This window comes from Rhyacophila brunnea, unplaced genomic scaffold (assembly GCF_057557595.1).
Source record: "Rhyacophila brunnea isolate RB1 unplaced genomic scaffold, BYU_Rbru_1.0 scaffold_40, whole genome shotgun sequence".
Lineage (NCBI taxonomy): Eukaryota > Metazoa > Arthropoda > Insecta > Trichoptera > Rhyacophilidae > Rhyacophila > Rhyacophila brunnea.
In genome coordinates this window covers 1,877,324-1,949,412 of record NW_028233069.1, presented here as the reverse complement: position 1 = coordinate 1,949,412, position 72,089 = coordinate 1,877,324, and the positions used below count along the sequence as shown (strand labels likewise).

Below are 72,089 nucleotides of genomic sequence, written 5' to 3'. Positions count from 1 at the left end.
AAAACATTCACTAGTCCCAAATTTTACGTTTTTTAAAAAAAATTTAGTATTATCTCCTTGATTTTTTTTCATAGGGAACTAGAATCAAATACCTTATAGTATCAATTAACTCATGGCGTTTTGAATATCTTTTGCTGTTTTAAAGTATATCTTTATAAATTCAGCTTTTAATAATATATTTAATTGCATTAATACTCTACAAAAGTGTAATTATTATTTTTACTTTTTGATATTTCGGAGATTAATAATTTAGTTTCCCTCTTTTTAATTTAATTAAATCATCATAAATTTCTTATATTTAAAATAATTTATGTGTTATATAGATTTTAGCTAAAATAATATTCCGTGTGAAGGGTAATAAACATTTAGTTCTCGAAAAAAATATAAATAAAATTATTTATTTCAATGTACAATATTCTGTTGTAATTTTATAATTTAATATTAATTTTATATCAAACGTAAGGTGTAAATTTCGAATTTAGAGGCTAGCAAAAAAACTTAACTTACTTTTCCATAGTATATATATATTTGAACTTGGGAATTTTTCGAATCAACTTAAGGGTTTTAATGTATTTTTAGATGTTTTATTTCATTTAAACCATTGCGTATGAGTTCAATCTATTATTTTTTTATCCTTAATTAAATATGTATTAATCTTATTTAAGAAGGATAAGCCTTAAGTTCTATCAATATTTTAATACAAAACCGATTGAAAGGATTTTCAACTAATTTAATGCTAACAAATTTATAACTTTTAGATATATACATTTGATTTGCGTCTTATATCTGCTATTTTTGCATTTAAATGCAGAATTTATGATATTGTGCATATTTTATTTTTTTATGCTCATATTGTATTAGAATTCAATAATTTAAATTTTTTTATAGAATGTCATCTGAATTTTTTGCTTGCTTTGTAAAAGCTTTTATTTATATGCATTTCATATAAAATTCCTGTATAATGTTTATTTTCAGCTGGCTGTAAATAAATATCGATTTAGTTGAATTGCATATCTAAATTTGTATTTATAACTTAAATGACAAATTAATTTTGTCATAACATTAGCGCATGAAGTACTTCTACTCCTACTTTTTACGCTGTAAGATGTTAAGATTTCATGCGCTTTACTTAAGTTTTATTTATTTCACACACAATCTTTTATATTCATCGCTTACTCCTGTAATATAATTTATAAAATTATGTAATTACCATATTTAATTTATTGGCTGATAATATTATTGGATGAATTAATAATAGAACTATTAATGATGTTGTTGGAATATAATGAAATGTAATAATTTTATTCGAAATATTATTTTACTTCTATCCCCAAAAGAAACAAAAATTAGTTCTTTAATCAATTTATTTTTCCCATCGTAATATGATTTTTTTTAGCGTATTTATGGTTTTTTTTTATATTTATTTAGAAAATAGCTTATTAAATATAATACTGCTCAATTAGATCTTTTAAATTTTCTTTATTTAGTTAATACATCTATTACTTGAATTTCCAGCTACTAAAATAGATGCGTAATGAGAAAAACATAATCTTGTGTTTATAATTTTAAACTTTTCGATTTTCTAATTATTTTTAGTTCAATTATGGTAAATCGAGTTTTTAATATATTTTTATGCATATTCCTTTGCGAAAATCACATAAATTATTGATTTCTATTTTAAGATATTTAAATAATCCAGACAATTGATTTATAAATATAAATACAATTTTGGATGATAAAAAATTATCATGAAATTGCTCATTGCATTTATCTTTATGAATTATGGCGCGGAAAATATTTCATGCGACGAAGTTGAATCTGAATACGAGCAGCGATTTTTAGACCATCAAAAGCCACTATATCGCCAGATGTCAAAGAGCCATAACGTCAATTCGAATATTCATCAACAAAACTTACAATCTACTGGTATCTTGAATTTCCAAAATTATCAAGTAGTGCCACTTGGAAATTACATGCAAGAAAAACCTTTAGATCTATCAAAAAGCGCATTTTCAGCGTCTAAATTCACAAAACCCGAAAAATATATGTGCGTTGGACAACAAACTCAAGCTAAAGTATTTAAAGGTAGCAATAAAACTAAAATCAAAGATGTTTCCAACAATAAAAAAATACTATTTGCTGCAGAAAAAAAAAAGGATATTATAGACATAGCAAATGTAAACTTTGACGCTGAAAGCGTTCCGAGCTATAGAAAATTAACGAAACATATGTTTTTAAGGTATATTGAAAATATTATGTGTAATTTTCCAAACATGATTAAACTACACGAAAAAATATTTTTCATATTTCTGCATGAATTTTCAACAATTGAAAATTTTACAAAAGCGGAAGTTGGGAATTCAGTGGCTAATATTCTTGTATTTAGAGAAATTGTGTCGTCTTTCAGTGAAAAGTTTGTGTTTAAGGAAGGTATCTTCTATTCGGATATGTTATGTGCTTTTTATCTGCCATTGGAAGCTATCAAACTCTACAACGCTTCTATAGATTACAGAACACGCTGCAAATTTCAAGAGGTGCTCAAAAATGAAATATTTAAAATGTTTGCGGCTGAACCTAAAGAAATGTGTCACTTATATAATTTATGTCCAGATATTAAGAAAGTCAAAATTGATTTCAAGCATAGACTTACTAACAAAAACTATCATTACATGATTAGACTCTATATTTGGAGTGTAATTCAACACTTAGGATTTTCGATTGGGAATTATGAATTATTTTCTTCATATATGCAACTAAAAGATGGCGATTCTAATACAAAATATGAGCTTTATTTGTATAAAAACTTTATAAGGCGCTTAACATTGTATGCAATGTCTTTTTCTGATGGATATTCTGGATATAGATTTTGGTACAGACTTTTGGTTTATTGTGATTTTCTTATGATTGATTTTTTTAAGGACAAAAAAGACAGCAAAGATTTATCACTTTATATGTCAGCAGTTTCCGATGCTTTTTATAATTCTTGCATCATAGATTATAAATCTCATTATGTGTTTAAGCGTATAATGATCGAAAAACTTTTCAAATATACGTTAGGTTATATGAGCAATTATGATAGCCAGCAAGAATTTCAATTTCTAAGTACGCTTACAAATTTTGAAAAGACGTTAATTGAAGTGAAATCTTTTTCAAAACCGATTCATGAATAAAAAATTGATATTAAAATTAGTTTAAACTACATTTATATGATATATACGCATTATTATCGCGAAATTTATATAATCTTGCTAAGAATTAATGTATTAACAATTTCTATCAGTTCAGATTAATAATGAAAACTTTATATTCCATGAAATTAGATAAGGACCATTTTTTCTTGTTTTAAATCATTCTAGAACACCATATGTATACATTGCATTGTTTTTCTTTTGAATTTTATGCTGAATTGTAAATTGACAGTCCCCTCACATTATTTTTACCACAAAAGATTCTATTTACAATGCGTAAAGTTTATTTTTAATTTTATAGAATTTGTGTAAAAGAAAACTATTAAATATCAACACATTCATTCAAGCAGAAGAAATAAGGCTTTTTTACTGAAAGTTAGACAAAATATGTTTACTTGTATTCTTATTAGTTGTCTTTAGAAATATGATATACTTTTATTCTATTTTCGTTACTAAAAGTATTTTTGTTTCTGCAAAAACTCATATTTTGCTATTTATATATTTATTTACAAAAAAAATTGTTTCTATTAATTTGTATTAAGCTATATATTATTTAGAATCAATATATGGCTATTTAAATAAAATAATTTAAATCTTTTGTTGAATGTTTAAAAAATACTATATAAAAAAGAACAAAAAATCATATCTCAATGTTTTATTTTATATAAAAGCGCTCTTAAAAACTTTTTACTATATATGCTATACCAATTGAATAAACCCATATTTTTTGCATAATAATTTTTTTGCCACGTTCTTATTTAATTTCTTCACGGCTTTAAAAAGTGGATTTTAATACTTAATTAAATTGCTTAAAGAGCGTTTCATTATACTATTATTGGCTTTCTAACTTTCATTTTTGTTCGATATCGTGTAAAATTATTTATGAACTAATATTAAGTGTGACTTCTGCACATAGGCTTTCTTTTGTCGCGGTACTGTCACACGTGCTTACTGTTTCTCTTGTAGCTAGGCACTATTAATGCTATTTTTGCAATTACATAATGATTTCAACAGAAAATCTCCATCCAAAATAATTCAACTCAAAATTTAAGGAGCATATTCGCATCTTTCGAAAAAAAACACAGCCGTTCAGTGACTCATATATTTAGGGATACTTTCGAATAAAAAAAGTAGCGAAATTATAGCTTTTTACAGTAAAAATCTTCATTATAAATAAAGTTAGATTTGTTTTGTTTTAAAAAGAGTTTTTTGTGAATTTCATAGTGTGATATCAGGTACTATTTATCCAACATACGTATTTTTTTATAGCCTCGATAAAATTAATGCTTAAGACTACAATAAAAATAACCAGACATTATCGCTTTATAATAGGCAAGAAACAACAGTGTATAAAACCATTCGCATAGATTCCTATTTCAAAATAATTTATGAAGCTAGTCATTAAAGTTAAATATTTTATATAAGAACGAGAAAATAATAAATTAAGATCATTTGCATCATATAAAAATATATATTTTTCATTTCATCCTTTGCTGATAAATAATATCCGGCCATAAAATGTAATTTTTAGATAAATAACTACTGAACTGATAATCTATTTATTTTTTGCTGCTAAGCTAAACTAGTGCAACTAATCGTAGCAAAAATAAATTATAAGAAATTACCTTTGATTTATAACCAGAATAAGATTATCGCAAATATAATATCTGTGCAAAGAGACTTTAAGACCATATTTTAATTGTCGATGGATAATTTAATATTTTTTATAAATATATAAAATTTCTTTGTGTTATAGTATAGCGTTTTGACGGCTTCTTCTGCTTCAATATTGCTATCACAAAAATTTTATTCATATAAATTCACAAACGAGAAATAAAAGCCCAAAAATCTCAAGAAAGCAGATAAAACCCTAAAAATAGAGCTAAAGGTGTTTTTTTAATTAGCATATTATGCAGAATTATTTAAAAAAATGCAGTATTTCTTTACATGATATATGTGTATCACGGATGTTGATATAATTTTATAAATGTACAAGTATATATCCTGGCTTGGTAAGTAAACTAAAAGTTCAATCAAGCGTTGATGTTAATAATTTTACAGTCAGATCTATTCAATATATGAACAAATTTGAACTAAAAATAATGAATATTATTTATAAACATTAAACTTTGCTCCGAATACCAAAGTTACAAATTAAATAGAAAAAAATAAGAATTTCTGAATCATTTTATAGATCTACAACGGATTATAAAATGTGAAATAAGCCGTATCAAGTGAACTTTGGTTTTATTTTTTTCCTTCCCAAAAAAAAAGTTTTGTATTGCATTTCTGAAATAATGCAAATTTAAATCCATCTTATTACCAAATATGATATTAGATTCATAAAATCTAAATAAAATTCAAATTTTCACTTGGAATTTTCATCGAGTTAAAAGGTTATTTTATAATGCCAAAACATTTCTAATATTTTGACAAATTTTGTAAATTTAGCTTCATTAATTGCTCGCTCAATTAACAGACTATTTTAATTTCCAATAATTATAAAATTTAATTTCAGAGTATGATTTATCTTTCTTACCAATAATTATGTATTTCTGACTGGTATAGAATTATTTGCAAGAATAAAACTATCTAAAAAGTGGACATAAAGAGGCATATAAAGCATGAATTTATTATGTAAAAATAGATAAAATAGAACAGTTTGTGTTTTCGGCTTTTATTTATCTCTGAAAATTAAGATGGTTTCTTAATTTAAGTTTTAATATATGTTTTTTAGGTTTCTAAATGTAAACCTTCCCTTCATCTAAAGGGGATTTATGTCACAAAAAAATAACTAAAATGTTAGAATTGCATTTGCTATTTTCAGCGTATAATAAAAATGATGCTGATAAGCAGTCTATTTTTAAGTGAAGCTGCTTTTTCAAGAATTATAGCTAGGCATTTAAAAGAGTTTAAATAGAAGATTGATATATAAAATCTAGTCCATAATACTCTAATACACATGTTGCATATTAAAAGGCGTTATAATAATATTTAATCGGAAGCATTATTATACGCTAGAAAATTTTTGAGATTTTTCGAAGTCGATATATTAAGTTCACCCTTTCTCATATTTAAAGAGTTAAGTTCAATAAAATGTAGAGAAAGCTTCATTAAATAGTTCAATAGATCTTACATCTGTGTCGAAAACTAAGAGTTGTCTGATTCCATTAATATTTCTAATATTATACAAGATTAAGATATCATATCTAGGTAAATTGTTATTAAGTCTCTATCATTAAAAAATAGCAGATAAAAACGTATAGTAAAATGATGCATAATCTAAAAAAATGTGTGGTATTTTTTTCATGTTCAAAATTTAATGAACGTTTTCCTTTTGCATAAAATAGGGCATCATCTATCGTATACTATTAGATGTGTATATTACTTAAAAAAACAAGGTATTAAAGTTTTTGGACCCCATAAACCCCTTAGTTGAATTCATTTGTGGTATTTAAATACGCAAGAAACGATTAAAAGAGCGTTTAATGTCAATCTAGCAAAAACGATAAATTATAGGCCAACATTTATATATTTTTTGGATACTTCACCAACGGGATTTTAAAAAAACATTTGAAGTTATTTAGTGTGTGCATATGCCCGATAAATTTTGGTTTTATGCTGACTGAATATAATTCTGAAAAAAAATGGTGGTTATTATAGCTTAATCTACTATTTTCTATTTATGGGTCAAGTTTATTTTATTAATTATATCTATTGACACGTAAAGCATGCTCCCACACTCCGCAATACACTTGAAATCATCTTATTTGATAGAAGAATAGCAGTTGATGAAGATAGATCAGGGAAGGTGTCAAAAGATGCATCAAGGAGTTGTGCAATATTCCCAACACGCTGACTACGTCTAAATAGATAAAATCGATAAAAAGAAAATTAACCCATAAATAAATATTTAATTGAGACGTAGTCAGACCATTAATAATATTGCACAACTCCTTGATGCATCTTTTGACACCTTCCCCGGATTTAATTTCATCAACTGCTATTCTTCTATCAAATAAGATGATTTCAAGTGTCTTTGGAAGTATGCTTCTACTTCGTCCGGGATTTTTAACACCTTAACATATTTTTTATGGAATTTTGCAACCACCTCATCCCAAGTCATTACATAAAATTACGTATAAATATTTAAATCCATATAGATTTCATTTCAATTACTGAAACATCTTTATCATTATTTTGTAGTTTTTATATATATTTGTTATTATAAATATTTAAATGTGTATATTTTTATATTGTTTAATCTAGGTCTAAAATATATTATATCCTTTGTTTGGATAGGATTTTTAATTAATATTATTTCAATGAATTTTTGTATTTTTTCGTAGATTAAAAATATATTGTCAAAATCAAAATTTATTCTTTGTTTTACAGCTTTTTCAAATTATTATATTCAAATGTAAATGTTGAGGCTGTTGCGTAGTTTTAATTTTGTTTAAAATAATAATGGGGTAAAGGCAAATAATTTGGATTTTGAATATAACTATGTATTTATATTCTGCAATGATCTATTTTATATCTTTCTATTTGTTTTTCTATCATTAAATTTTGTTTTAAAATGGCTATCTATTTTGTAAATTTAAATTTAAAGATTCAATATGGCTTTCTTAAATTTAAATATTACATTCTAAGCGTGTGTTTATGTTGTAAATTAAAAAGTATTAGACATGGCTTTCTAAAATTATTTATTTTGTAAATTCAAATATTCTATTAAGAAGCGAATTATTTGTTTTTAAATTCAAATATTGTACCATTCGAAATTTATTTGTTTGACTTATAATATTACCATCAAAGCGTATTATTTAGTTTGTAAATTTTAAGACAATTGATATGATTTTATAAAAATCATTTATTTGCTTAAAATATTTTATTAACAAGCGAATTATTTATTTATATTCTTATGTTTATTATATGTTGATGGTTGTGTGCTTTATCTTTGCCTATTCATGCATTTGTGGCTCGAATGATTTTATGCAATCTAAAAAACAATAATGAAATTATTTATGCGAAAATCAAACGAAAGAATGATTTTTAGCACGATAGGAACTCTATAACAGAATAAAATAGATATTATATTTGACATTTGAATAAATTAGTTTTAAACAAATGATATTAAGTGCAATCAGTACTTAAAACAAGTGTGAAACGTTTCCAAGATATTTATACAAATGACATTGCATTAATAGGATTAAATGGTAACTATCCAAACAACAATAGATCTGAAAGAGCAGGATATACATGAGATTCCTGATTGTGTGTTTAAAAACAGATTTGCCAACTGGGTTATTCTATCAAACAATAATCTAAGAATAATTCCAGGAAAACTAGGTGAACTGAGAGAGTTGACCAGACTAGCCTTTAACGACAATAAAATATATAAGGTGGAATCAGGATTAGGGCATCTCACGAATCTCTCATGGATGGATTTTACAAGAAACAGACTTAGAGAACTTCCAGAAGATTTATCAAGTGCAAGAAATTTAACTGGTCTTGGTCTCAGTGAAAACCTTTTTGAAGAAATTCCTGAATGCATATACAAGCTCGAAAATCTTAGAAAATTTGGGTGCTTTTCAAATAGAATAAAGACAATCTCACCCAGTATCATCAACCTTTCATTTCTTGTTAAAATGGATCTTTCAAACAATTGCCTTGAGTATCTTCCAGATGAAATATGTGAACTTAAAAATCTGACTTGGTTAAATTTATCAAGCAACCAACTAAAAGAAATTCCAAAAAACATCAACAAACTGAAAAATCTAGAAGAGTTAGGCCTCGGAATCAACCAATTAGAAGAAATTCCTGATTTAACTGGACTAAGAAAATTGAGAATATTGCCGGTATTCAAAAACAAGCTAAAGAAAATTAATGGTCTTCATTCACTTCATTCATTAGAGAAACTCGATTGCAGTGACAACCTTTTTGAGATTTTTCCCTCTGAAGTTCTTTTCTTAAAAAAATTGAAATACTTCAATCTTAGATCCAACAGACTAAAAGAAATAAACTTCGAAAATATTTATCCGGAAATTGTTAGCAGCATCAATATGATTGACGTAAGCGAAAATCTTTTAACAAGTCTTCCGTTGAAATTCTTCAAAACATTTTCTAATCTTTCTACTATAAGATTTTCAGGAAACCCTTTCATGATGGCGCAGGGTGAAACACCTAAAAAATTGCAGACTCTTTATGAAGTCGCGTTTTCAAAGGCTTTAAATTTAAAGGAAATTGAAAGGACTTTACGGCCAATCGAAATGCATATAAAAGATAGATTTTCCTGTGATGGGTGTCGAAATGTGGTTGTTGATCTTCCTTATTCTGGGTACTCCTTAAGCAGCCTTGGTGATGGCTACACTTTCGTTATTAAGCGATTCTTATGCTCACGAAAGTGTTTTAATCAAGAGTTTAGGAACAAATGAGAAGCTCTTATAATTATTTTCATATTTGTATTTTCTTTAGGATCCGAAAAAATAAACATTTGTGAGATAAAATATTCTTTTTAAAGCTTTGGAATATAAAATACTAATTAATATAGCTTTATTCTTTCGTAAAACCAACAAAATTATAAATATAGAAAAATCGGTATATTTATAAATAAAAAAATAACACATAAATACTAAATAGCAATAAAAATGGGTTGAACTCGATATTCTGTGCTCTGTTATCTTACTTTTATATAATACAACAGATTTTGGGAATATTTTATCAAATACATCTATGAATGGCTATATAATATTCAATTCAAAGATTTTTCTGACGATTTTTTACTTTTAGATAGAAATTTTCCAATTTAATACGAATATAAATCACTAAGAACGAAACTACTGTTTTTATTAAGTCTAAAAACAAGAACAAAGGTTTTTTTTACTACTTTATGCAGTATTCACTGCTAGAAAAGGCTGCATCATGCCAATAACTGATAGTACCCGTGAATTTTGGAATCTATTCAAGTTATTACTGGTCCATAATCATTGTATGTTTAAGACAGAAAGCTATCTTTTTTTAGAGCTTGTTTTCGGCTTAGTAATAATTTTGTTAAATACTAACATGATGTTAGTTCTTTCCTTTCTTTTAATATATATTTGCCAAGGGCTTTACTGTATCTATTGCTGCTAGGCGGCACTAATTAACTTTTTATTAATTTAATATTGCCGATTTGATGTGATTAATCGAACCTCCAATCATTAAAATTTCCGATTCAGGGTCGAAATTATACATTAATCAACCATCGCTATTTAGGTTTATGTCTGTAAAATGGGCTTGATGTTCCAGATAAAATATTAAAGATTATCATAACCAGTATTCATATTCAAATATAATGTGAAATGGTAGATATATACTTATTTTGATAAATAAATATGTTGAATGAAAAATTGTGCTCTATCTCAATTGATTTTTCGAATATATTGTATCTTTTCTCTTGGTTTTATTATGTAGTGAATTTAATTTTATGCTATCATACATACTTCGTGCATGTTAGATTATGAAAAAAAAATATGATGTTTGAATTTATGATTTATTGCTGTATTCTCTGAAAAAAAATATCTTGGGTAATCCAAACTGAACATAAACTTTATTTTGTTCAATTAAAAATTTTAATTTCAAGAAAAAAATGTGATAACATTATTTTTTTGTATTCTTTATTTTGATAGCTTCAAATAAAACATAGTATTATTTCTTTAATTTGGTTCAATGGTGCTAATAGAAAATAATCGTCTACTTTTCTTTTTATTTAAATTACAATTCAACTCCAAATCAAAACTTCATATCAACTTTAAAAAAATCCTAAAAAATATACAATAATTATATGAATACTTTTAATGAAAATACAGTGACTTTTCACAAATTAAGAAGATTTTATAGGTACTATTTTTTTTATTAGAACAATTTTTGATTTTTTATTCATTTTGACGCATATAATAAGTTAAAAAAATATCCGAATTAGTCAGATATAAATAAAATCTCGTATAAAGCGTTATATTTATGTATAAATACGTTTTATTGCTGTAAAAATATACATAGAAAAAAATAAACTTAATAAAATACCTAAACATATCTGATAAACACTTCTTTGTGCAATTTTATTCTTTTATTAATGTTTTATTGTATTACCTGCTAATCTTGCAGATCATTTAAAATATTATAAAAATAATTTAAAATATTATAAAAATCATCTGTTAATTAATACCACGTGATGTGGCTTAAATTAGCATTTTAAATATTTTATGAAATATTAAAATATAGAAAATGTTTTGAATACATTGAAAATATAATATAAAATGCATGAATATAATATTAAATTCAAGAAGCTATATCTTACCTAGATAATAAAAATTAAAAATTAAAACGAAACTAACAGTTAAAAACAAAGATAATATGAAATTTATGGATTGTTTTAAGATAAAAAAAGCTCCAGGGAATATAACTTTGTGCCATAAGTGTATATATTTTCGTTTAATGTGAATATCTTCATATTAAATTAGAGACTAAACAGAAAATATTTTGTTTTGTGATGAATTACAATGTTTAAGGAAGACATGAATTTTATGAATAAAAATAAAATTTGTTATAAAATTCATATTTATTCATTTAAATGGCCTGAATATTTAATTTTTTTTTCATTATGGCAATTGATACGCTATTTTCTATTTGTAATCTATTAATTTATAAAATTTTGTAAAAATTTATTTTCCCATACTCTATTATAGTTAATAGCGTAAATATATAAAATAAATTATAATTTACGCTATATTTGTCTCTAGAAATTGTTTTATGAAATTATTAGTGTAATTATTATTTAATTTTTATCTATTGATAATGTGATCAAGCCCTTTTTTTATTTGATGTTCGCTAAGCAATATAAAATGTATTCATTTTCTCAAAAAATTAATAAAAATTGATTTATGTTATATTTAGGCATTTACTTCTTCTTTCTAACCATTTCTTTATTATCAGCAGTGTTCATGACTTATTTATTAATAAATATCATCTTGCGTCGCATATTACGAATTTTGAAATATTGACTGAAGAAGAAGCATACAAACAAAAAATAGGATTGAGCTAATAAGGCTTGAAATAAGAAGATGTATGGAGGAATATACTTGAACTAATAGGTATTGAGACAAGAATATGTATTTTAAAATGTAGTAAATATGCGGATACTGAAAAATGTCCAGCCCAATCTTTTCTATAGGAAATCTAAATATATTCTATGACAAATATAATTACCTGAAAATTAAATTAATGCATAAATATAGGTGTTTTTTATTTATTTATGGGCTATTAGGTTTTTTTTCATTTCATGTTTGCTCGCGCAAAACTTTAGATTGCTCTATATTACAAATTTTCTGTATACTCTTTTCAAGCAAATCCTCTTTACAGTCTTCCTAAATACATCTTATATACTCAATATTATACATTTAATTGTTTTTCTTAATACTGTGCATAAATAAATTATATTTCTATTTGTGGTTGATTTTTATATTGAAATTTTTAAATCTTCTCTTCAAGAATAATGTAAATGATTTTCATGAATGTGCATAAATAAGTTTATGGTTGATTTGGACGATTCCAATATGTGTCGTCAATGCTAATTTTTAAAAATATGAAAACAAGTAATTGAAATCCTATTGGAGCAAATTGTATCTTTATAAGGATATATTTTTTAATTAAAGCGAATAAAATATGTGTTTAACCTATTATAACATTATTCCGATCGATTCTTAATTTCACCATATTCTTTTGAAATAGTACTAACACAAATACCATTGTGATCCCCAAAACCAATAATAAGTGCATCAAAAACATCGTCCTTTACGTAAAAACTATCGACAAATGTGTTTTCATTAAGTGATGCTCGAAGATCTTGAAGTTTGAGTTGTGCACGATATGGTTTGCACACTTGTATTCCATTGATGGCTGTAATCATAAGTAAAGCGATAGATGGTGTTGATTTGGTGACTATACATGTTGCTGATGTTCCAACCTTTGGAAGTGGTTCGTAATAAACAGGAGTTCCATTTTTTGATACTAGCGTAATTTTTTGTGTTGGATCTGGAAATTGTAGCATTCTGGGTAAAACTAAAAAAGTGTTTCAATTATTTCTATTTATTTTTATTTCATTTTATAGATTTTCAAAAATATTCATATATTTTGATCTGAAATGATTTCAATATTAATTATACAATTCCTATTTTTTATAACTTAATTTTTGTGATCTTTGCTTTAATCGATAAATTATGACCTAATATAATCTGACTAAGTTGATTTTTATTTATGGGTTAATTTGATTTTTAGCTTTTATGGTTGTTCAAGCTGAACTTTAGATTGCTCTATAAAACAGATCTGGCTTATACTTCTTTCTACCTCACCATCTTTATTTTCTTACTCAATGCATCTTCTTCTATCAAGACTTATTAGTTCAAGTATATTCCTCAATCCTATTGCTTGTGCGCATACTTCAGCTTCAATTGACATTCCTAAGTTCTTAATATACGACTTATGCTAAAATATAACCACCCCATGTCAAGTTATGACGTATAGCAATATTCAAGTCCCACATTTGTAAGTAAGGGTGATTTAATTTGCTAATGGGTTGTATATTCTTAGCATCTGATTTAAGATAATCGCACAATCATTATTTGAAAAAAAATTGTGTTTTTCACAAATTTTTTAATCTAGATGTTATCAATTCTATAGCCGTTTAAAATATTTGAATATAAACATTTGATTTGGATTTTAAAATAACACTTAAATAAATATTTAGACATTAAAAAAAGCTAAATTATGGTAATATTATATCTTAATTGACTTCGATTCTATTAAAATAACGATCTGGTTTCAGCTTTTTTATCCACTATAAAATTGTAATAAAAGATATATAATCCGGTAAAATAGTCAATTTTTTATTGTTAAAACAGTTAAATTGTTAAAGATATAAGGGAAGTAAAAAAATGTATTTTATTAATCTGAGTTTATCACAAAAATGTATTAAATGGAATCGATCTAAAATAAACTTTTTACTAACTTTATTCCTCTGAATATATCTTGTATGAAAGTATTTTATCATAGAAATTAACTCTAGGATAATAAAGACATTAAACAGAAAATTCAAGGCCGAAGAAGGGGTTTCCGCAAAGAAAATGATGACGAAAAAAGTAAATAAGTTGGTTCCATGTATCACACAATCTGTCAGAAAAATTATAAAATTTAGATCGAAAATATATCTATAAATAAATATTCTATAATAATTGGGATTATTTACAATTTATTATTATTATTGTATAAAATATGCTAGTTAAAGCATTTTAACTAGCATATGCACATCTAATTTGAAGTTTTCGTAATACAATTACATAAAAACAAACAAGACCAATCTTAGCCACAAATATGCTAATATTAAGTTTTATTTAAAAGGTATGATAGTATCATTACTGTGTATCCCCTATAAATGATAATAAAAACAATTTGCCGCCTAGTTCTTATTTTTTTTTAAAAAAGATTACCTGAAATGTCACTTCTTTATCGGATTCCACTTGCAAAATCATATATCTTATTTCTAAAAACATAAAAATAAACTTAAAAAAATATGTTTGATACAAACTGTTTTTGCGTTCTGATCTCTTTAAATGGTAATAAAAATTTTTATAAATTAATACTAAAAAATAATTTAAATCGAACAAAACCTTTGATCTATTTTTAAGCAAATCTTGCATTAAATATCAAAATTTTGGCTTTCAAAGTTCAACTAACTCTTCAAATATATATATAACATATAATATTGTTCATATTAAGGATGTAAACTTATTTTTTAATAAGTACACAAGGTATATTCTTTAGTTGAATTTAATATTTATCCCTTTAGCCGTAATCATTAAAATATTGTCTAATATAACTAGAACGAGCGATAAATTTGTATTTCTCTATGCTGTCGAGCTCTTAATAACTTGATGGTGCTAAAATTATGTTCGTATCGAAATAATTATAAAATATTAGCTATCGGATAAAAAAATTAGGATAAAATTTTTATATTAAAAGGTTTTTTTTAACACATTTATATCTACACTGTTCTATATTATGGAATTAATCAATTTAAAAATATATTATTCTTTTTTTACAATGAAAGAAACATGTTTTTTTTGAAAACAAATATATATATAGGATTTTAAAAATCCCAATTCTCGGTTATTCGTGTTGATTTTATTTTTTGTATTGAAGACCTTTAAGATATTAATAAAATATTTCTAATAATATCATAATTTTATAAAAATCGAAAATATATGTAACTCTGAATAAATAGGTTTAAAGAATTTAGGATGTATTTTTTGTTTAAAGGTAATAGTATGAAAATGAGTTTCTGAATACAATTCTTGTTTATATTTCCGGTATTTTATATACTGAAAAGAAAAATACATATTAGATAAAAAACCAAAGAAAGATATATGTTCAATTTGAACGAAATGAAAGTATATAAATTGAAATTTAGAATTTAAAAATACCAAGGATGATCTAAGTGTATCTAGCATAGATTAGGCTTTTTGAAACACAAAAAACGATAATATTATTTTCATTCCTATGAAAAGTCCCTTATTAAATCACAACGTGCAAACAGAACGATTTAAAAATTTAGAATTTATAGGCTAATTTGATATCCCAAGATTATATGGCAAAATCTATGCCCTTATCACACAAAAAATAAATTATCAGAATGAAATATTTAGGAAAATTCTAATTCTGTATTAAGAAATATATTTTGACTAGACGTATGAGTCTATCATCAAAAAATTACAGAAAATTAATCTAATGGGGTGTTTTATGGCACGATTTTATCCAATTTAGTTTGTTAGAAATGTCCCTTTCACCTATAATTTCAAATTTCTTTCTATTACGCTGTAATATTGAAGAAATTGGCATCAAATAAGAACCAAGGGGATTAAATAATGCATTAAATATTTTATATGGTGTTTAATTAATTGAAACCATGATAAGATAATTGCCTATACACGGGGCCATTCATATAAATGAACAGACATCCCGTAAAGCATCTTGTAAAGTAAAGCTTAAACATTCTTTTATGGTTTTTCTTAGACAATAATTCGAAAAATATAAAAAATTAAAGTTGGATATTTTTATAGTTTTACACAGTATTATACAAATTTTATTCCCATAATGTTATGAAATCGAAAAAATATATAGCCATTTAAATATTACTCGAATTACCACACAAATATAACGATTTTGATTTTTTTACTCGGAACATTTTTTGATTGAAGGTATCATTATGACAATTTTAAAAAATGTTAAACGTTTTAATCGTAGTTTGGGCTTTTCAAAATGTTTCATTCATAAATTTTTGTATTCTAATTTTATATCCGTTTTAAATGTATTCTAAGGTATCACTATGTGTTCCTATTACGATTAGACTAATTTAGAAAGATTTCAAATTTTTTACCGCGTAATTTCCGGAAGTTCTTACCTGGTGTCTAAAATATATGAGTGGCTAGTATCACAATTTTTTTTGTATAATTTACTATTTTAGAAAAATTATTGGTTTTTCTAAAATATAAAATTTATATTTAAAATATGTTTTTTTATGATTTATATTACAAGCAATCAAAACATATTCATTGAGACCAAATTAAAGCCATTTTTATTCTAAATGATCTCATAAATTGATTTATCCATATCATAATAATAAAACAACAAATTAAGTTATAAAAATCTTTTTCTTTCATGTGTTTAAAATAAATTCGAAATATTCGTGCGCTTTGGCTTATTCAAATAAACGTTATTTAACGAATATCAATCAATAACCGTCATAGATTAAAAATATTAATAAAAAAAAACATAATATCAAATGATTAATTTTTATACTTATTTACTTATTATTATATGTTATGTCTATACTATTTCATTGATAAAAATTTTTTTATATAAAAATCGAAAACTAATTAAGTCAAAAAAAAACAAAAAATTATACATCGATAGATTTTTTTGAAATATAAAACCAAAATTAAATATAATTAATCAAATATAAAATATATTTCCAGTGTATTTACTTTAAATAATTGGATTTTTTGGATTTAGTTCATATTCTAATCGAGATCATGATTTGCATTGCATACACATACAAAAAAAATGCCGTAAAAATAATCCTTTAGATTTATTTCTTTTATCAGGAATTTCCATTCTAAAAAAATATGTTTAAGACGTGCTTTACCTATAAAAAAAATGACCCGATTTTATTTTTGAAATTGTTTTCAATTATAATTTAGGTTTTAAATATATAATTAGACTAAAATTGCAGTTGATTCTAGAAAATAGAAAACCAATACATTTCTTTTTGCTTTATAGTGCACATAAGCGTCTTGTATTCAAATATTTATAGTATAGCAACTTTTTTTTTAATTTTGAAAGGAAATACATTTCTAATAAAAATATAAAAGCGTGTCTTTTATTGTCTGAAACTTTTAAATCAACGAAAATTCAAAGTAAGAGTTCTTAAAACAAATAAAAAACAAGATTAAGAATAATAACGAAAAAATTTCTTAGAGCTTTACAAATTCTTTAGTCATAAAAAATATTTATAAATAAACTAATGGTTCATTAAATCTAAAGAAAAAATTGTTCAAAAATTTAGATTAAAATAAAATTTTTATTCGGTAAAATAATGAGATTCAAAATATATTGCATTTCCAATAAATAAGATTTTAAAAATTCTATGTGTTTAATAATAGGAAGTTATTATAGATTTAAATAAAATAATAACCATGAAAAAATACAATGAGAAATAATATTATATAATTTAAGACATTGATTTCACCCCTAAATGTATGCAACATCCACTAATAATTATAAAAAGAATTGTGATATAGAATAAACGCTTTACGAACAATAGAAAACTTATAATACTGAAATTTACATGTGCCGAATAAAATGTATTATTAAGAACTTATAAATACATTCAAATCAGATAATTAGAAAATCGCATGTCTTTGGCATTCTAAGAGGAAGGGTACATTAATTTTTATGTTTATTTTTTTTTGTTTTTTTAACGTATATTTTCTGTACACCCTTACCAAAAAAATACAATATAGTACCTGTAATTATTTTTAATAAATCGACTCTGTATAGCAGGACCTATAAGTGTCTATGAATTTTTTTAAAGACATGTGTCATCTAAGAAAGGATAAATAATGTACGTAATATGTAATCAACGGATTGGATTATTTGGGGTGGGGAATAATTATATTTCTCGCACTTTCTAGCAACTCCCATTTATCCAAATGGGTGCCCTATGAAAAAAATTATGAACCTCGAGAATTAAAAAATTCTAAACGGTGACTAATATTGAAGATTGTATCGTGCTGAAATTTAATAAACTATTTTGATTACAATTTAAGTTATAGAAAAACGTAATTCGACACACAAACATAATCGATCTAATATTTTTAAGTTTCAAAGATGAAAAGTATATTAAGCAATAATATAGATAAAATTAAATAAAATAGTTAGCCAAAATTTTGGATCTATTATATTTATTGGATTACAATTTTAATGATCAATGTCATGGAGCCCACCAGTATCATAATATAACCAATAGTCCAACAGAGAGTATCTTCTCTCATGGGGCCGAAATATTTCAATATCAAATTCAAAATCGTAAAATTGTAAAATTTTTTATTTTTGTGTGTGAAAGAGCTAGCAACCAGATATTTTCGATTATATTCAGGAAGTCGATGTCGTGGGCATGGAAATATTCCAGATATTTGTGGTAAAGACAGAATAAAATTTATTATCTGAACAAAGAGCAAGCACAATAATGTTCTTGTATTGTGGCAAAGAATAGAAACACAGCTCAGTGACATTCCAGCGAAGTAACAAAATGTGTCTCCTACAAAAACCTTTGCAGGAAATTTATTTTGGCGATAGAGGGCAAGTGATGTAAAAAAGAGAACAAGGCAAACTATTGACCCGAATTTTTCGATAGAATCATCGCCAAGAGAATTCCCAAACTTAAATTTTCTATAAAATTGTATAAAATTATCGATAAACAAGAATCCAGAAACAATAAGAATTTGTAAAACTTCGAGACCATTTATACCACTCAGGATATTGATGCTATTTGTGCAAAATATTGAGAACAAAATCATATATGCGTAATAAAAGTAACCAATGCTTGTTAGGCCTATAAATGGAATTAAGACAGAGGTACCGCCATCGTAAAGAAGAATACAAGGTATGATAGAAAATCCTGGAAAAATTATCTTATATATCCATTCTAGGTTCAACATGTCGTCTAAGAATCCAAGCAAGATGGTAAACATACACGATGATGTCGTTGCTATGTAATTGTTGAATGTAATAATTGGGTTACTTGTATTTATTCTCAATTTTATGAGATACATAAATAATGTGAGTATAAAAGCTAGGCCTGTTGAAATTCCCATAGCTTCTGGAAGCTGTATATTTCCATTTTTGTGCATATCCTTTCCAAATATTTTTATTCTGTTTTTGAAGAATTCTAGGAAACAACTTGATAAGAAAAAGGATGTTGTTGCAATTAGAATAGATTCTTCTATCATTTCGGGGTTATTTTATGTAATTTCATGTTTGATCACGATTTTTAACTCTCGAATTAAAATTGATAGCAAGCGAATATTTAAAAAATTTAATGGATATATTAAATACAATATTGTCATAAAGTATCATGAATCATATTCTAAAGAATTATAAATGCTAACTGATACATATACACAATCAATATTATTGAGGGAAACAAATGAATAATAAGTCTTGAAAGAAGAAGTCACATCGAGAAAGATTGTAAGAATGATAAGCCTTAATAAATTATTAAGCAAGTATCTCCTAGCGAGATTAATCTGCAGTTTTGCTCGAAAAAAATTTAAATGGCAGGGAGTAAATTAGCGAACAAATAATTATTGATTTAACATGATTTTTGTGCATGTTAAAAACTAAAATTTCAACACATTAATAATAGATATAATAACGAGCATTATTATTCTTACTAATGTTCAAAATGTGTAAATTAAGTCTAAAGCAAACATGCCCATACTAATTACAAATGTTGAATACAAATAGTACCATAAGTCATAAAGGGGATATTGCGGGCACAAAATATTATAATTTGTGTGATAAAGAGTTATAATAACAACTGAAGTTGAAGTATACGCACAAACAATAGGATTTAGGAATACACTTTAATTAACGAGTTCAGAAAGAAGAAGGCGTTTAGATAAAGATGGTAGAATACCAGGAAGTATAAGCCAATCGTCTATAAAGGCAAACAAATTTATGCGTCGAAAAAATTACCCCGTAAATAAACTATTTCTTTAATTTATTTGATAAAAAAATACCAAGTCTTTAAATTTTTCAATTAATAAATAGAAAATTGGCGTTTATTGAAATCATAAATTTGAAAGTAGATCTCGCTAAAAATATTATGACCAATTTTAAAGCAATAAAATGCTTTTCTAGTATAAAAAAGCTTTAATTCTATAGATTGTACATAAAAATTACTTTTAGACATTAATTATACACACTTTTATTATATTTATTTAGGGCTAATTTTTATTTTAACTCTTCATCTTTGCTCGCACAAAACTTTAGTTTCTCTCTATAACATATTTGCTATATGCTCTTTTCAAGTCAATCATCTTTATTTTAACTTTTATATTTGCTCGCACAAAACTTTAGTATCTCTGTATAACATATTTGTTATATGCTCTTTTCAAGTCAATCATCTTTATTTTAACTTTTCTATTTGCTCGCACAAAACTTTAGTTTCTCTCTATAACATATTTGTCATATGATCTTTTTCAAGTCAATCATCTTTATAGTCTACTTCAATACATCTTCATAATGCATACAAAACCTTTTAGCATAATTTACTCTGTTTTTTATAAGTATCAATTTATAATGTAGAATAATTTATATGAAAATAGATCGACTAGAAAAATACAATTTATACGTTAAATATGAATTGATGTTAGCGAACGAATGTATTTTTCAATAATAAAATTTAAGTAGAATGCATTAAATTCACGTAAAGGTTATTTTTTTTATTGGTAAAAGCTAGCGAATCATAAAAAAACCATTTAATTTATTTTTAAGCTGAATAACATCATTTTTGTCTTAAATTATTTTTATTAAATTAAGCTTCCAGATTTTTGAACAACGACTTGAATGTGCTTAATGAATAATAAATATTTAAAATATTTGCAAAAAGAAATAATAGTTCTTTTTATTTTACAGATAAGTTTTGTAGCTATAAAAAAAATTGTTCTTTGTATCTTACAGATTTTTAGCTATAAAAAAATTATAGTTTATTAATTGGGATATGTGTCTGAAGATATCATAAAAAGATACTTTATTTTATAAACCGAACAAAAAAAATGTGATCTATCATAATCTAGTAAAGATTTAATTAATGATCCAGTTTGTATATTAAAATAAAAACTATATAGATAGAAGAATCATGAGAAATAGAATATATATTAAGTTTAATAAATTTTAAAAAATTATATTAACGAAATTTTTAAATATATCAATGAATAAAATTTTTATTTACGTTTGCAAGGCCGAAAAATTCCTCTGGATGAGCCGGTATAAAATTCATAAAACGTTTCTATTTGTGTTTTTATGATACCAAATATATCATTAATTGTTAAGTCACTTATATATTACTACTTTCTAGATATTTCTTCGTTGATAGGCAAAATTAAGCATATAAAAGCCTATTATATCTTATGGAATTAGACTTTTGTGATGAATATAGATAAGACACAAGATTCGGTCACAAGTTGATTGGATATTTCAAGTCTCTCTATTGATATAAATTTAAACTTCAAATAAATTTATAATAATTTTTATCGCTTAAAAGCTTGCCACTTATTATCACAGATAAAACAGTTATGTATTAATTTATCTTGTATGTTTTTAACCAGGAGAATTATTTAACAACGAGATATATATTTTTTTCGTGTTTTTCTTTTTATATATCTCGAGATAAATAAAACATTAAACTGTAAACTAATTTCAATGAATTAATTAGATATCTATTGTTATTTTTGGCATATAGAAAATATCATTCCACGGCATTTTTTATTTTTATAGATAATTTATGTTTTTTTAATATCGAACATAAATTTAATGTTTTATTCTTTTGTAAATTATCCTTATATTCTGTGGCATTTTTTGTTTATTTTTTTTTTGTAGAAGGGTGGTGATTTTTTTACAAAAATTATATAACCTATTCCTTTTATTGAAAATTTTACATTCATTTTTATCGCAAATTCTACAGTTTAAAAAAAATCTGGTGATTTTTTATAAAGATTTAAACGGTTTATTTTGTGATCTATGCTACGAACTGGATATGAAGCCGCGGCAGCTCCAGTATATGTTTAAAAACACTAAAAATACACATTTCAGCTTCTATTGAATAATAAAATTTGAATAAAACTCTATTATAAGTGTTTGTATAGTAAATCACTTTATTGGAGGTCTGATCATAAAAATTTTACCGATCCCTTCTATTAGTGAAAAAAAATTATTTTACTTTTGTAAAAATGAGAAGGTGATTTACTGTTTTAAATTCATTTAAAATGCATCTTTTTAATTTTTCTAGCTAATTAATTTTCTTTACGAAAGAAAAAAAAAATTGTTAGCTACACTTTTGAGCAATATTTTTCGTTTGTGTGGCCTTATTACATAAAAAAAACAACAAATTATCACATTTTTTAAAGGAAAATAAAATACATTTGAATATTATAACAATATATTATGGAGACAAAGTGTTCATATTTTATTTTTGGATTTTAAGTAAGTTCCAATGTTGTAAAAAAAGTAAGATTTAAAACACTTTTATATTTATTTGGATGGGTTTTAAAAGAATAATACCGTATGATATTTAATTTGATATCATATAATTAAATTTTTTCAAGGCACGAGTAAAATGCTCTAGATAAGTTATAACATGTATTTAAATTAATTTTTCATTTTGAAAACGTTTCATTAGACATATTTTCAATATGTATAAATTTCGTTTTTTTCAAAATCCAGCTATTTTTTCTAATAAATTAAAATTTATTTAAAGAATAAAAGCGCTTCTAAAAATTTATATTTGTATTAAGAACTTTAATAAGTTCAATACATCCAAAAAAAAAGTTTTAAACAACATAATCATGCTTATAAGTGTGAATAGAGAAATTAAATTGTTATATAATATTTTAAATCGCAATAGAAACAAAGCTTGTAAGTATGTTTTTATACTAATTTATGGAATAAAGAACTAGAAATAATTTTTTTATGGCAAAAATTGGTTTAAAAGAAAAAATATATCGTTTTTAATCTTTTAAGGATAATAAAAATTTCATAAGAGAATTTTAGAAGATTTTATTGCGGCTTCAAGAATAAATTTTTAAGTCCTTCATACCAAAATAAAAAAAAATTGTCTTTCTATAATTTATTTAATCCATACACATTATAGCTCTTAACATGCATTTAAACTATAATGCTCTAAATTTGATTTTAAAGCTGATTTTTCTTTTATCTAGAATATTTGCGACATTCGATAGGCCAACAGTATGTTTTCAATTAGTTACAATTTAATAAAAATATCCGAAGTTTGTAATTTTAATATCGTTGTAAATTTGTCAAAATCATGTAATAAATATAGAAAAGGGTCGATATATTTTTTTACTCTAGCAATATTAGTTTGTTGTGATGGTTTTTTCTGCTTATATTAATCTTTGTTTAGCTTTATATGTATGAAAATTATGCTTTGGGGATTCTTTTTCATTACATGATAAAAACGGTCATATATATTTCACGCCTTTAAAATTCACATTCACATTCACATGATATTTATTTATTATAATAAAAAAATTTCTTACAATATTTTATGAATTAAATACCCGGTTTTTTCGAATTTTTATATTTTAGTTATTACAAAGAGCACTAAAGTTATATTCTTAAAAATAACAAGAAAAAAAATCATACTGAGAATATTGAATGTTGGTAAACTGCAATATTCTTTTTTTACTAAAATAATTCCAATGGTTATACATTTTAAAATTGTTTATCATTTGATAGAGGTGTATATCATTTTATAGAGCTGTATATCATTTGATAGAGCTGTATATCATAGATTACTTATTGATCAGTATCATAAAGATTTAATTACATCATTAATATATCATATTAATACAATATGCTCAGCTATGATTTATACAGATATGGAAAAGCTTAGAAAAAAGTAGAGTGGGACCAAAATCATAATACATATTCCCATAATATTAGAAATAGTATTTCGACTTATCGATGATAAAATAAATATGCAAATACAATCATAAAACAATTATAGACACAATAATCCAAAATAATTGGTGAATGATTTGCCGTGCCAGAATTTTTTTAATTTATACAAAACTAAATTCGTTTTATATCGTTTAGATAAAAAAATCAGAATATATTTAGACTTTATTCAAATAAAATAATCTTAACCATGTTTTATGGGAAGGCTTTCAAAAATAAATCGTATTTCCAAGAAAGGTAGATATCGTCTTATAAAAATATAAATGACAGTTATATGTTTAGCATATGAATAAATTACATTAGAATTTTAAAAAAGAAGTTATATTTCAAATTACAATTTAAGCGTAAAAACGATGAATCTGACACGAAACGAATATACAACCAAATCATTTGTTTCAAAATTTTATTAAAGTGGCATGTTTCAAATATATAAAAAAAACATAATATTGGCGATTAAAAAACTGGGATTTAGATTAAAAAGAATTTAAAATACAATAAACGCTAAATATCCGAAACTATTTATCAATTTATATTTCAAAACCCTTTTATCTTCGAAGCTTTCAAACATATTTCTCACAAACACAGTTTCAATTCATAAAGAAATTGCAGCCCTTTCCAAAAACAATGCACAATTACGAAAACTACAGTTGTAGAAAAGGGAAAAACGAATTCGTACAAGAATCCACGCGTCCATTATTCACAAGAAACGAAACTTCCGTTGCCTCTGAAAGTAATGCAGCCCCATATGTTATATTTAGAAATGAGTCTGGTCATGGAAGTGATGATGATTCCATTTGTTATGCACCATTCAAATCTGAAAAAGTTAGACAGGTAAATCTTGCTACTGAAAGATACAAATCTCCGTTTTTTAATTCCGTATGGAGTTATACAGAACAAGAATGGTCCAAAGAAGACTGGCGCATCGTCGGTTCCAAAAAGCGGTCGATGTCGGTCTGTGATCCAACGATAACCAGACATAGAGAAGAACAAAGAAAGATGAGTGAAGCATATATCGAAGAGCCAATTTTCGGTGAAGCATTTTATTTGGCAACCAGCAAGAAATTCGAGAACATGAGCGTAAACGAAATTCTTAAATTTCTTGACGAGACACTTTATCTTATAGAGTTTAATAGTGGAAGAATGGATATCGCTTATGTTTCTGAAAATAAAGATAGAATCACATATGAACCAGGGAATTTTGTGATCATTGAGGCTGATCGAGGTGAAGACTGTGGAAAAATACTCGCGATCACATGCAAAGATAAATATAGAAAACTCTTACACAGACTATCTGAAGTAACAAAAGAAGTACAACCAAAACGTATTTTTAGAAAAGCGATGCGAAAAGATATGGATCTTATGAAAAAGAAGCAAGAATTAGAAGAATTCGCGTTGGCTAACTGCAAAAGACGGGTGTCGGAAAAATGCCTGGAAATGGAAGTGGTGGGATGTGAATATCAATGGGACATGCACAAGCTCACTTTTTTCTTTGTCAGTGATAAAAGAGTCGATTTTAGAGAACTTGTTAAAGAACTCTATAAAGTTTATAAAACTAGAATTTGGATGTGTGCCGTAGAGAAATCTAAAAATTGCTATTTAAGAGAACTCCTATAACTTTACAAAATATAATTTTAATTAAATAAATTGTTTATAAATTTCAACAAAATCCCTTATTTTTCGAACATTTTATCAATAATCTATTTTATACCACATTTCTTATTGTTTGAATCAAATTAAATAATAATTTTACATCGCGTCTAAATTGTGTATAAAAATTTTGCTTATAAGTTAGCAGCTCTATATTTCTTATTAAATTTAAAAAAATAAAGCGTAACATGGGATGATGTCTTAACACAATATTATAAAAGGTACCTTAAAGAGCCTGAAGTCACAAACAAAATCTAGCATATATTAAAAATATATGATTCTGGAAAACCCCTGAACTAATAAGTATTGAAAAGAGAAGAGGTACTTAAGAAGATGTAAGAGAAGTGGATATAGTCAAGAGTATTTATATGATGTCAGCACGCGAAGTCAATCAAGTTAAGCTTGACTAGAAAATCTAAAATTTGCCCATAAATAAAATTAAGTCAAGTTACATTTGTTTATATTTTTTGTTACCCTATAGATTCCTTATTATTTCAGAATATAGAAGTTAATATGTTAAATCAAAGTAAAACTATATGAGCAAAATAAAAGATAAACAATTGCATCAAAAACCTTTTAGAATTTACAGTAGCTTAATGTTCATTATAGCTGAAATGTCATGTGTGATGAGAATGTGAAAAAAGCTAAAGTTAAGGGCTTGATTTTTCTGGATATAGAATATAAACGTATTTTTCAGATTATATTCATAATTCCAAGATAGTTGATGCGCCATATAAAATAGTATATCACCTAGCAAATTGATGTAAAATAATTTTATTCATGACTACGCACAGAGACATAAGGAAGTGATAAGACACATACGGTATATGTTTTCAAGAAAATTAAAGATAAACGATCAAAGAAACCCTGTTAAATAACAGTTAGAAAACAAACTAGCCTATATAAAAGTAGGCACTATAATCTAAACAGCCATTTAATTATCGCATAATAAACCTGATATTTAACGTATGATAATAAGAAAATCTGATCTTGCTAATATAAATATGAATACCGGTATTGATAAACTGACTAACTTTGAAAATAATAATCTAAGAAAATATAATTTATTAGAAAAGTCTGAAACCTCAGATTTAAAAATGCCATAAATGCCTAATACTATTTGAAATAGCAAGTTATAGAAATATCAAGAGGGCCATAGTTGTATATTAAGGATTTATGGATTTCAACTAAAACAGAAAAACACACAAACAATAATATTGAAGACTAAATTCGAATTTATGGCAATTAGGTCGGGGAGATCATTGATAGGATCATAAAGATGATGTGCCTGAAGAAGCATTAAGCAAACCTACTTTATATAACATTCTAAGTTCTGATCAAGGATTTCTTTATAGCTTCATTCTTACACCCCCAACAAAATATTCTTTTTATCATTATTCCTGAATAATATTTGAGAACTGTCTTAAATTTTTATATTTATATGATTTCAAACACAGTCAAACATATTTTTTTATTATATTTATTGGTTTCTATGGGTTTTTTTTATCAATAAATTTCATTTACATGTGCATATTTGTGCTTTATAATAAAAATTTGTCTTTTAAACTATAAAATATTCACGTGTATAAATATTATTTTTCTTTGAGTTTAGACCTGATATTTTTCTATAAGATAAAAAAGAAAATATTTTTGAGTTGATTTAAATAGGTATAGCTAGCCTTGACAGCTTAACTGAAGTTGAGAATGAAAAATAAGGAAGTATAAAATCTTGGCGAATGAACTTAGTTTAATTTACAAATGTAAAACAAGAATAATACCATATGTAATGACTTGGGATGGAGTGGTCACAAAATTCCTAAAAAATATGTTAAGTTGTTAAAAATAACGGACGAAGTAGAATCATACATTCAAGCTCTCACACTTTGCAAGACACTTGAACACATCTCATTTGAGAGAAGAAGGGCAATTGTGAAGATAGATCAGGGGAAGGTGTCAAAAGATGCATCAAGGAGTTGTGCAATATTCCCAACACGCTGACTACGTCTAAATAGAGTAAATTGATAAAAAAAATTACCCTATAAATAAATAAAATAAGTTCTTTAAGTTTTATTCTATCACCTTTCTTAAAACGGATGCTTGCAGATCATTAGAAAGATAATTATTTGTTTTTTAATAAATCAAACACTCTAATTTTTTATTGGAATAAATTAATTGTAATATGCAATACTATGATTAATATAAATCGATCCATATGTTGGTGTTAGTTTTTTGTTATCGAGTAAGATGAATCTAATATTTTATTTAAATTTTAACGCACTCAATATAATGTGACTGATGAACTTAAAATATAAGACAGGAACTCAATTTATATTAAACAAAAAACTAACATCAACATATGGATTTATTCATGATTGTTGATCTGATAAATACTCGGCATGTTTGTAATGGCACATTTTACGCTGTAGTTTTGCCTAAAGTAAAAGAAATTATTCGTATACACTTAATAGAAGTGGTTTTCAAACTATTAAATTCCTTATAAGAAAATATTTGGCAGATCAATGGTCAATTACTGTTCTTTTATACATTTTATTGAGAAAAGGGTGCACATCTTCATTCTTATTTGATAAAAAGCCAATAGATATCATTAGTAATAAAAAAAATATTGCATTATATTTAGTATGATATATAATTAGATAATTATTCATAGATAAAAACTATTTAAGACTAAAAATAACACTTCGTGGACACACTTGATTGAGGCGAAAATACGAGAAACTATACTTTTGAAGGAATAGAGAAATATAAACAATACCAATAATCTCAAAATAAGTTTTATTGATATTTTCTCTATTGGTATTTTCTGCGTGCCTAGTGTTCCCCTTAAAACAGCGATTAATTCGATAATAGTGTAATTATAATAGGTTTTAACAATAAATCGAAATTTTCACGATAAAATCTACGTTTTTTATGAAATTTATAGTTAACCTCCGCTTGAAAAAGTATTTATCGCACGAAAGAGTTTGGGTGGGAATTGATACTAGCTATTATTTTTTTTAGACTATATTTATAAGATTTTCAATTGATAATCCAATATAGTTCAAACATATATTTATAAAATTACATATGATAATTATATCTCTCGATTTATAAGTTGCTTTTTAACTTATATTACTAAATAATATTGAAAAAGGGATTTTAACACTCATACTGTCATTTAATTTTCATTGAAGGCCATTTAATATCCTTATTTTTCTAAAAAAAACTAGAATTTAAATTTATATATGATAATTTATCGTTATTAAATAGAAATAGTTGTTTAAATCTGATCTACAAACTATTTCTCGTATTTACCTGCAAGATAATGTAATGGATAAGAGTTTACACTTATCCATAAACAAAAAAAAGTAGTTTCAGTTCATGAAACACAAGATATACTCTAGTTTTTTAAATATCTTGGTATGAATTTATCAAAAATAATCATTAAAATTATATAGGGTGTCTCATCTAAAATTTAGATTAAAAAATTAAAGATAACAAATTTTTACAAATATTATTGATTAGAGTTACTTTAGAACTTAAGTGTCTAATTTTTTTTTAGACAAAATTCTTTTTTTTGTTGTTTTTAATTTATGTTAAATCTAACCAATCCAGATTAAATCAAAATCGATATGTATTTCATGTGAAAAAAATTGTGATAGATTGTATCAGAGAAGAATATAAAGAAATAAGTGATCGCTGATGGTATAGATGATTTTGCCCACGAAAAACTATCAGGTTAGATTCGAAGATTAAAAAACTTAATACGAAAAATTCGTCCATAAATGAAATATTTGTTGTATTAAGTGGATTATAATACATATAGATAAAAATATTATTTTCTATTCGTTTTGGGTAGCTTCTAATTCTTTAAAACGGAATAACATTTTTAACTTGATTTTAGTTTCAAAATATTTCAATAAATATCCTTAGATATATAAACTATCTTAATTGTGTATAAATTATTCATTTTTTATTTTATTTATTTTTGATGCATTTTTTAATCTTATTTATTTTCGGTGAAAATTTCTTAGCACGAAAACCTTTATAACTTTAAAAAAAATTAAGTTATATTCCGCCTTTAATTAAACTATGTACATAAATTTAGCGATTTATATTAAGATAGTGCTCTAGTTTTTATGAGAAGGTAAGCAATATTAAATATAATTTTCACTGTATTTTATATAATTTCTAATAAATATAAATATAAAAATAAAATACATCCTGAGGCTTATAATTTCGCTATAAAGCCATATCATCCTGTGATCATCTAAAAAAATCCATTTAAAAGGTTTTATATTTAATTTTTATAAAAAGCTTTAAATTGCATATGAAACATAAAAAAATATATGGAATCTTTAATAAATTGTATAAGTGTGTATTTTTAGACAATAACCCACCTTTTTTCTGTGTGTTCAAACAATAGCATTTTCATTATTAAAATTTTCACAAGAAAAAATATATTCGTGGTTTCGCTTTCAACCTTATATATTTCTATTGCAGAATTTTTGCGTTAAAAATTTCACAACATAATAGTTTTTTTATTGTTTTTTTATTTTAATAATCTATCTCTCATGGACACTTCCTTAATAAAATTTAACACCCTAAAAAACAACATATTTTTTACTATATTTGTTTTGTCACTATATTTCTTAAAAAAGGGTTTGTTTATACACAAATTGGATCTACTTTTTTAATGTATTTGACCTGTTTTTTATGCTAAAGACACGAGTGCATCTATTTGCATGTGTAAATATCAACATGAATGTTGAATTACAAATGATTTTTGATTTTTTATCTTATATTGTGATCCGTTTTACTTATCTATATCATGATTAATTTTTATTCTATAATTATTATATCAAATAATAAATAGAATGATCCCTAAAATTAAGACCGTGTAGCTTATTTTTTTTAATAGGTTCGCTTCATTAAATTTAATAATATTCGCTTTTTTACGAATTCAGAGTTATAATTCTTGCTTTCTTCATTTATAGAATGGTTTATTTGCTCGAAAGAGATTTAACAGATAACATAGATGCATTTGTACAAAAAAATACAATATCATATAGGGTAATTTAAATGTATTTTTTTTTGTGTTTTAAGTGTCTGTAATGATCCAAAATAATGATTGGAACTGCTCTTTCTTTTCTTGCATCTATTTTTTATGTAAAATTAAATCAAAATTTATCTTCTTTTAAAAATATGCGCTTTAAATTTTATTTCATGGTACTTTATTATAATTTTTGATAGCTTAAAAAATATCAAAAATAAAATTTTTAATTACTTATCTCTCTGTTATAGACTAAATTTTTTAGAAAAAAAAATAGTCATATTACTAATATTAAATTGATCTTTCCGGCTCCTTAGAAGATGACGGAAAACGGAAATATTAACCATATAACTTTCATTCGTCTTTTACACCGATTCTATCACCCGTATTACGTTGATGGAATGATTACCGAGTTTTACACATCATTTATTTCGTCTCATCTATTTTATGGACTATTATTTGTTTAAATAAACAAACTAAATTTTTTTTTACCATAGTGTCTATGACCGCGAAAGAATCCCAATGACTAAATCACATAAGTTCATAAAACTTATATTTATGTGTTTTATTTATCTATTATACATATAAATGGTTATTATATGAATTATGATGGAAGACAAGCGTTAATTTTTTCTAAAAAATTTAAAGTTTGAAAATTTTATGTTTTTAGCGCGAGATGATCATTAGTGAAAATTTTATTTCGAAGTTTTTGGACTGATTGTTTAAACGCCTTAAAGCCGAAATATTAAATACGAATATAGTTAAACAATTCGACCCGCTGAAGATCTTTATTGCTGATATTCTTTCATATTAGGTTATCTAATTGTAAAAAATATATATGGAATTTGTGACTTCTAAAATACCACTTCTGTTTGTATTAAAAATCATTTCTTAACATTGTATCGCTCGAATTTTTCTATATAAATTAATTTTTACTCTTCAATACTATTTCTACCGAAAATATATAGACGAATTCCATGCTATTAACGCTATAGCTAAAACCCTTAAATAAATAAATCTATTTTTCAGCTATATTTTGAATGGTCTGGTCATATATTGTTAAAAATACAAAGCTATTGTAGTCTAATGATATTAATTATACCTATTGAAAATGGTATACCTCAACTATGCTATAAATCACGTCTCAAACAATTAAGATTGTAGATTATTTAATAGAATTATGTATAGGTCTATAAAAAAAATTGATGATTGAATTACCATTTTTACCGTCTCTAAAAAAATTATAAACCTTTGTTACGAAGATTTAATCTGTATATATTAGGCTAGTTTTTAAGCCAATAAATTACACAATAAAGGTTTTGTATCATACAAAATCACCTATACCTTCATAATAGATAAAAATATCATTATAAATCAATATAGAATAATATTTTTTTTGTCATCTAAGCTCCTAAAATTACATAAAAAAGCGCGAATTAAAAAATATAACCACATTATTCACCATAATCGATATTTAGAGATGTTTTTAAAAATTTTAATTTCGCTAACAAATCACTCTAAACAGAATTTAATGCTATTACATGTTTAAAGTTGGAATAAACACATTATTTATGATTCAAACTTGCCGCAAATCGCCTTTTAATTAATATTTGATTATATAAAAAAATAAAATAATTGTAAATATCGTTTCAAACTGTAGTACTCCAATAATGAATTTCATAAGGCACATTTTATTTTTGTAAAAATACAAGAATGTGCATTGGTTCTTCTTTTTATTCCTTTTTTTCCATAAAAAATATTGAAAAATGAACTAATTTATTTATTTTATTGGTAAAGATTCACTTTTTACATATTTTTTTTATATAATTAAATGTAATTTTTTATTTATTAAAAAAAGACAAGCTCGGAATTATGCCGTATATTGTATTGACGCCATTGTATACCCTTTGCAGGGATGTAGGTTTCTTTATATATTTTTTATAATCATATAAAAATTTTAACTATGCACGAATAGTTTAATATAAACACCTATTTAAAACATTCTTATTTGTTTATTTTATATGAGTCTTTTTTAAAAAAATTTCATTTGAAGGAGAAAGCATACATGCAAGCTCTCAGACTTCGTAAGACACTTGAACACATGTAATTTGACAAAAGAAGTGCAGCTGAGGAAGATAGATCCAGATAAGGTGTCAAAAGATACATTAAGGTGTTGTACAATATTTATAATAGGCTGTCTACATCCCAGCAGATGAAATTTATTCAAAGAAGAAGCTCAACACACAAATAAAAATTATTTAGTCATTAATTTTTTCATTGCTATATGTATTATTTAGATTTTTATCTGCCTTACCCCCTATTTCGTCTTAATTCATAATATAATAAATTTTCTAAGTCTTCTATTATTTTATCTTATTTAAAATTAATATCCATGACTATTTTTGCAGATATTGATAAATTAAAGAAACACTTCTTTGTATTTCCTTTGCCATTGCATCATATATTTTATATCACACTTAACATCCAAATCTAGTGGTTTCATTCCATAAATTTGTAAATTGATTTTCAATTCTCTAAAATTATAATCCACTGTGTATTCTTCGTTGACCAGATTTATTCGATCCCCAAACATTCTTTTCTGGTATTTTCATTATAGCCATTTTAGATCTTCCCTTTAAATATTTTTTTTACCCTCCATACATTCGATGCCAGAAGCAAAATTAAAGAAATCTTACTACTCCCGCTTCCAAGTAAAACAACGTCGTCGTCGTGAAGGAAAAACCGACTACGTCAAGCGAAGAAAGCTTTTAACACAAGATGCGTGTCGCTATGGAGCTTACAAAAGCAGACTAGTGGTTCGAATCACATCAACGAAAGTAATCTGCCAGATATTTAAGCCAAGCATAGCTGGAGATATCTTAAAAGCCCGTGCTGACAGTTCCGAGTTGAAGAAATACGGCATAAATTTTGGTCTAACAAACTATAGTGCAGCTTATGCAACAGGACTGCTATGTGGAATGAGAGCACTTGAAAAGGTAAATAAATCAAATGACGGGTTTGGAACAGAAAACAATACCACAGACACAATAGGAAAATACAATGTTCAAGAAGATTTGGATGGTAAAGCTTTTGAATGTGTTCTTGATATTGGGCTTGCTAGAGCCACAAAAGGTGCACGTGTCTTTGCTGCTATGAAAGGTGTTTCTGATTCTGGTGTTCGTGTTCCACATTCACCTAATAAATTTTATGGATATAATAATGATGATAAAAGCGTCGATGAAGAGAAGCTCAAAAATAAAATTTTGGGTATTGAGTTGAGAGATTATATGATTAGTCTTCGCGAAAGTGATTCCGAGAAATATAAAAAACAGTTTTCTAGAATGATGGCTGTTGTGGAACCTGAGAATGTCCCTAAAATTTATGAAGTTGCTTTTGATGCTATTAGGAAAGATTGGCAAAAAGAGAAGAAGACAAATGATTTCGATTATTCAGTTTTTAAATCTTATAAGAAGCAAAAAATGACGAAAGAAGAGAAAGATAAAGTTATTGCTGAAAAACTCGCTGCCATCAAAAATGATGATTAAATTAATATTTGTGAGGATATCTTTTATTGTTAATAGAACTAATATATACTTTTTGTAAAATTCGGATCTTATTTAAATTAATTAATTCAATATATAGGTTTAGGATCGAGGAAAACTTTGAACTAATATTTTTTGAAAAGAGAGGAGAGGTATCAAAGAAGATGTATGGGAAGAGGATACGGTCAAGCGTATAAATATGATGTTTGCATGGGAAATCAATCAAGTTAAGCTTGAAAAAAACTAAAATTACAACAATATAATTAATCAATCCTTAAAATTTACACTCTTATTTTTTGGTCAATTGGATTTTACTTGTATAATCTTATTCAAACAAAACATCAGAATGGTTTTACGAACAGATTGGCAGATACTCTTTTCACATCTTCATCTTTGCAATTTTCATCAACAGTATTCATCCTTCCAGACTTATTAGTTCGTTTGTCTTCCTCAATCCTAATGTTTGTACGTATTACGTATGCTTCAGTTGTAATTCCTAACTAATCATATCTTATAATACACCTATAATAGTATTATAAAGACTACTACATATGCTGTAACATGGGATGAATTGGAAGCCTAATATCAAAAGTATATCTGAAAGAACTCAAATACATAAACCAAATCGAGGTATGTATTCAAACTATTGAATTATAGAAAGCCTTGAACTAAATTATCTTGAAAAGAGGTGAGTTATCTAAGAAGATATATGAGAAGAGGATATAGCCAAGCGTATAAATATGATGTGTACATGGGAAATCAATCAAGTTAAGCTAGAAGATAAAATCAGAAATTACAATACCAAAATTAAACAATTGATAGAAATAATATATTATAATTTTTATCCGTAATAAATGAATTTTTCAAACAAAATACAGGCTCGTTAGCATAGATCTTTCAGCGCTTGAATTAAAACAAAAACAGAGTTTATTGTGTAAAATACAACATAAAAGACTGCATCGAAAACTCTTCAATGTGCATAATAATTCAACGCTTGAAATATATGGATCCTCAAAGTGGCTACAATATGAAAATATCAGACCATCAGAGGAAGCTAGGTTCTGTTTTATTCAGGATAGAAACATTTTCTTTGGAGAAAGATCAAGATGTCCGCACTGTAACGACACTTTAAAACAGTCGACTACTTGGCAAGCAAATGTAAAAAAATCCTTGGTCATGACTATACAAAAAGACACAAGGAGATAGTAAGATGTTTTCACTTAATGCTGGCGAGAAAATCCAATTTTGGAAAAACCTATTAAATCCGCAGATACTCTGTACAAGAAATAATGGAAAACGAAATCGCGGTAATCAAAGAGGGTACAAGAATAAAAACAGACATTAAGTTATCAAATGTATGGCCTGATATTTTTGTATATATAATAAAAAGAAGAAGTGAATCACTCTGATCGAAATTGGCATGACAAGTATTAGAATATAAACATAGTTTAAAACGAAAAATTGTGAAAATATGACTTGCTAGCATCTGATCTGTGATTTATATAGATGAGCAAGACAAAAATTATCACATATGTTATAACATGGGACGGTGTGTGACACGATAGCATAAAAGGTACCTGAAGGAACTAGATGTCACGAATAAGGTTGTGGTATATATACAAACCTTGGGATTGAGAAAAACCCTTTAATTAATAGGACATGAAAGAAGGTTGGCATATTGAATAAGACTTTGGCGAATAGAAGATAGCCGAAAGTATAAATACACTGTGCGCACAAGAGAATCAAGCAAGTTAAGCTAGAAGATGAAATTTAAAATTACAAAACTACAATTAAACCATAAATTAAAATAATATATTATAATTTTTATCGATGGGAGGTTACAAAATACCATAAGTCATATATTAAGGAGTTAAGAATACCGACTGAAGCGGAAGAATGCGCACAAACAATAGGATTCGGGAATACATTTTGACTAATAAGTCTTGAGAGGAGGAGAAGCATCGAGTTAGACTGCAAAGATTATAAAGTGGAAAGAGGTATCAGCCAAATATGTATAATAGAGCGATCTAAAGTTTTGCTTGAACAACTGTAAGAAGCTGCAAATCACATTAGCCAATGCATAAAAATCAATAATCGATACTGATAGGTTAATTCAAGACTATTGATTTATATTTGTCACTTATAATAATTATATTGTCTTCCATGTGTACGTTTTAATATACTTTTAGCTAGTTGCTCTTCAGTTAAAACTATAGTATGCTTCACTTTTCGAGATCAACACTTTCGAGAGTTACTTTCAGTCATATGATTTGATAAGTTCTCAATTTTGTTTGTGACTTCGAGTTTTTTCTGGGGCCTTTTATGATCTATATTGCCAATCTATACCATTTTATAACGCAAAATTAATGTATATATGCATTAATTTTAGTTTTAAGCAAATATATTCTATAGAGCTATCTAAGGTTTTAGTTTAACAAATTTAAATAGCAGAAAATGTAACTACTAATAATCGAATTTCAATAAAAAGGTAAAATATAATATTGTAGCTAATTGAGAAATCTACAATTTAAAACCGCAAACCAAAAATGGTGCAATATGCCATGATTTATAATGATCTGTATCAAAATTCAAAGTTTTTATGTAAAAGAGTTAGACATGTCAAAATAACCAGAAAAATAAGCAAAGGCAGCTAGTTAAATAGAATTTTAAGTGTAAGATTCTGAGAATAGGGCAGTAAAAATGTGGATTCAAGAAAAAGGAATATACGCGACCTGTAATACGTCTCAAGGTTTTTTTTCAAAATAGAACATAAAAGGTAAAGACAAAATAGACCGCAAATCAATATTATATGAACTTCTTTTAACCTCTGTAAAAAGGTTTATCTACACACTTTCAATCGATTATAATGAAAAATAAATATAAAAGAAAAGAAGGGATTGAATTTAGTTTTAATACTATTATATTTCTCCATTAATTTTTACGATTCTTTGTATATTTTAAGTCTTATCAAAAATATAAGAAAAATAAGACAAATTATGATAAATAATTTTTTTACTTCGATTAAAATCTCAAATTATATTGTAACTTCTATATAGAATATTTCTTCAAAGGAAATTAATAATTAAACTAAAAAAAATCTAATCAACATATTCTTTCCCTAATTCATCTAAAACATTTTATTTACATTAGCAAAGCAAAATTATTCTTGAAAAATTTAACAATTAAGTAATACCCTGTATTTATTTTGAATACATTATGTACTGCTTATCATGATGTGTATGACAAAGATGCATGTTAAATTTTAAAAAAAAGCTTGAAATATAAAGACCTGAAAATTATTTTATTCAAATATCCATTTAAATTTTTATTCGTTTTTATTAAGGCGAAATAATTCTTATGTATGAAAATTTGATCGAAAAATACACTTATTGATTTTATAACAAAAATTGTACAGATAAAAAATTTATATGATTTTATTTGACCATTAGAATACCGTTTATCTTATAGTAAACATTTCTATCACACTAAAAATGGCTTTGAATACTGCTGTTGCGTTCGAAATAGAGTCAAGTTATTTCAGAACCCCATTCGAGTGTATTTTATAGCTAAAGCCTTCTTTGGCTCAATTAGGTCAACATGTGTTGGTGTGTTTTTTTTCGGGTAGTGGCATTAATTGTCCTTTTAAATTAAACAATACCCTTGCGGGTGGATCATTCGAACTTTCAACACTATTAAAATTGAGATTTACAGGGTGAATATTTGTACCACTCAGCTCAGTAGCTTTAAGATATTTATAATGATAAAATATTTATTGATTTTTATGTAGTTTTTAAAAAAATTCATCCCAGTGGTTATATCCTGAAATGCTAAGGGAAACTAAAAAAATAATCAGACAATTTTATCATATATAGTAAATAAAAGATTCCATATATATGGAGTTGGTATTTTAGATAAAATTAAAACAAAATATCCAACTGTTGTATTTTATAAAACCATGGAAGTATGTGAGAAAATTGACATCGAAATTAAAAGCCTTTTCCCAGTTACAATAATGCTGAAAACGATGGATTCAGACAGCTTGTCTTATCTTTTTTTTAATTGCTTAGTTGAAATCCGATAACCATTGAACATTAAATTTTATGAAATTACAAATAAAACCCCTTTGAATCGATTGATCATTCTATAAGTGTATTAAGTTAGATCCTAAAAAAAATAAAAATTTACATTTGCCTTTAATTTATATCGGATTTTTTTTCGGATTAGTACAAATTTGGCTTTTTTTCATTAATTTAGAATCTGTATATCTTCGAAACAAAAAAAAAATGACAGAATTTACGTGAATTTATATTGTAAAGCTTATATAAGTAAAAATAGAAAAAAAAACACATGATCAACAACATAGTAATAATATAATTCAGTGCTGGTAGAATACAGATACACCAGAAAATCTAAAGCTTTCAAAATACAATATCGAAACCCCATCATTACATTGCAGCTAAATAACATATGGCAAAAACAAGGCATAAACTATTTTTATGACAAATCTAGAGTTTTTAAGATTTCAACACGGAATATGGACATCAGTCATGGTTTTTTCACTGTGCAGTATAATTTTGTGCCGTTATTTTGAAGTTTTTTTTTGCTAATTTGCATTTTAAATACAATAAATGTGTCTCAAAATGAAATCAAAAATTATTGTCCGATTTTCCAGAATCTATCACTAATATAACTAAAAACAAATATGTTGCTAATGATGGAATACCGCATTCAAATTACATATGAAATATCAATTAATTTTACAGATTTAAAAAATAGGTTTTATCGGAAAATCCTTAATAATTGTGTGGTGAATTTAAAAGTATGATTAAACCAACAATTTCTGAAACTAGCATAAATATGTAGCACATAACCTCTTATCGGCCTATAAAAATACAACATACGCAACATAAATTCTTATTGAAAGATTCCAATTGATTATTACTGAGCTATAATTGTTTTTAGTATAGTTTATAACGATCAATAACTAATATACATCCCGAAAGAACCCAAATAGAAGAATCTGTGAAGCGAATATTACTATTATTAAATTTTGTTGTTTAAGTACGCAATAATATATATTACTTCATGATATTTATCAGAAGAGCTTTTTTTTTAAAGAAGCGAAAATATTTTCTTTTAATATGTTTAAATTCAAAAGTTATATCATTCAAATAAAGTATTTCAGAAAATCCATGGCCAACTATCACTAATTTATACTATAAAAGGGTTTAGGTAGTTGTCTACTTAGAAAAACAACAAAAAGACTCCAATGTTTAATTATATGTGGTTTTGATTAAAAATAAAATTTTAAGATGAACACATTGAACCACTTTAATATTTTTGGTATCAGCATTATAATTTAGAAAATCACATCCATTCAATATTAGCAGGCGATCGATGAAGATAACGTACATAATAAAAATTCAGTATGAACTGCGATGAAAACTAGAATAGACCGATAATTTTCTATTCTTGCAAATAAAATTAAAAACTGCGAAAATAGTGTATATTACAAAATAAATTATTGAGCATATATTATTTTATGCTTCAAATATATGGTTTTTATTTATCTATTATAATTTGACAGTATTTCTTGGTATTTTTGCATTTAATATATCTTTACGCAATTTTAAATTATTTAAATTATAAGTAAATAAATTTATGCATTTTCAGTCGATAGACAATTTTTAGCCACTGTATATTACCTAAAGGGGATTCCATTATGCCAAATAAATGGACTTTAAAAAAAAACAATATTTGTCTTCTATAAAATATTTCGATATTTGCATTCCATTAACATTACAAATTAAAAAAAACATATCACGAAAATTCGAAGAAGATAAAAATAGTATTTCAATTTTTTTTTAGCAAATTATGAAGCATACACGTTATAAAAACTTATAATCGAATTAAACCATTTCCTGGTCAGAATATATTAAACTAAAGACCAAATATAAAAAAAATATTTATGTATTAGTTTATATTTGCTTTATAAAATTCTAGAAATAAATATTTAAGTGAGGTATAAGACTTAAAATATAATTTAATCTGCCAATTTCAACATCTAGGCAATATTATAACTACTTTTATTCAAATGGTTATTTACCTTAATATGATAATCAATTTTCAATAATACAAAAAAAATTCTGGATACGACAGAAATTTGTTGACATTCGATATGACACGATAGTTTTTACAACTATTAGAATTCCAGAGATCTTAAAGTTATTTATAATACGAATAAAAAAAGCCACATATTTTTGATTTATTATCAACAATAAAATCATTTTCCCGTTAGAATCAATTGCATAGATCAAACAATCAAAAGTAAAAATGTTTAATAATTTAATAATTTAATTCCGAAGATTAAGATTTAACATAAGTTTAATAAACAAATTCATTCAGAGAAATTAAATATATTTAGCAACTAATGAATGTAAAAATAAACTTGATGTACATTTGTTCATAAATTCCATTGAACGGTATTAACAAACCATAAAATATATCCTCAGTGGAAATCAAAACGCTATTGGAATAATTAATGCTCATAAGCATAATAATTAATGTACTTTCAAAATTATAGAGTAGTTTGCCATACAGATATTCATGTTATCAATGGTAAAATCTAACAAATTAAATAAAAAGAGTATTAAATTTGAGCTTTATGAATATTTTACTGTGAAATTATACGGGAAATAACATTTGTAAGTATATAGCGAAACTATGCATTAAACCAATTACTAAATATCAGGATCATTTAAAAAGTTAATGGTTTTAGACAGATGTGACCATTGTATTATTGTCTTCTCCATTGCCTCAAAATTGTCTTATACTATATAATTATTTGCGAAATTTATTTTTTATTAAACAATACTTAGTGAGTATATAATATCATTTATTCCAAGTTATTAATTTATAAAGATAAAAGATAAAATTTTCATAAACGTAGATGTCTTTCAAACTAAACAGATTGTGAATTATTTTTAATTAGAATTGTATAAATTTATTTTTGATATAAATTACCAAAGGAATATTTATAAATCCAAGGTTCTATTCACAACAAATCCACGCAATGATAATTTATTTATTTTAGGTCTAAATTATTTGTTTTTATTCATAAGCACAACTTGCCTGATCTCTCGTGCGCACAGCCTATTAATACTTTCGGCTTACATCTCCCGTTTGAAATCACCTTCAATATCTCATTACCCTTCAAGACTTATTATTCAAGGAGTTTACTTAAAGCCAAGGTTTGTATATATGACACAATCTGGTTAGTTGATTCGAGTTCTTTCAGATATCTCTTACGAAAAATGCGCAATGAAAAAAGTAAATTAAAATAAAAACATCTAAATATAAAAAAAAGTCATCACAACTTATCAAATTGTACTTTAGAAATATTATTTAATATTTTATTCTTGTCGTTTACTTTCTTAAACAGAGCATAGAAAAGACCAACATTTTTTATCCATAATTTTTTTTACAGTTTTGGGGAAGCAATATAATTCAAAACTATTTTTGGAAGCTAATATTTTTTCAATGTACTAAACTGGTTTTAATAAATAATTTTTTTGAATCTAGCTTTAATTCCAGAGCTATGCAAATTTATATTTCTTAATATTATTATAGAAATAAAACACATATAGAAATGCATAAAATATACTTATTTAATATCATTAAAATAATAAAGATTAAAATATTCACCAAATAGTCTAAATTCTAGATTAATTGCAACAATTAATTCTTTTTATGACTTATTGTGTATTTTAAAGCATTAAAAATATTATGCTGATTTTAAAATTTTAAGACTGCATTACTAGTATCTTTATTAAAAAATGGTATGAGTCAATTGTATGATCATGGGAAATTTTTATTTTAGAAGGAAAGTATATAATCGAGAGAAAATTAAATTAAGATCGAAAATAACAAATAAAGGAAGATTTTCCTCTAAAAGAGATTTATTTTTGCTAGGTAAGTTTATACCTTTTCCTCCGTTATTATTATTATTTATTGATAGGTTAAGTTTCTTTTTATCAATTTTATCTATTGAGACGTAGTCAGCTCATTGGGATCATTGCACAGCACCTTGATACATCTTTTGACACCTTCCTTGATCTATCTTCATCAATCGCTCTTCTTCTCTCAAATGTATTGAGTTCAAGTGTCTTGAATTTAGATGTTTAATTTAATAATTTTACACAAGCATTAATTCAATATTATTTTTAGTTTTAGCTCTGTAACATTTTAATTTTCAGTTTTTTTTAATAATTTTACATAAAGCATTAATTCAATATTATTTTTAGTTTTAGATCTTTAAATTTTAATATTCAGTTTTTTTATTTTATAATCTTATTAACAGTCCTTTTTCAATATTATTTTTGGTTTTAGATCTGTAACATTTTAATTTTCAATTATTTTATTTTATAATCTTACATAAAGCATCAATTCAATATTATTTTTAGTTTAGCTCTGTAACATTTTAATTTTCAGTTTTTTTATTTTATAATTCTACATAAAGCATTAATTCAATATTATTTTTAGTTTTAGCTCTGTAACATTTTAATTTTCAGTTTTTTTATCTTATAATCTTACCAACAGTCCTTTTTCCATATTATTTTTATTTTTAGCTCTGTAACATTTTAATTTTCAGTTGTTTTATTTTATAATCTTACCAACAGTCCTTTTTCAATATTATTTTTGGTTTTAGATCTTTAAATTTTAATATTCTGTTGTTTTATTTTATAATCTTACAAACTGTCCTTTTTCAAGATTGTTTTAAGTTTTAGCTCTTCTCTACCGTAAAATTTAGATATATCCTTTAAATCCATTTTTTTACCTCCCCTCCATAAATGAGTTGCAGGAAATATGAAGCACCCCGTCACGGTTCCCTCGCCTATTGCCCACGAAAGCGAGCAAGTTCAACAAAGCAATCACCAGGTGCATTCCCACGTGATGACTCAAATAAGAAACCCCACATCACAGCATTCTTTGCCTACAAAGTCGGCATGTCTCACGTAATCCGAATGACCGAGCGAGCCCGACCAAACGAGAAGAGACAAAAAGCCACTCAACGAGATGTCTTCGATGCAGTTACTTTTCTTGAAGCACCACCAATGGTGATATTTGGAGTAGCAGGATATAAAAATACGATCAATGGACTAAAGCGAAGTGTAGTAGTGTTTGCAGAGCATGTTGGAGAAGGTGTTATCCGGAGATACAACAAGAACTTTTACCATAACAAGAACAGTGCCGTACTTGAAAAGTTTACATCGCGCCATTCTGATGCAACTTTAATAAATAGTGACATTGAAGAGTTAAAGAAGAGTGATTTGATACGAGTGTATGTTCATTCTCAGTGTGACAGGATCAAGGCATTAAAAACTAAGAAATCACATGTTATGGAAGTACAGGTAAATGGAGGATCAAGTATTGAAGAAAAGGTAGAATGGGCACTGTCTCATCTTGAAAAAGAAGTTCCAGTCAGTCAAGTCTTTGACGAACAGGAATGTATTGACACGATTGGAGTAACCAAAGGAAAAGGCTTCCAAGGATGTACCAAAAGATTTGGGACGAGAATATTACCACGAAAGACCAATAAAGGGTTAAGAAAAGTAGCTTGTATTGGAGCATGGCATCCAAGTCGAGTTATGTGGACGGTTCCTAGGGCTGGGCAAATGGGATACCATAGAAGAACTGAGCTGAACAAGAGAATATATAAGATTGGTAATGGAAAAGATATTTCAAAGACAGAATTCGATATTACTCCAAAGACCGTTAACCCTGTTGGAGGATTTTTACATTATGGAAATATTAATAATGAGTATTTGATGGTTAAGGGAAGTATTAGTGGCCCAAGAAAAAGAGTCGTTACACTCAGAAAAAGTTTATTTAATAAGTTTAGCTCGAAAAATACAGAAGATATCAATGTTAAATTTATTGATACCTCCTCTAAGCTTGGAAGTGGAAGATTCCAGACTATTGAAGAAAAAAGAGCATTCTTTGGTATTACTAAGAAAAGAGTTACCGAAATTGCTGAGCAATAAATAAAATTTATTTAAGCTTAAATAATTTATATGTTTATTTTGTAATACCGCAAAATTTATTGAGTCTGATATTTAAAAAAAATATTTATTAAGCTTAAAATATTTATAAATAATTATTTTGTAATACCGCGAAAATTTATTGTGACTGATATTCAATAAAAAGATTTATTAAGCTTAAAATATTTTCCCAATAATCATATTATGAATATAAATCATCATTCTTTCCGCACAGGCAATAGGATTGAAGAAGACACTTGAACTAATAAGTTTTGAGCGAAAAATATTTCAGACATGATGAGGTCTAATAAGATCACCTAAATATGCTCTATAGAGTAATTCAAGCTCTGCTTGATCAACTTGGAATATCTAAAAATTAAATTAACCCTTAGCCCATAAAAAAATTGCAATCACATGATTTTTCCAGAATTCGTATTAAAAGAGTTATGAATGACAACTAAAGAAGAAACTTACACGCAAACAATATACCCAAGGAAAACACATAATTAATCATCATTGAAGGAAAAGATGCATTGAGAAAGATTGTAAATATGATGAGATTGAACGAGGTATTTGCAAAATCACCTTTAAAAAGCAAACAATGGTTTTACTAGAAAACATTAAAGTGGTCAAAAACTAAATAGACCCATAAATAAAAGACTGTATCATAAATTTTTTTGATTCAAACGGAATCATTAGCATATACACGAACAATAATATTAGAAAAAGACTTGAATACAATAGTATTGGAAAACACTTGAATACAATAGTATTGGAAAAAGACTTAAATACAATAGTATTAGAAAAAGACTTGAATACAATAGTATTAGAAAAAGACTTGAATACAATAAATTAGAAAAAGACTTGAATACAAAAGTATTGGAAAAAGACTTGAATGTATGGGTTTCTTGCTTAGAAGATGTATCGAGGAAGAACGTAAGGAAGATGTGCTTGAAAATAATATCCTGCAAATATGTAATATAGAGCAATCTAAAATTTTTCGCGAGCAAACATGAAAAATAAAAGAAAAATCATATCTTAAATAAATATATATAACAAATTTTATTTATAAGTAGGCTTTTGATTTTTAAAGGAAGCAGAAGCATTAGTACAGACAAGAGGGTTGTTAAAGACCCTTTGATAGGTATTTGAGGGTGAAGAATTTATTGGAAGAAGTAAATATATATAAATTGAAAGAAGAATAAATATTCTCAAAAAGTTCTTTCGTTCATTGGTTTTTAAAGTTGAGCATCTATATAATTATAATAAAGGTGCAAAGAGAATAATATTGGTTAAATCTGCTTATTTAGCAATTGAAGGTTTTACTTTGACAAATTAAAAGGCGAAAATTCAAGTTAGTTTATTGATTGAAATTATGAAAGCTTTTTTTTGTTATCTCATAGTGGGGGATAGTCTGGTCATAAAATACCATAGGTCTATATATGGTATTTTGAATTCTAGCGGAAGCACACTTACAACAGTAGGTTTGAGGAAGATATTCTAATATTTAAGTCTTGAAAGAATGATATTTTAGGGATATTTGTGAGAGGGCAAGATTGAAATTGGTAATAATATGGCATGTTCGATAGATACGTTTAAAGCTCAGTTCGTTTAAAAAAGAGTAAAAACTTATAAGATAAACTAGCAAATGGTAAATTTAGGCTAAATTTTTTCGTGCGCAACACCATATACCTGTGTCAAAAAAATATTTTGGGTTGAATTGTACAGTTCTTAAATTATATTGTAGTTATTTTTTATAAGCTTGGATTTTTACCTTAACATTGCCATAAAGTAAAGATTTTTTAAACTTAAATTTAAATTCTAAAATTATTTAAACTTCGATTATAAAAACATTTATGGCGTTAAGTATGTTATGAACCAAATTATTCATCGTAAACTTAAAATATATCTTTTACATAAACTAGTTTACATTATTTTGTATTTATTTTCAATGGAAAAAATACACTTTCATTATGATGAATTTTTTTTCATAGCCCTAACTATTAAATTGAATTTAGGCGCGTTTTCTAGGGTAATCAGCTAAAATAAAAAGAAAACAATAAAATGAATTGTAAATTTTGAATGTATTTTTCCGCATTTTTAATATTAAAAAAACCACAAAAAATTATATATTTGATTGAAAAAGGAAGTTTTATTAATTTAGATGATAAATTATTAAAGAAATAATTTTGAAATAACAATCACTTGAAGCCCCTTTATTCAGGCATAATCAACCCAACTGCAACATATAAACCATTTCTCTTAAATTACCAACGTATTCTCAAAGTTTTTCAAGTTCCACAAATATTTTTGTCTCTGGTCCGAACTAAATAAAAATAAACCGTTCATTAATTTATAGTAAATTTAGAAAAAAACCATTTTCTCATCGAACTATTCTGCATATATACACTAGTTTTATTATTTTATAAAATTAAGTCGTCTTAAAAGGGTAAAAAGCTTGAAAACAACTGCATATTTATAACCGCGTTGGATTCTATTGTACAAATCGATGTTCACAAATATTTGATACCATTTTAGAACAATAATAGACATCTGGCATGACTATTAATAAAATATTAACCGGTTTTTTTGTTCATAGATGTTGAAATCCACCAATATGGTATTGTGACTATAGGTTTAACTTTACCCCATATTATTTTTAAGTAAAAATATAATCAAATTATGCCATTCATGTGACAGAATACTTAAATATAGAAAAATCAATAAAAACTTAATAGTATCTAAATTATTTGCTTTGTATAAAACTTTCATAAAAAAACTTTACAATATAAATTTGTGTTCAACAAAAAAACTTCTAATATATATAATTTTATTGCATTTATATGAATTCAAGGTATGGTTATTTATGTTCAGGAAACGCTTTATTATATATATAAATTTGCAGTACATTCGCTGAAAATAATTTCCTTTATTTATTTAACTTATTACATTTATATGAATTCAAAGAATGGTTATTTATGTTCAGGAAACGCTTTATTATATATATAAATTTGTAGTACATTCGCTGAAAACACGTTACATTATTTATTTAACTTATTAAATTTTTGTGAATTCAAGGCATGATTATTTATGTTCAAGAAATACTTATTTGATAAAAAAAATCCAAACAAAAGAAAATATTTATTCTGGTGCCCAACTAAAGACTCAAACATCTACTAATGATCTATAAATCTTTATGAATTCAAATAATATTTATTTCTGTTAAAAAAATCATATAATCTTTCTATATATTTTTTGAATGAAATAACCCCCAAATCTTACTCTTTATTAAATCTTGAGGTAATTTTTAATTCACATAAGTCTTAGATAAATTTAGAAATATGGAGATTTTGCAATTATTTTTTTGTATTATAGTGTAAAATCTAATTTATTTGAAATATACAGGCGTAATTATCTTTATCTATACCTTTATACCTTAACGACTTGAATTTGAATCAACATGTGACCCTTAAAAAGACTAAAAATGTTCAAAGATTAATTTAATTGATATTCTTTACTCTTTTGAGTATGTATTCCGCCATATACATCAAAAATTTGTTGGCGTCTCGTTCAATTACCTTATTTTTATCAACAGAATAAAATTTATTGCATGTGATTGTGCTTTTATAATATTTACGTGCTTTTATTTTATAATTCTTGCTTTTGGTATGATTTATCGTGTAAGTGAAATAAATATATTTTTTCAAAAAAATTACTATTTATTTAAATCTTAATAAAAATACTAGATATAAAACATATCCTATTTATACTGAAGCGCACATACATGTTAAAATCAAATTATAAAGTTTTTCATACTAGTTGTTTAGAATTCCTCAATAAATATATTTTTCTATATTAGAACAATATCTACATCGATCTGGTTATATAAAAAAATATTTTTTACTGCTAAGGTTTATACACATAAAAAATACAAAGTTAAGCGAAAAACCAAAATTTTTAAACGTTTTTTTATAAACACGCAATGTAAAATCAAGAAATTCCAAATTTATTGTTGCATTTGTAGATAAATATTTTACAAGACCTATGATATTAGACAATAGTATATTATTAAAAGACGAAATTTTGCATAATACATTCATGATACAATCCTATTAAATTACTAAAAAAATATAAATTACTAAAATAACTATTGAAAATAAATATGCCAGTAACGTCGTGATAGATGAATTTCCTTTTCTCTCAACTAAATTAGATTTAATTGTAAGAATAGATAATAATATTTTCCATAAAATTACAAAATTTCGATAATATATTTTGTATTGCCCCATTCCCTTAAACAAAAATGAAAGACACGGTTAAAGAGAAGTATGAAGAAGAAATAGTCAAAATACTGGCAAAAACTCTGGAAAGTAGCTACAATCGCACAGAAATATTTAAAAAGATGAATAATGTTATTGATAAAATTGAGTTGGTTTTAGATAAAGATGTTGTGAATGATGAGCTTGATCAGCTCAAAAAACAGTTTCAAGAAATTAAGAGACAGATGAATTTATAGTCTTCGTACACTCATTTTAGTTTTATACAAATTTCAATGATAAAAGTTTTTGAAATTATCAAAGAGCAGTTAAATATAATTAGTCATTCAAAGATATTAAAAATTATTTGTATAACATGCTTTTTAATTATATAATAGTGTATGATAATAGTTTGCTTCTTAAATGTATATAATATAAGTATTCAGATTCTATCTATAAATTCACACCTAATAATTTCTTATGAAAAAAATATTTTTTAATTATTATACAAACATTTAGGAATCAATCTTTTATTTACGGCTATAGGATAGAATATTCTTCATTTTAGTTTGGGGTTTGTCACTGCTATAATTTAAAGCTCTTAGGGATCACAGGCTTTATGTATTTTTGAATTTCCCCTATTATTTAGCCAAACTATTGGGTAGAAAGATTACGATCACAATAAAAATAAAAATACCAGTAAAAGAACAACTTGACGAAAATAATAAAACAGATACCCCAAATTCATAAATATGCAGAAAGAAGCATCAATTAAATTTAAAGAAGAAAAAATATTGAATGCCTTTTTATGCTAAATACAATCACTAGTTAAACATTAAATCAACAAATAATAAGGAAAAATATTGAATATCTCTTTATACCGAATAAAAATAACCAATTGAACATTAAATCAGAAAAAGATAGGGAAAAAATATTGAATATATCTTTTTACCCAATAAAAATAACTATTTGAACATTAAATCAACACACAATAAGAAAAACATATCGAATATCTCTTTTTACCGAATAGAAATCACAAATTGAACATTAAATCAACAAACAATAGAGGAAATATTGAATATCTCTTTTTTACCAAATAAAAATAACTAATTGAACATTAAATCAACACACAATAAGAGAAACATATCGAATATCTCTTTTTACCAAATAAAAATCACAAATTGAATATTAAATCAACAAACAATAGAGGAAATATTGAATATCTCTTTTTTACCAAATAAAAATAACTAATTGAACATTAAATCAACACACAATAAGAGAAACATATCGAATATCTCTTTTTACCAAATAAAAATCACAAATTGAATATTAAATCAACAAAAGATAGGGAAAAAATATTGAATATCTCTTTTCATCCAATAAAAATAACTAGTTGAACATTAAATCAACACACAATAAGAAAAACATATCAAATATCTCTTTTTACCAAATAAAAATCACTAATTGAACATTAAATCAACAAAAGATAGGGAAAAATATCGATTACCTCTTTATACCAAATAAAAATTACCGGTTAAACATAAATCAACAAACAATAGGGAAAGAATTGAATTCAAGAATAAAAAAAAAGCTGTTCAATCTTATGTATGATAAAATATCATCTATACAAAATTAAAATACAATATATCTTAGAGAATATAAGAAAATTTCCTAATTGAAGATCTAGATTTATGGTATTTAAAATTCACAAATAAACATTATATTTTTTCACCTATCAATTTTACACAAGAAAAAACTCATAAATAAATGGCATATTCTTTCACCTATCAATTTTACACAAGAAAAAATATTTTAAATGAATCAAGACACCACACAATATACACATTTCAATAAAAATGGAATAACATATAAAAGTTAAAATTTGTTTCATTTAACGGTAAAAATCCCGAATATATTCCTATAAAACGAATAATTGAATTTATACAAAAACATGTGGGTTAAGTATTAATCATTTTTGTGTGAAATTTAAACAACATATATAGAATTTACAAAAGATATCAGTCGGTTTGAAATCAGGTGTAAATGTATAAAAATTCTACTAAATGGTAAATGTTAAACACAATAGCTAAGATAAAACAAAAGATAGATCATATCTATATATATTTTTTATCTTATTATCTTGCGTATGATCTTTTTATGTGGTTAAATAAAATACATTTTTTTATCACTTATCAACACATAAATATTTTTTATAAATCGATTTAGTGCATTTTAGATCAATTATCATATGAAAGATAATTTCGACGTCAATTAGATAAAAATCCCTTCCTATGTGATGAAATTATCATAGGTTATAATAGTTCACGAAAAGCAAGCAAGAGAATTGTAATTTTTTTTATAAAACCTACAAAACTAAGCCCTAGAATCAGAATAGATTTGTTAATATGCATGTAAGCTATATAAAAAAGCTTGTAAATGTGTCTATTTTCACACATACTAGCCTATAATCTATAAAATTCTAAAAGGCGAATGATCTAGATGGTATCCAAAAAAGGTATAGATTTTTATCATCACTCCATGATTTTGATTATCTAGGATACTAGGGCTTAGTAGGTAATTGCACAATGCTTTAGCTTTTATGGGAATAGGCAAAAATAGTAAATATATCAATTAAATTTATATGGAACCCAGTTCTTATTTCGTGGATATAAAAAGCCCATATTGCTTGTATATTTAACAGTGTATCAAATTTCACTCGATCAATAGAATTTATTGCTTTCGTATAATTGTGTTGGAATACTAAACCGATAAAACATATTCACTTCATTTGTAACTTTAAATCGTTTTATAGAATCAATTAAAAAAATCTAATATTTAAATCGATCAATAAAATATCATACTTTCGTATAATTGTGTTGCAATACCTAACCGACACAAACATATTCCCTTCATTTGTAACTTTAAATCGTTTTATAGAATCAATGAAAAAAGTTGAATGTTTTTGTATGATTCGGTAGATATAGTAAGCGTGAATTAAATTCATTTGTTTTATTTGCGAATCGGTTCGAATGAATATGTAAATATTTGATGCATCATAATTTGCCTAGTCTTAAACTAGAGAATACTAACGACGCATATATTGCAATTATTCCAATAGTTTACAGTTATTAAAAGCAAAATATATATTTTAGTGTTTGAAATTCAGGCATTGATATTTAGTACAACTTGTTTTCTAATTTACTAAAAGCTACATATAATTATTTTCAACACCTTTTCTACACTTACTGCGAACAATTTTATTTTTAAAGCATCTAAATAAGACTTTTGAAATATTTTATTGGCCATAAAGAGAGTTTTTATTAAAAGCATTACTTAGTTTGTTTTTATTTTCTAAAAAGTACCATTTAAAAGCTAATTCATTGGTCATATAATTTGTCTGCTACTAAATATACTTTAGCTGTAAAACCAATAACGATGTTATAGAATAGATCTTACTGTTTAAATACTGAGTATATTTTATGATTTTGCGACAAGAAATATAGCGATAATATTCTAGATTTTACTTTATATAAAGTTTTTATTTAGTTGGGGGTGTAGCAATTATTTTTTCGTGGGTTCATAAAAATAAAATCGTCACATAAAAATATATAGGGTATTTTTTATTCATGGGCTAAGTTTCTTTTTATCAATTTCATCTATTTAGATGTGACCAGCCAATTGGGAATATTTCACAACCCCTTGATACATCTTTTGACACCTTCCCCTGATCTATCTATATATAGAGTTTAAGAAACAGAATTATTCGTTGTTTTATTCAAATGAAAATTAGATAGATGTATTTATCTACTAATATTGTTACATGCCTTTAATATGTATTTATTACCTGTACAAATAAATATTTAGTTGTTCGTTACCTGTTTTACGAGCTTTTAAAAAATTATAAATGTGCATAATACACCCTTTATAAACTAAGAAATGCTTTTGTTTGGTTTAAAATTTGCTAAGAGGCCCATTCGCCTTTTAAGCAATTAAATGCCCGTGAAGATCTAGAATTTCTGATTTTAGTATATCTTCATATGAATGATTATACATATATTTATAATTCGGTCTGATTTACAAAAAGAAATTTATAAAGTATATTTTTAGAATCTATATATTAGAAAAGTTACAAAAAATGTGATTTAAGAATATAACGCATTCTGATTGAAAGAATACATTGTCATATAAAAGATTATTAAATATATTAGTTGATCATTATAATATCATAGAAGACATTTTAAGCAGTAATTTTATTTTCCTCTAAAAATTCTCGAATATACAACATATCTAAATTAAGAAATGTAATTTTATGCCCGAACGAAAAATCAGCATGCAAAATCTCCCACTATATGAATTTTTGAACCCTGATTGTTGAACTTCATCAATTCCACATTCAAATATATTTATACAATTATTGTCCCCAACCTTTTGAAAATCTTCGAAACCTTTAAATTTCATAATTTTTCGGCCATAATCAAGAAGTTTTGTTCCATATTTGAACTCAAAATCTTCTTCAACTCTAAGGGCAAGAAGTTCCAAACATGCACGCCCATCTTCGACACTACAATGAGTCCCGCACTGTATTTTTTTCCCTAAGTAATATTCGGATAGCTTTTTAAGCGATATGCGTCTACCATCCTTAGATCTATAAAGAAAAGATGTGTCGATCAGCTTTTCGTGTAAAATTTTTAGAATATATAAATCATTAAATATTGAATGCCCTAGAATTGTAGTTTCAGGGCTTATTATATAATCAAGATCATTTTTCATCTCATCAAAAGTTACACGTGTTGCAGGATCAATAAATGAGTCCTTAGTTAAACCACTATATTCCGTCAGATAATCCGTAATGGCTATTTGAGGATCGGGCATAATATATTTATCATATACAACATTTCCGAGATGGTCTAGGATACTGATTCTTCCTAAGATATAATCATCACCATTTTTCATCATTTCACAGTCAATAGCAAGCAAATGATATTTATTAAAAGGTCCCTTATAATCTATTCGCCTCAAATCTTCGATATTATTTTCTTTGCTTATTACTGAATTCGCTGTACTGTCAGCGAATTCTCTCGATTGGAGGTAGATAGATTTATAGCTGGGGCTAATAAATGGTTCGATATTTTTTTCAGTTAAAATAGATAAATCTGCGGTAAAAAAACAATCCAAATTTTCCTCAGATAAATCTTGTTTTTTTAAATGTTCACATAACTCAGATCCATCACTTAATTCTTTTTTTCGTTTTTTATTGTTACTTGAAGAATTTACTTCGACAGTCTCATTGTTTGTGATTTTATTTATATTTTGACATACCTTTTTTTTGCTTTCATTATATTTACGAGAAATTAAATCTTGACCAACATTTTTATTTTTCTTAGCTGACTTGAGATTTTCATAATATAAACAATAAATAAATCCTTTGGTTTGCTTGGTTAGAAACAAACACACATCCTCAACTAATATATTGTCAAGTATCCTACCTGATAACTGAAATCCCAGATTAATAAGAATTTCGTCCTGAATTTTTCGATTATATGGCAAATTCATAATAAAATCAGCTTTGGAGACATCGTCTTGGATTATGATAATATTTATACTCTTTAGATGTTCTTTATATGCAATACCCATGTAAGACGGCTTTTTATATTTTCCATTCATCCAGAATATAAGTTTTTGAATATCTTTGATGGTCAAGAGTGGATGTTGATTATACTTTACGTTTATCTCTGCTTCTTCGTACGAGTCACCTTCTGAAGATTCAAACATAGAATAAGGGGCTTGAACGAATTCCATTATTAAAAATAAACAGATAAAATTTGCAACAAAGATGTTATTCCAGATGATAGTAAGAAATCCAAAAATCAGATAATTTGGCTTTATATTATAGTTGTATGTGAAATTTAAAAATAATAATAAATTACAAAAAAGGATTTCGAAACAAAAATCAAGACTGTACACAATTCGAGATGCCCACTTCATTATGAAAGTAAAAAAAAAGATGAATATGTGTGTTGAAAAAATATTTACATTCCATATAAAATTCTAAAAGAGCCATGAACTATTATTTGTCGATAAAGCAGCAATATCCACTGCTGGAAAATACACGGGTAGAGCTAAAACAAAATACGCGATAAGCAATTTCATTTATTTTTTTAATTTCAATGTTATTTTACCGATAAAAATTAACTATTTTCCCTGTAAATTTACATAAAAAATCGGCGCCAATTCTTTATAGTCTATCAAAAAAAAATTAAATATAGAGGAATTATTCTTTTGTGATAAATTTATGAAATGTAAGAAGGACTGTTATAAAAAAACAAAAAAAAATAGAATCAATTATACATTTTTAATTAATGGTTTATTCATAAAAGACCTATGCTAAATTTTTCTTTCTTGTTTTGAAATAATGCTAATTATATTGCCCTTATTTTTTTTTAATTTTAATACTAGTATTTTATTCAGAAATAAGCCCTTAAAAATCACCACAGTATTTCAGTTCTCTAAGCACGTATTAAATTTTACGAACTTGCGAAATTTTCATGTGATTTGAAGCTGTGTGTTAAACATAGCTCCAGTTATTTCAATAAAATTTATTGTTTAATGATCACATGTTTAAAACACACAAATTATACAAATAAGTCTCTTCAATTACTTTCTGAATTATTTTTGGGATCAATCTCTATATTAGTAGAATAAAATTGGTTGCTTCTCATTAGATACAAAAAAAAACATTATAGTCCCTTGATTATGTTTAAGTTATATCCATTCCCATCTTTTCAAAATTTTTAGTGAATTTTTTAAAATTTTCATAGGTGAATATTATTATTACCTTAAATTATAATTGATTTTTATGATATATTTATTCATACAATTTCTTTTGTTATAATGATAGACCACAAAGGCATTAAACTATATCGAAATAAAGAAAGTATTTGAACACTTGAAGATTTTTATATGCGTTTCACACACTAGTTTATCTTAATATTTTCAAAATTTTTTATTGACTTCGTTTCTAAGATATTAAGAAATATTTGAGCGAGTCCACCAATATTTTTACTTTTTTTCCCTTCAACACCGTAATGTATCAGTAGTAGTATATTGTTTGATTATTATAAATATAAAAATACAATCGTGCGTTTTCTAACTTATAAAAACCTAAATTACCTACACCATGTTTTTGAAAAACAAGAAATGACAAACATGATGAAATCACATAGACATCTATATGAATTATAAAAAATTCATGATTTTATAAATAACTTTAGAAAAACAAAATTTATATCTGCTGCATTATACATTTTACGATGATCCTATTTATTTTTTTGAAAATTTATGGAGTAAATAGATTATATTAACAAGCGTAAAACAAGAGGGATGTATAAATACACAACAAATTGTGATAAAATTGAGAAAATAATAAGTACTATATGTAGCTAAACGATAAAAATATACAATAATCATTAATATAACCAGATACACAGCCATCTCAAACATTAAAGGGGAAAAAAATTTATGGAGTAACTATATACATAGCTACATGAAAAAAATAAATGCCCAGAGAATCTCATTGGCAGCAATGTCTCACAAAATAAAGCACTTAATTCCAAATAAGTACCGTTTAAGGCAATTATATTGATTTAAAATAACACCAGAGAAATTATATATTACACGACAAGAAAGATCGTAAAAAAACTCAATAATATCAATATTTAAAGCAATAAATATGCAAGATGTAAAATTATTAAATTACTAATAGCTTAAAATGTAAATATTATAAGAAATTTGTACCAAAAACAAGGTTAAACATACAAAAATCAAATATTTATAGCTCTACTTTTATAAATTTCGAACAAATAAAGAGAATATGATAAAAAGGAAATTATAAATTGTTTTTAGTTTTATTATGCACATTAAAAAGAAAATTTTTATGATTTTAGCAATATAAAATAAATTAAATGCATTCTTGTGGTTCGATTTAAAATTTTGATCATCCAATAAATCAGAAGCACAAAACAGGGATATACGCTATTATCAAACGACCAGAAAGATTTGCTGAAAATATATACATTAAACCAAAAAAAATCAATAGAATGTAGCAATAAAAAGAGCTTTCCCATATCTATAATTCTGTAAAATGTAGATGTAGATGATTTTTCTGTTTTAATAAATGAAGGCATTATGTGTCTTATATATAAAAAAATATAGGCAAAGCTATAATTATTTCGGTATTTTCAACAATCTGATTTCAAATTTTATTTTCGAAGATATTATTGCAATAATAATTATGTCAAGAGCAATATGAAGCAAAAAATACATTTATTTTTTCTATATAGAAAAGTATATGTATTTTTATCTATACAATCGATTCTTTTATAAATTAGATAGTTCTAATTAAAAATTTATGTCACAAAAAAAATCTTACTTGACACAGTAAAACCCACTTTATTGCAATTTTGTAGTAGAAATAAAAAATATAATGCATTTTATGCGGTTAAAAATTTAAAATTTTCTATTTATAAACGATCATTACGTAATTTTATGCTTTAAATCCGATCGTAATCTGGTGAAATTGTGAAAAATATGTTCATATGCATTATAAAAGATTATATTATAAATATAAAATTTATAATAAGCATAGAGATCTAAGCATTCGAAAACAGAGTTTTTATGATCATATCAATCAACTATACTAAATAACGTTTTTTAAGGATTAGAATATATTAATGAATCGATTATATTTCATGTAAGCAGCCATTATGTTTGGAAAACAAGATGTGCAGCATACACCTATGAAATTGTGTGTTGAATCTAAATTAGAGGAAATTTACTACATTTTTTTTATGTTTTAACTTGTATTTTTTAAGTTATTTATAAATATAGGAAACAAAGCTAAAACGTTGTACCTTTCATTGTGCCATCTTTATTCCATTTTAATCCGTACAACCATTTATCAGGCTCTTAATTAAAAGCGGAGGCTTACCATGTATCAAATTTTATACACGCATGCTGTTTGACGCTCAATATACGTGCTAAGATCATATACAAGCCTTATAAATTCCTTGTCTAAAAGGGAAGTATATTACTATATTTTAAAAAAAAGTGATGATTATATACATATCAGCTATTTTATCTTGATATTTATTGTTATCTATATTATTTTTTTCCTGCAAAGTAAATCCCTTTGCAGTTATATCTCATTTTATATGAAATTCGAGTTTTGTGGGAATAATGGGAAAGAATAGAACCATTCTGTCATAAATCAAAGCGCCACCTATAAAATAACAGAGCCGCACGGCACGAAATAAATTATTTTGTAATTCATTCCTGAAATCTTTAAAATAATAATTTCGCTGTTTTTATTTTTTTTCTTGTTACTACTTCCAGCTTTTAAAACCGAATTTTAGTTTTTCTATTATAATTAATTTTATTATTATTTTTATGCTTCTAGTAAGGTTTTTTTTTGCGATATTTTACAGTCTTGAAATTTTTAAATATGAAATGTCTGAAAAAGCACTAGGTGGAAGTCAAAGCTTCAATCATATAATTTGTAAAAATCACATGATACTTAAGAACATATATTCATTTTAATCATGAAATGTAAATTTAATTGAATTCAACAAAGATTAGTTTCGTTTATTTGCTCTATCCATGGTGCTTCTGCAGAAATCTCATCATAGGCATAGTATAAATACTTACTGAATTTTCTTATAGATCATAAAAAATAAACAATAAAATTTAAATTCTTAAATCCTGTTACCGTTTTAGTAAAATATCAAGATTTTATTTAATATAAATTAGATGAATATAAGACTATACCATCGAAATATAATGTATATATCATCTTTTAAACTATATTTACTATATAATATGAAATTGAACTGGAATTGAGTATGCGACAAGTTATGTTAAGTCGGTGCTGTAACATAGATTTTTGGAAAAAATACATATTGATCAACTATGGTGTATGTAAGGATGAAATTATGGATCTAGATAGAAATTTTATAGATTATTTGGACTTATGCTAGCATTAAAGGTACTATGTAAGAAATAAGTTATGCTAAATCAATGGTAAAATAGTTTTTTTCTTGCGCGATATACATATTTGATCAATTGTGTGATATATTTACGTGATAAAATTACGAAAAGAAATACAAACCCATATCGTTTATAGAGAAAAAGGGAATTTGATGAAGATGGAGCAGTTGAAAATGACAAAAAAATGCTCTAAAGAGCTTTTCAAATTCCCAACAGGTCAACTTTGTCTTTAAAAAAGTGATTAGAGATACGTAGATCATAAATAAAAACAAACTTAGTAAATGTGGTAATATATTCTGCAAATTAAACTAACATAAAGTGTTCATGCATAGAAGAGTCTTTGTAAGGCGATTACTGTGCCCTGCTTGAAACTTCATCAACACATATTCGATCTATCGAGTTGCATATGTTATCGTTTAGATTCAGAAATATAAGAAAGAATATAATAGCTGGTCGTATATATGGAACTTAGAAATTCTAACCAAAGCAAAAGTATGGATCGAAAAAACACTAAAATAACAGTTAACACTAGATAATAAGAATATAAACCAAAGAAAATTGTAGGAATAATGTGGTTTAAGGAGCATCAAGAAAATGTGTCCATGAAACAATCTATATTTTTGTTTAAGCAAAACAAAATAGCTACAAAAACTAACCTATAAACATAAAAAAATAGATATATATATAATTATGTAATTTTTTATAACCTGATATCTCAAAAGATTCCTAAAAAATTGAAGTTTAAAACCAAATAAAGATATACATCTTAACTATAGAACTGGTAAAGCCCCTTCTAATAAATTTATATAAATAGTGGAATAGAAGACGATATTGAGATGGATAAAATTATTATTAACACGGGATTACGGGAAACCAATAAAGTTGAGCTTGAAGAATAAAAAATTCAAAGTTATAACACAAAAATTAATCACTAAAAATCCAGTTATATGCATAATTAAACGTCATAAATAAAAATTGAATGCATATGATTTATAAATATGCAACAAATTATCATTTAATATCAAAACCTTATAATTTTTATAAATATTTAAAATCCGATTCGGCTCTAGAAAACAATCAGCTATAATAAAAATAATCATATTTCAAGTTGTTAAGAATACAAACTTGCACTGGAAATTTGCAAATTCAACAAAAGATTTGAAGATTAATCTTGCTAATAAGTCTTGTAAGAACATATTTTTAAGGAAGATTGTAAATATATTGAGACTGAAAATATTAATAAGAAAATCTGTTTAAAAGAAAAATCTAAAGTTTTGCCAGAACAAATTTAAAATGCTATAAATAAAATAAAACCATAACTAAAATTTTTAGAAGACTGAAATTATGAAATATAAATTTATCGAAATAATATAGTCCGAAAAAATGAGAGATGCCAGATTATAATATATCCATGCTATTATAAAGATATATTGTGTTTCTAAATAAATGAACAGGACTTAAATTTAACAAAATAAAGTTTAAATTCGAAAAAATTCACGTCAGTTGAAAACTTTATTATGCGGAAGAAGTAATATCGCCTAATAAAGTTGCCATTTTAGAATAGTACTTTAAAATGCGACCCAGTTAGCTAGCCTCGATCGATATATTTATGAATACAAAAGATAATCTTAAAAAAGTGAACACTTTAGTACTGGGTAAAGAAAGAGAGCTAAAACGTACTATAAAATTATAAAAACAGCATTAAAAACTCTTTAGCAGTTACGCCACCTCATTGTCGGACATATAATTTTCTTTAAATGCGCTGCAGTAGAAAAATATAAGCTTATATTGAAAATAAAAACATAGCTTCATTCAAGAAAAATACTTATTCTTTATAAAAATTAATATTACGCTCTCTGTAATGAATCACGTAAAACGACTGATTAATTGGTGAAAAGAGCAAAAAAATTCTGGATCATGATTACACAAGGAGGCAAAATAAGATAATATGATGCCTCTACTTGATGCTAGCAAGAGAGAATGGCTATAAAAAAACAAAATAAATGCGCAGGCTCCTAGTAAAAGATATTATAGAAAATAAATGCGCAGAGATAAATATAGATACGAGAATTAAGATGAACTATTTATTTCTAGTGACAAATCTACTTTTATTTTATATAAAAAAAACATGTATTACTTCGGTATGAATTGAGTTATCATGTATAGATAGTATAAACATAGTCGAAACGAGAAGCTATGAAAATATGATAAAATAGCATCTAAATCGTCATTTATATACAAGCATAGACATTTTTAATACCATATATTTTAACGCATGATGGTGTGGTAACAAAGTATCATAAAAGGTACATGAAAGAGCTTGAAGTCAAACACAAAATAGAGGCATATATTCAACCTATATAATGAGAAAAATCCTTGAACTAATATATCTTGAAAAGAGGAGAGTTATTGAATAAGATGTAAGAGAAGAGAATATAGCTAAGAGCATAAATATGATTTACCCTTGTGAAATCAATCATGCTATTCTTAAAGAGACGACGTAAAATAGAATTACCCTAATTAATCTATATACAAATTTAATTTATATGCATTTATAGTGGATCTACAGAATCAGATTGCATTATGGTTTGTAAAATAATCTTTACAAGTTATCTTTTAAAAAAAAGAGTTCAAACTAAGAGACCAATATATTATTTATGTGTTATCTTAAATATATCAAGAAAAAAATAAAGCTATTTTTTAAGAAATCCGCCCTAAATGTGTGGGCTAAAAATACACTAATCTGAATATACAAAAAGGTTTTGCCATAACTAATTAGAGAACCTCAAAAATATTGTTTCGATTGGAATCATATTCATTATATAATTACTAATATATTTGAATTTAAAGCTGCAATTGATAGTATAATTTTAGATTTTTCTCTTTAAGAATAACGTGATTGATTTAGAATAGGTATATCATATCTACACTTTTGATCATATCCTCTTATCCTGCATCATCTTCGATGACGATTTTCTTTTTAAGATATTTAGTTCAAGGTTTTTCTCAATCCACAGTTTGAATATATACCTCGATTAGCTTGTGAATTCGATCTTATATTACTAAAAAAATGATATTTTATAATAAAAGAAATTAAAAAAAATCGGAAGAAATTAAAATAAATCCAAACAATATTAAAGCTTAAAAAACTTAGGAAAAAACATTCTCGCGATGCAATTAATAGTTTTACAAAATCCGATAAATACCATTTTTTCATAATGCAGCACATTTTAAGGCATATATTTACTTCATTTCGAATATACTTTGGGTTTATTGTACAAATTTTCCGTACTGTTCATCAGATCATATAGTTTGTCTTTAAATATATAAACTTTGAACGATTTAAATTTAGTTTTATTACGTTGTATATATATATATAAAAGCTATCGTTTCTATGCTAGAAATTATATAGATATATATAGGCTATAGAAAATAGTTTACTTTTTACACAAGAATGATTCGCCAGCCTTCAAAAAATAAATGTATTCTATATGCTAATCTAAAACATTATTTCACGTTTTAAGAACTATTATAATGATTCACAAATCTTTCAGATATAGATTTTTTCAGGGAATCTAGTGGTTCCATTAGTTTCAGAAATATGAGTTTGAACAACTGAATAAATCGAAAAGTTAATAATTATCATATTTATAGAATTTTTTTTTTAAATACCATAGAAAACAACATCGGATCAAAATAAGATTTTATTAAATATGTAAACACGAAAATACTGCTCATAATAATTGATTTAATTATATATACATTTAGAATAGCCATGTATCTATCACATCTTATTATCAAATATCAAACTTACATTAAAAGCAATGAAACCATCACGAACGGGCAGAATAAGCCAGTAAATAAATCAAAATTTGAATTTATATATTTTTTTAGCTAGATTTCAGACACAAATTTGGATATATTTCTAGATATTATGATTTTAGTCAATATACTATATTGAATTTCTGGAGAGTTTCTAACGATAAAAGCTGAATCCATTGTATTATAGTAAAAAGTAAGAAAATATGGTATGTATACCAATAAAATAAATATTTTCTAGTTAAATTGAAGATAAAGATGTTATTATGTGTGTTTATATAGTGATAAATTGTATTATTTAAATTTAAAAAAACACGGTATGACCATAATAATAAAAAATCCAGTATTTTCAGATAATTAAAAAAATTTACGCCGATTTTTTTTCGTATAGTAAAAGCGGTATCAACGTTCTAACTCATAAGTTTTTTTTTTCTAAAACATATGTGTAGATTTTGCGGGCCTCACATGGTATTTAAATTTATAGGTGATATTCAATTTTCGTTTAATGATTAAATAAAAGCGAAACTCGAAAATTTAATCTTCTTTTAGTACGATACTCATTTTAGAAGTGTATTAGAACTTAAAATTATTACAGCATCTTTTATACGACTTGTGTTATTATGTAGTATATCTTATTTCAATATAAAAATTTTATTTTAAAATATATATTATCGCAAAAGACATAGTAATCGATCTTTTTTTTAAAATTAATGGTTATTTAAATATCACGCGGTATATTAAAGTATACACGATGATAAAAATGGTTCAATACATATTTTTCCCTCGCCAATATATTCTGTTAATATATAAAGATATAAATTGCGAAAATTCTTAAATTGACACTATATCGATTTTTAGAATAACACTACAAGCTTCAGTTTAAAAACAATTCAGTGCATAATATTTCACCATAATTAAATCAGTGAAACCCATAGATATCTTAATTAATCATATTATGTAATTCTAATAAAAAATATATATAACATGAAAAAATTACGATGAATGATGGCTCAGATAACAAAAGAATACAAAAAAAAACCTTAAAATTATTAAATTAAAAAAATTAGACTTTGCTCTAAATGTAAATAAAAAAATTTTGTGATATACTATCGCAAATTCATATTTAAAACAAGCTGTATTAATTAAAGTCTATGAGTGATCTTTTAAGTGATTCACATATGCACATTTTATAATAGTATGCTTGACAAAATTTGTACCTACTCAAAGGATATACTAATCAAACGGGAATCGATGTTTTTTTAGTGCGCATTTCAATTTAATTTTGGGCATAATTTTATTCAGAAAGTAACTTTTTTACGCTTAGAAAATCAAAAATATAAATATATGAAATATTTTTGTATAATAGCACAAAAAGAATCATATAGAATATTTCAGAAACTTTATTCATATTTATTATTCTGATTATTATAATTTTATCCGATATTATTTACAGATAAAAAATACAATGCTCAAAATAACATAAAAAAACCTTTATGATCTTTTTCTAAAAATACGATTTTAAATTAAACTAAATTTATTGCTTAAAAAACGATCAAAATTATTTTTGAAAATATTAAAAAAGTAAACAATTTTTTTTATTCCAGACGAATTCTAAAGGGTCTATATTTAGTTACAATTATTTTAAGAACTGTATACATAGATTCCAATATGATAGAAATCATGTTTATCAAATTTATTGCAAAAAAAATTTGAGTAAAAGCATCTTGTATGAAAATATACGATAGTTAAATCTGTTTAATTATTTATAGATTACTAAATTATTTTCAATCAAACATATAATTTTTTTCGATTTGAAAATTTCAAATTTTCAAGAAGAGAATCAAGAACGATCATACAAAGTTTATCGCACAGAAATATTATGTTTAGATACATATGCAACATTTTTATAAGTTTTTGAGTTATTTTTTACTTACATTTTGCCATACTTTTACGTTCCAAAAAAAATCGTTATACCGTGCATTTTTTGGCTCAATATAAAGAATATAGAGGATTCTAAAACGTTTAAAATAAGAAAACTGCAAGCATCACCAGTTTATAGCCCGAAAAAAATACATAAATTATATAAATTCTTATATTATATGGTGATGTTGAGAATTATCCAAAAATCCAATCAAAATTTTAAAATATATATATATAGATTTCAGGCACTAAGATCTCAAGAAGTTTATAAACAGCTTGATAAAATAACAACATATAAATCCATTTTTCATCTAGTATTAGGTACTTTAAAACTTATCATACGTTGCTACTTCTATAACTGAGTTACAATTAATCCCTAGTTTTAGTAAAAAAATATTAGAACATAATATATGCACTAACTAAATTTTCAAATCTTTTTTTAGATCCAAAAAAAAATTTATAAATTTAACAAATCAAGCACAGTTTTCGCAAATATATATGTTTAATCAATAAATCCTATTTTCTTAACAACAAAAACCGTAAATTTTTGCTATAAAGCTTTTTATGACATTTTTGATGAAATAAAGTATTTTTTATTTAAGGGCTATATTTATAGTCGTAATTTTAGTTTTCGTTCTCAGGCACAGCTTGCTTGATTCTCTGTACACACAGCGTATTTATACTTTCGGCTATCTTCTCCTCTCCATAGTCTTCTTCAATACCCCTCTTTCTTTCGAGACCTATTAATTCAAGGGTTTTTCTCAATCCCAAGGTTTGAATATATGCCTCAACCTGGTTCGTGACATCTAGTTCCTTCAGGTACCTTCTATGATATCGTGTCACCACACCGTCCCATGTTATTGATGAAATAAAAAAGATAAAAATAATTAAATTTTTTTTTCAAATTTTCTATATGCTAATTGGGATAAGGCTTTTTTATTTATAATTTATTTTTCATGATTTTATATTTTCTTCAAGCAATAATCAAAATCCTAAAAACCTCCAGCCCGAATAAAATAATATATCAGAAACTAATAATATTATGCAGTTTTAAAAAAAAAGATGGTTTAATAAGATATAAAAGGCAAAAAAAATTAGAATCAGTTGGTTCTATTATTGCTGTGATTTTTTTATCCAACACATAGCAAATAAAACGAATACTAAAAGACACATTTCGGCTCAAGTTTTAGTGAAAATATACAACTGCAGTAAAAAAAAATATAAAGATTTACGGGGAAAAGGTGATTTTCTAAAGATCACAAGAAGATAATAAAATTTTTTAATATGCTATCGTAAATAAAATCGCATTCATTTATTAAATAAAATACATTTAATATGATCATAATAATATATTGAATTGCCATTCCAAAAAGACGATTCAAAATTCATGAATAAATGCAAATTTAAAATATCAATTGATTATATGATTTTTATTTAATTACACTTTTTTTTAAAAATCTAATAGGTTTTTTTTATAGAAGTTCTATAAAACTACAAGTGTAAGACAAAAATGATGCCATATTTTGTAAAATGGGATCGAGTGGTAACAAAATATCATAGAGGTATATTATAGGAACTTGAATTGCATATAAAATCGAGGCATATGCACAAATATTAAGTTTGAGGAAGACACTTGATTTAATAGGTCTGAAAAGAAGAAAATTGATAGAGTAAGATTGTTGAAATGACGAGGCGAGAATTATAAAAGTTGAATTTCTCTAAAGAGCATCTTAAGTTTTTTTTGACTCAAATTAAATAGCTGAAAATCAAATTCATCTTGAAAAAAAATATCAAAATTTAATATTGAAAAAAGAGAAAAAAAAATAAATGCCTCTTAACACGTTTTAAAGATCTTTTTTATATCTATGGTGTTTTTACTAAATAATGATTCCAAAATAATAGAAGACAAAAGGGCATTAATTGTTTTGATTCTAATTAAAATGCACATGTTAAGAAAGGCTGAATATAAATACCATTATATCCATATAGTTTACAAATTTCATCATATTTTGCATGCTATTTTATGTATTATATGTGCATTAAAGCTACTATTAATCATAAGCTATATAACTGGGTTGGCTCTAATTAAAAAAAATTACATACATGATAATATTTTTAAATTCGATCCTAATATTCCTCTTAGTAAAAAAATTATTTTTGCAAAAATAATCTCTCAATTTCTTTCTTTATTAATAGACTACCAGACAAAAGGTGATTCTGATACGATTATGGCATGTAAGATATCTGAATCGAAAACTAAAAAAAATATTGATATTAATTTCGTCTTTACATAAATTCATTTTATAAATATACCTTTGTGGCTTGGTTTATAGCTTTTTGCTCCCCAAAAAGTGGACATAGAGTTTCACTGATTATTATATTAAGGTTTGAACGGTGTTTAGAAAAATTTTATTCCGATTAGAAGGATCTGATCGGTTAAAAGAACACAAAAACAAATTTGTTTACTTCAACGCTAAAGATACAATACATCCCATAGGGCAAATAAACATAACATAAACAACCAGGAATCTTAAATTTTTGAGGATATATGTACATTTTTCTAAATTTATGGATTATAAATTGAAAAATTGGTTCTTTAAATTGTTTTATTAATTTTTGATCGATCGATGAAATAAATCTGTGGTAAACACAAAATTCTAATATGCGGGATTCATATTATATAAATTATTATTTTATTAAAAAACCAAGTTTTAACAATGTCATATAGGAATACTCATTGATAATTATATTAACGTCATAAAATGTTATCATATGAAACAGATACCCTCTAATTATATATTTTATGTTGGTAAAACATAAACTTCGTGTTTTTTTTGAAAAATTATTTTAATTCAATGAGTAAAGATTTTAGGTGATGTAATCACTCCGCACAGAATCTTCAGTACAAATCATTAAAGGATCACATATAACGCATGCGAAGACATATAGAAAGACTAACGTGAAATTAATGCCGCATAGCTGTAAGAAGAAAAGAAAAATCACAGACCGACCTAACAGTATACAAAAGCCTTCAGCATGCACGCACTTTGTTTTTGTGCTGAAACAGCTTGAAAAATTTCTAGAACACAAAGGCAGTTAAAAAGCCCTCATATGTATGATGGTGATTTTTGCGTTAGATTAGCCCATTTACGAATTTGAAGTAAAATATATAATTTTAAAATCATTTACTGTCATTATAAATTCACCGATACTTCTTTCTTCCGAATTTCCAATAGTTTTAGATTTATGGGGACAGTATACTTGGTTGATGATATTATAGTTCGTAAGGTATGAACAAAATAAAAAATTATGATAAAGCATATTTTTAATTTATGGATTAATTTGATTTTAAGCTTTTTATACCTGTTTAAGAAAAACTTTAGATTGCTCTATAGAACGGATTTAGGTAATAATCTTTAAAAAGATCAAAATATTTATAATCTCCCTCAATGTATATTATTCTATCCAGACCTATTAGTTCATGTTTCTTCCTAAAAACTATTGTTTGTGTATAAGTTTCCGGTTCAATTGGCATTCCTAGCCCCTTAATATACGACTTATGGCATTTTAAAACACCAATTCTAAGTTACGACGTATAATTATATTCGAGTTTTACATTTGTAAATAAGGAAGGATATTTTCAATTATATTGGATTCTCAAAGCTTTTATATTCTAAAATTCGTCAGATTATCAATACATATTATTTCTATTTCTATTAAAGTAGTGAAAAATTTGCTTTTATCGTACATTAAAATGTCTGGTTGATCTTGTCATGATTTTTTATCCGTTTTGATATTTTTATACACCTTTATTTCCACTAGTTAGTTTTTGATAGCTTCTTTGACCGATTCTTTTCAGATTTTATTTGATTTTTTAAAATTGTATTTTATTTAGAGCAAAAAGTGTATGCGTCTTACAACTTAGTTATTTCTTCGTGCAAAACCATGGCTAAGAATTCTTTTCCATAGGCTTGCTAGGTGGTCTACCGATTATTATGCCTTTCTACAGTGTTGAAATTCATATCTTATCCATAAGAATGCATTTATAATCTGCACGAAAAAGAACTTTGCTTCCTCTTTTGACTTTTTGTTTCCAACTTTTAGCCCCCTTGAAGATTCGGCTATGTCAATAGTTGAGTTGTTGTATATGCAGAAAAGTTTTTGATGTGGTTTTTTATCTTTATTTTACACATTAAACTTTCTTTCTGCTTCAAATCCGAAGATTCTATGAATAAATCTTTAACTTATATTTATTTATTAAGAATTCATTTGCATATGATAGGTGTGTTTTTTGTCTCCCTGACATTTTTTTTATATCTGCTCTTCTTAGTGATATTACTCTTTCTGTGGTATGAGCCTTATTTACTGAAAAGGTGTTTTCTTCGATAAAAATTCTATACTCGATAGTTCTCTTTATAATTTCTTCTCTTTTAAAATATAACCTTTCTTATTTCTGGCTGTAAGTGAATCGATTTTTTTACTAAAAATTTCCGTACCCGATCATCATTTTTAGAAAAGTATTTTGGTTCAAATTATAGAACGTTCATATTTTATTCTATTAGGCAAATTGTGTATTCGTTAAATTATTGAATAAGTTTTTGCAGTTGAGGTTGGTTTTGACTAGATTATAAATTATTGGTATAATTTCACCACCAATTATGGGAAATTTTTCATCTTCCATTGCTGATTTACCATCTTCAATTTCAGTGGTATTCATGCCATCCTTACATTCTACTAGATTTGCATATAAATACACTCAAATCATTTGTTACAGATTTCGATTTATTCATTTATAGTTCTATTAAATTGAAGAAATTCACTCTTTTTCTGTCATATTTTTTTAAGTTTTCTGGGTCTTTGGTCTCAATCTTGTGATCGTCAATAAAAAAAAAGATTTTTTTAAGGAAATTTCATAATTGTATATCACAGAAGGGAATTTTTCGTTAAGTATTTACTTAATTGATCCATGCACATGAAAAATAGAAGTTGTCATAGACTATCACCTCTAAGAATCTTTCACATCTTATTTTGTTCATTATTTTTTTGTTGTTGTGCCTTAATGAAATTTTAGCATACTCATTTTCACTGATATAAACTTACATACCCCCTTTGAGGATATAATTTTGCTAATACTGCAATTAAATAGTTATGATCGATTGAATCATAAGATTTATTTACATCAATACTTTTTACTTTTACTTTCAGTTTATTGCTATATTTCATATTTATTGTCGTGTTTATTAGCGCTTGCTCTTGGCTCTTTGTACCCGTCGTGCGGGACCCAGTTGATTTTAAGATAAATCGTTGCACCTTTCAACTTCAGCGGTAAAATTTATGTCATCATTTTATGCGTAAATTTAAGAGATCATTAAAACAGGTAATAGGCCTAAATTTCTTACCATTTACAAGATTATATTTTGGAATGTGATATCTTGTTTTTTCATAAAACTATTAATGTTCGATTTTTATCTTCAAACATATCTCAGTGATATTATCGTATACGTATTAATGCAATAATATCATTTTTTCCATAAATAAGTTATAGATATCATCAGACACAGCAGCTTTTCAATTAGGCAAGTAATTAACAATTTTTTAAAATTCTTGGAATGACAAAAAAGACTGCATATTTCTTTATACAATATAAATATACAGATAAACCGCAAAACACCTGCTTTTATATTCCCCCGGTCTATTTCCCCCAAAATCCAGCAATTTATTTCTCATCTGCTTTTTTTTTATTTAAAGAATGATTTAACTGTCTTTTTTATAATTCTAATTGATTTTTTGCTCTGCTGAAACACATATCTTTTATAGTATTAATCGAATTTTTTATTTTAATTCAAATAACCTGCTTATTGCGCTATATTAGAGCTCTAAATACGTGTTTATTTCTAATTTTTTTTACAATTTTCCTTCTTTCACTGTAATGTAAATATTTTTGCAGCTGATTCTCTTTTTTTTTTGGATAATACATGATAATTTTACTTTAAATATAAAAATATCATTCTCACTAAAATAATTTTTTTTTTATTGGTTTTGAAATATACAACATAAATACCCAGATTCTTCACTCAAAAGACTGCTGGTCACTTAAATTGATCGATCCCAGATTTACATACGATACTTCTCGGCATATATCTTTAAATCATTAAATATAATTGAGAATTATTAGATTTCGTTAGATTAATAATAGAAATAAAAGATTGATCTGAATATTAATTTATATGTGGAATGCAAGAAGTATTTTTATTTTGATTTTAATCGAGAAAATATAGGGAAAGAAAAAAGTGGATTTTTTATTTCTTCGGGTTTAAATTTTATATCATTTTAAAATCTTTATATCTAACAGAAAATTCTGCAAAAAAAATGTTGAGTCGATAAGCTTTCATCTATAACACTATATTTAAATAGATACATCTGCATTTTAAATACATTTAGTAAAAATGACCTCTATGAATCTTAAGAAATTTATATTATATTAGAGTAGAATGTTTTTATTTTTTCTAGCTCGTTCAAATGCTTGCGAAAAAAAGAAAGCGTTGTTCAAGTGGAATGTGAAAGGCCTTTAATCGTGTGTAAATTCTAATTAGCAATAATTTATTTTAGAAATTAAAAAATCACATAAATATTATATTTTAAGCTCATTAAATATCAAATTTATTTTGGATAAATAAATTATGAAATATAGCAATGCATTCTTGGTTTATACTTATGGGCGAATACATTATACATGTATTTTACAGAGTTCAAAACTATTAAATAAGAGCTTACGACAATTTATCGGATGTAATGTGTATATTTGCTGTTTTATTGAAATAAAATTGGCTGATATGAATTTAGAATATAGTGGTTTCTTTTATATCTAATTTAACTATGACCGAAACTTTTATTGGGTGAATAATTTTTATTATTTTAAGAAATCCGAAGTTATTTTACATATAAAATGCGTATATCTTTTTCAACAAACGATCTCCGACTATAATTTGTGAAGGTAAATACATCGTTAAATAAACTTGCAAATTATAACAATCACACTGTTTTGTGTAACATATTGTGTATAAACATGTTATAACCACAATTTAAAACCATATTATGATTTTTTTAGCGTACATGTAAAGTACATGGATTAATTATCTTCAAATTTGACACCGCATAAAATGATTTTATAAAACGCTTGAACAAATTACATTCTTTTGTACGTAAAAAATTAAAATGGTTCTTATCTTAATATAATT

The 72,089-nt window shown here is 25.4% G+C and overlaps 1 pseudogene; it reads left to right on the top strand.

Annotated features, from left to right (window-relative positions):
- The first annotated feature begins 43,624 nt into the window (after nucleotides 1-43,624).
- On the top strand, nucleotides 43,625-44,818 carry LOC147066706 (uncharacterized; annotated as a pseudogene).
- Nucleotides 44,819-72,089: the final 27,271 nt, after the last annotated feature.